Source organism: Papaver somniferum, chromosome 9, assembly GCF_003573695.1.
Source record: "Papaver somniferum cultivar HN1 chromosome 9, ASM357369v1, whole genome shotgun sequence".
NCBI classification, from domain to species: Eukaryota; Viridiplantae; Streptophyta; class Magnoliopsida; order Ranunculales; family Papaveraceae; genus Papaver; species Papaver somniferum.
In genome coordinates this window covers 38,928,618-39,000,706 of record NC_039366.1, presented here as the reverse complement: position 1 = coordinate 39,000,706, position 72,089 = coordinate 38,928,618, and the positions used below count along the sequence as shown (strand labels likewise).

General features: G+C 36.3%; 4 protein-coding genes across 7 annotated transcripts; all 4 read left to right on the top strand.

The window, feature by feature from the left end:
* Positions 1-12,770: 12,770 nt before the first annotated feature.
* LOC113309299 lies at positions 12,771-18,274 on the top strand. 4 transcript variants are annotated; one of them, XM_026557720.1, is made up of 3 exons: positions 12,771-12,845; positions 15,265-15,327; positions 16,944-18,274. In XM_026557720.1, exon 3 carries the CDS (start codon positions 16,959-16,961, stop codon positions 18,039-18,041), a length of 1,083 nt encoding a protein of 360 aa, XP_026413505.1. In that variant the 5' UTR covers positions 12,771-12,845; positions 15,265-15,327; positions 16,944-16,958; the 3' UTR covers positions 18,042-18,274. The 4 variants fall into 4 exon arrangements, with proteins under 4 accessions (XP_026413505.1, XP_026413504.1, XP_026413503.1 ...); XM_026557719.1 differs by lacking the exon at positions 12,771-12,845 and adding an exon at positions 15,077-15,139; XM_026557718.1 differs by lacking the exon at positions 12,771-12,845 and having other exon boundaries at positions 15,159-15,327.
* Positions 18,275-30,983: 12,709 nt separating this feature from the next.
* Positions 30,984-31,862, top strand: LOC113311834 (protein NRT1/ PTR FAMILY 5.10-like). Its single transcript, XM_026560635.1, has one exon. The coding sequence runs from the start codon at positions 30,984-30,986 to the stop codon at positions 31,860-31,862; it is 879 nt and encodes a 292-aa protein (XP_026416420.1).
* Positions 31,863-60,434: 28,572 nt separating this feature from the next.
* LOC113307616 (protein NRT1/ PTR FAMILY 5.10-like) lies at positions 60,435-62,493 on the top strand. Its single transcript, XM_026556067.1, has 2 exons — positions 60,435-60,907; positions 61,069-62,493. The coding sequence occupies exon 2, from the start codon at positions 61,373-61,375 to the stop codon at positions 62,255-62,257; it is 885 nt and encodes a 294-aa protein (XP_026411852.1). The 5' UTR covers positions 60,435-60,907; positions 61,069-61,372; the 3' UTR covers positions 62,258-62,493.
* Positions 62,494-64,868: 2,375 nt separating this feature from the next.
* On the top strand, positions 64,869-65,327 carry LOC113311833 (protein NRT1/ PTR FAMILY 5.10-like). Its single transcript, XM_026560634.1, has one exon. The coding sequence runs from the start codon at positions 64,869-64,871 to the stop codon at positions 65,325-65,327; it is 459 nt and encodes a 152-aa protein (XP_026416419.1).
* Positions 65,328-72,089: the final 6,762 nt, after the last annotated feature.

Below are 72,089 nucleotides of genomic sequence, written 5' to 3'. Positions count from 1 at the left end.
ATAAGTAGTTTTGCACAATATTAATTATCTGGAGGTAATCAAGGAACAATATAAATAAATTATATATATGCAATATTCATGAATTTCATGAAGACCCAAATACATCCGCCAGATTCCATATGATTAAACTTAAGCAATAGGTAACCTAAATATATTAGTCATGCATATTAGGACCCATAACGCAATGTTCTGAGAACCGGCCCGGACGTCGACCCGGAAAAATTATCGGGTCAGGGTCAACTGGGTCAACCAGTGGTTCAACCCGGGTTCACTGGATCACATATATGTAGGACCCTATGAACTTCTATGCGTAGTAGTTAATATATTTTGAGCTTAAAGTCTTAAAGTTTACTTCAAAATAATATCTAAGACACAAGAATTGTCCAACCATATATCCAAATCTAGATAACAATCCAAAATATAAAAATCGATTATAATAAGTCAATCACCAGTAAGTTAAATGAGAATTCGACACATAAAAAATCGTAACTATAAGATTCTCTAGTAAGAATATGTTGCCAATCCATGCATCGGAGTATACAAAAGCCATAACCATTTAGGAAAATGTTCTCGTGATCAATGATCTGAAAACCGGTCCGGACATTGAACCGGTGAAGTTACTTGGTCAAGGGTTAATGGTCTAACTAGCGAATCAATCTGGGTTGACTGGGTCAAAATTAAAATATAGGATAAGGCACCATAAGTGAGAGTAAGTTGCTGGTCAAATCATTTCATATCTTTTTCTTATAAATGCACGCGCGCGCGTCATGGCATTAGGCATCCACTAAGTTGATAGTTTGACACGTGATTGCCTCCCTTCCCTTTGTGGTTTTGATTTATGAGAGAAAAGGGAGACAAGTTGAAAAACATGATTAATTCTTCTCCACATCACCGATTAATTTCAGTATTTTCAAAGTTGTTTACTGATTTATGTTAACGTTGTGGGTATTCTGTCGATTTGGTTTGATTTTCAAAGGGGAATTCCATGTTTTTTTTAAGAGATGTTGAGGAGCAGTTCATTCCGGAATGTTATTCATTCTTCATCATCAGAATCAAATTATCAAGCTGATCAATTGGAACAAAACCCCAAAAAAATGACTGTCTTGCATCCTTGGTTTGTTTGCTTAATCTCGTATGTTTTTTTTTCTTTTCTTTTTTTCTTTCTGTTCATGTCTGTTTGTAAGATTATCTTCATGTGTACAAATGTTACAGATTCAGAAAGATTATATTTATCGACCCATTGACTCGTACTGGATCAACTTAAGGGTGCACATGGTACGGTTCGGCTCGGTTCTTGCCGAGACCGACTACCTGTACCTCCCTAGCCTCGGTTCCAAAATTTTGTACTGGTACGTGTATCTTGTACCTCGGTTCCGGTACCATTCGGTACACATACGGTATCAGGTACGGTTCCGGTACCAGTCTTAGTTCTTAATTATTTCAGACAATTTTTTTCCTACTTAGAATCTGTTTTACTGAGCAATAGTATATTAAGAAATATCTCAAAGCACAATAATATTAATACTAACAACAAGTAGCAATAATATTAATACTAGCAAAGAAAAGTGTCAAATTCAAACACCGACTGGTCCAAGTCTTGAAAAACTAAAAAAAGTAACAAGTAGCAAAAGAGTCAAAGTCTCAAAGACTGACAGAAACAGTCGCTCACACACACAATTAAACAGTAACAAGTAGCAAAGTATCAAGTAGCAATAGCAATGACTGGACACTGGTGATAGAAAAGTAACAAGTAGCACTGGTGGCAATGGAAAATACAAAGTCTGGATCTTCTATTCCATGGCAGCAGCACCGGTGGTGGTGGCATTATTGTTGATAGGACCGCACCGCCGCAAAAACAAGTAATAGCAGTTAGCAAGTTAGTAACTACTAGTCTAATACTAAAAAAGTAAAAAGGAATAGAATATATGTTACCTTCTTCAACTTCGACATCATCATCTGGTATGTGCCTTCTTCAATTTCGACATCGTCATCTGGTATGTAGTCACATAGAAGATCAAGTTGTATTGGCTTCCTTAGTCAGCTTTGTGTGCAAAGCAATGCCTCAACTGTCCTTGTAGATAAAGAGATTCTACAAGGACTTAACACTCGCTTTCCTGTGCTAAAAGCAGATTCAGAGGCAACAAAAGACACATGAATGGATAGTATGTCCTTAGCCATATGTCCAAGTATCTTATACTTGTTATTGTTGGTCTACCACCAACCCAATAAGTCAAACTCATCATTATCACCATCTTCTCCTTCACCTTCTTTAAACTTATTTATGAATATCTATCCAACTCTATTTTGCCCACATCGTCATCTGGGTTGCTCTTATGCCTCTTACTCCTTGACATCAACTCTTTCATACGACTTCGCTCTGCCCCTGGTTTACTTTCTACTAATTTGGCTTGTCCCTTCTTAGAAGTACTTGACACCTCCTCATGTACTGAATACACATCCTTATATTCTTCAAAATTCAAATAGAATCTTAAAATCCAATAACACACTCCTCATAACAAGTTCAACCTTTGGAGACTTCTTCTCATACAAACACTCAAGAGCAAATTCTAGTCCTTTTTATTTCTCTCTGGGATCCAACAACATGGAAAAAAAACGTTGTAGAGTTCATCTTTGCATAATCACCCCAATATTTGTTATACTTCTTAAACATTTTGGAGCGATAGTTGCAATAAAAGGATCTTCATATACATTATCTCTAAACTCAACTAGTTATTCATAAATGAGAACTAATTGAATAAGAATGTATGTGTTGTTACCTTAGTTGAGGCTGAAAATGCAACAGTGGCATCAAATAATACCTTCAAACATTTCACAAGACCTCTGGAAAAGATCCAGTCCTCTTGACATGGGGCAGGTTACTATAGCCTTCTTCTTCTTCTTCTTTTGTTTCTTCTTGCCTTTCACATCATCTTCTTCTTCTTGTTCTTCTAACAAACATCTGTAAACAGTCATTCTACTTGGTACAACAAATCTAGGCTCTAAGACATGCATCATTCTCCTAAAAACTTCACCCTCAACTGCTCTAAAGGACATCTCATCAATTATAATAAACTCAACAACTGCTTTTTTACATTTTTCTTGACTGAAAATAGTACACTAACTGACCTTCATCCTCACCCAGTGTTGCAGGTTTTAATGTCAGAGTCTGTTGTCCTTTTGGCTTTGGCTTGTTAGGATTCTGCTTGCATCTGTTAAAGTGCTTCCACATTCCACTTGTACCATTCCTTCCACTATGAGCCTTTATTATCTTCTTGCAGTAATTACCTTCAGATTCTTGAACATTCTTCCTAGTGAAATGATTCCAAATGTCAGAAGTTATCTTACCAGTGTTACCACCAATTTGAGTAGAAGTAGCTTCTATATCTATTGTTGTTGGCTCTGCTGCTCCATCTGTTGGTTGGATAGAGGATCCAACAACTGTATCTGTAGAAGGTGTAAGTGTAGCAACTGAAGTAGGTGTAAGAGTAGATGTTCCATGATCTTGACTTGATGCATCCACGATTGATCACTGAGAAATCACAAATAAACATAAACATAAATACATAATACATTTATGAGTTATGAACTGAAGTTCATATACACAAATACTAATCAAATATTCATACATATACGAACTGAAAATTAAAGAAAACCACAAAGGAAGTAAGAACTGAAAACTTCATACATATAAGAACTGAAAACTTCATTCATATATTCATACTGTGCTTCCACTACAAATTGTTCATAAAGATTAAAGACATCAAAGTTCAAACTCCAAAGTAAATACTAATAGTAAAGTTGCAGTACATATTACACTGCAGTACACATTACACATAAACCACTAAGTCTAAGCCTAGTGCTAAGCATTAATTATGTGAACTTTGTTAGGATTAGGAATGTGAGTGCATCTCTTAAAGTAATTCCGCATTGTTGTTGTTCCATTTTTGAAGCTGTGAGCCCTAAATGTCCTTCCACAATAATTGCAAGTGGCTTCTGCAACATTTCTCCTAGTGAAATGACGCCATATTATGTTCCGAACCCTATATGGACTTGATGCATCTATGATTGGTCACTGACAAACAATATATACACAATTCAAACATGAATCATACCCACACAGAACACAACAACAAATTAAGAACTAACATGGTAAAAAGCAAAGCAGGAGTTTCAGTAAGCAAAGCCATCAGTATATGTCAGAGCAGGCACTTATCTAGCATCAAAGTCTACTTGTGCAGAATAAAAGAATGAAGAACAATTCAAACATACAGCTGGATAGAAATATTACTCATTCACAATAGTGTTGCTTCTATAGTTCATGCTAAGTTCAGTATTATTCATGTTTAACTTCAAATACAATGAAGTAGAAAACATAATACATCTAATCGAACATTACTATAACATTATGCAAAAACTATTCACTAGTTGACGATGACCAACATTACCCTCAAAATAAAGTACTTAGACATAGACGCGTTAATTGTTTATCATTCAAATTTCACTTTAGAACTTCATCAAACACAAAACATGCACCATATGTCTATAGGCTCAAACCCAATTTTTTGAAGAACAAAAAAAATCATTTAATTCACAAATTAAAACGATGATCAGTAAATACAATTTTAAAACCAAATTCAAAGTCTGGGTTTCATATGAACTAAAAAATAATGAAAAATCAAAAGATTAAGAAGATAGAATTCTTACCAGTTTGGTGGAAATATAATCCAAGCCAAATCAAAATACTCTTGTAGAGAAGGAAGAAATCTTTTTGATATCTTAATTACAAATCCGATCCAATATAAAGGAAGGTAGAATTATTAGATAGAATAAAAATAATGAAAAATGTATCACTACTCACTAGTAATTAATTTAGTAAACAATACAAACCAGCACTACTTCAAAAGAATCAAAACCCTAGGTTCCAAAAATCAAAATAGGAGATTCAACACTTACCCTTGGTTAACAATTTCTCTTTCTTCTTTTGGATCGAGAGGTGTAACTGGTAAGTAGATCAAGTTCGTGGAGTTCTTCTAATGGAGAAGAGAAGATTCAGAAGAAATCTAATGGAGTTCTTCTCCTTCTGAGAGAGAGAGGAGACGGAAAAAAAAAGAAACGAAAATGAGAAACCCTAGCCCTATCTTTCTATTATATATCATCCTTTAATCTAATGACTATTATTGATTTATTACCCCTAAATCTAACGACTATTACTACTCGGTACATTCGGTCCGGGATGGCATGAGACTTGTATTGGACCGTGTACCTGTACCCCCAGAGGTCGGTTCCTATTTTTGGACCGGTACCTGTACCTCCTTCCTCGGTTCGGTACAAAACCAGGTACGGTTCCACCGATTCCGAGACGGTCCGCCGGTCCGACTCGGTTCCTGTGCACCCGCTGGATCACGGGTCAACACGGTCGGGTCACCCGTTTCTCAAAAAATAAGCCGATTTTGAATGAATTTACTGGGTTGCTGTTGGAACGACCCAGAAAACTGACTAGGTCACCGTTTTACCGGGCTGGCCGGCTGGGCCGGGCCGGTTTTCAGAACATTGGTGATAACATGATTCCTTTTATTTTTAAAACTTAAATTATCGCTCTCACAAGATATATGATAATCCCAAATCATGATCAATATCAAGTCAAACAAGGACCAGAGCATCCTATGCTCTGATACTAAATGAAGAATTATTTATGCGGAAATAAGATAAGATCACATACCTCTGGTCATTGCTGATTTGATCTTGATGAATAAAAGAACCATTAAAGAAATCCCAGAGAAGAATGCAAGAATCGCAGTTGCTTCCATATAGTAAAACACAATGAAGTAAGAATAATTATTACAAGGTATGTCTACACTCTTACGAATCCTTATATCTCTTTGTATGATGGTTACATAAATTTTGAGATTGTTTTCGGTGAGTGAAGGGACCTGTTCTTGATCTCTTTAAATAACTCTTCCATCAAGAGTCACAACAGACATGAGAACCAATTCCAAAAGAGACATACTTTCAAGGGAAAGGACACAACCTAAGGTGTAGAGACATGTCGTTTAGATGAAACAATTACATATGATGATAAGGCACATGGGCCACGTCATTGTATTTCCAACAGAAGAGACTAAGATGACAACCATATCCCAAAAAAATTATCTTCGAATACGCTACCATTTAAGTTTAGTTATATATCCCAAGGTGTGAGATTGTGTAAATTTAAGAGTGCGAAGAAATCCTCTCTTAGATAATAGTACTATTAGTGGTTGGATCAGATTACTAAATTTAATTTTATATTTAGTGTTTAAAAAACCGGCCGAATTAGGGTATACATCGAAATTCAATTGGATCTAGAGCCTTGGCTAAAGAGAGGTCAAATGTGGTGAACTTTCCTTATTTCCCTTGACCTAAAACACTTAAAATATACCTCATTTTTAAGATCAATTCTTTCCCTTGACCTAATAGGGATTGCTCCTAAAAACACTTAAACATAGCGAACTCAAGCATGAAATCCCCGAAGTTGTTAACAAAAAAAAAAAAGAAAAGGCTTCTCTTCCTTCAAGAAGTCTTGGTGATAAAAGTGAAAAGGATGATGTAGCAGAATTTTTCAAGTGGATTGAGGATAATCCAGAACAATTCCTAAGGCATATGAACAGTCCAAGCAATCCCCTCAAATATATATTGAATCATCATCATCATGCAATGAAGATGAGTAATATGATTATGATCTAAGATTAATTTTCATGGAATGTGACTTTTATGGGTGAACCCATATTTCAACGAGAATGGCAAGTACATAGGCTCACCTGAGAAATTAGAAGAACAAGTTGATGATGCTCATAACCCTGATGAAGTTGAGGAAGAACAAACTGATGATGCTGAAAACCCTCATGAAGTGGATGAAAACGATAACATTGATACTAATCCATTTAATGCGTTTGATATGTTTTCTTTAGTAGTTGTTGTGGAGTGTTTCTAAGACATTTTAGAGTGTACTGGGTACTTTTATATTATGGTTGTGGTTTGAGACCTTTCAATTACGTATAAACTTATGTTAACTTTTAGTTGCTCTTAAATTTTAGTCTTTTTTTGCAGTTTCAAACAATGTTAGACTAGTAGTAATTCGTCAAGGTCCAAAATTTTCTAAACTGCAGACTGTCAGTAATCGTTATGTTTCTATAGTAATGTTCTTGAAGAACTCTTACTGGTCGTTGGGGTACCGATGCATAGACCATGACAACCTACATACCCTATAACCTATTATTAGTATAAAAGTAATATTTGAAGTACAAAGTACACTCAATTGAATGCTCAACGACTAGTATTTTCAAATATTAACCATTAAGTATATTGTTAGTATAAAACTACTTTCAACTTGAACTTCATCTTCAACCAAGATTAAAGAATGGAAGGCTCAAGTGCACTATTACCACTTATTTGTAGTCTTCCTGCACTATCTAGTCATTTTCCAAAAGATTCTCCATTTGAAGGAAACATATGCACCATTACTAATTTTAAAGGGCTCTTGTTTCTCATGAAAGCTGCAAAAGGAGATGTATCGTATGCTTCAAAAGACACATCTTATGGATTTTTCTATTGGATAGATGAGCATGTAGCTCCGTATGAAGAAGAAGTCGCTAAAATCAACCTTCTATCAACAGATCCATGTTGTGATAGTAATATGAAGCTACTTACCTCACCAAAACAAGTGTGTACTGGCAAAAGATATTACATATGTCCCAAATGTCTTAGGGTTCAATTTTTAATGTTTGTACGCTTTAATTAAGTGCCGATTGTTCCTACTTTGGTTATCGTGGACATGTTTTCAATGTTCCTATTTTAACGACTATGGTTTGGTCGACAAGCTTTAGTTTTTGTAAAATGACGACTATTTTATGTAGGGGTGCACAAACCCTACCCATATCCGTTATTTCTACCCTACCCGCCAATGATTTAACCGTATCCTACCCTACCCGCCATTGAACGGGTAGGGTGACGTTTAGAGATTTTCTTACCCACTATTAAATGGGTAGGGTGACGGGTGAAACTCGAAATTATCCTACCCTACCCGCCTACCCGCTAATATACTCAAATGACTGAGTAACCCTCGCATTGTTTTCATCTCCTGCCTATTTTTTTTCGTAATTTTGAAACATATCAGGGGTAAAAAGTGAGGTTGGTTTTTTCGCTTCCATATCTCTTTTCTTTTCCAAATCACAAATCGAAGAAAATTAGAAACCCTTTCTCCCTGTTCTCAAATCAAACTCTGCTCCAAATCTAGCAGGAGAATCATTCAATTGAAATTTTCAACGAAACCCTTTCTTCTATCAATACCATCTTCATCTAAACTCGTCTTAAAACTCATCTCCATCTCCACCTAACGAGTAAATTGAGGTTTGATTTTGTTGTGAACTTGTGAGAATTTTGATTGATTTATCTACTAATTTCATAATCTGCATGTTTGATTTTCGAAAGGGAAAACGGACTATTCTGAATCATTAACTCATTCTCATGATTTTAGTCTTTGTTCATACACCCTCTTTTAAGGTTTGTTTCAATTATCAGCTAGTTTTTTGTTTAGGATTTGAAAGACTAGATTGAATTCTGTTTCGTTTCAGATAAAACTAATTAAGAGTTGGCTTGCAATTTTTAGTGGTTTCTAGAAAGAACTAAGTATTTGTTCATTCAATTGTTGGTTGCAGCAGCAGCAAAAAAAACTTATCTGGAAGAACAAAGTGAAAAGAAGAATGAAATAAAAGTTGACTGCTGAGGTAAATATCATTTTCATAAGACATAGTAGATGCTAGTTTTAGTGTTGTATTGTAATGCCGACTTAACATTGAAAGAGTATTCAGTATAGACCATTTAATTTGAAGATCCGTTCCAGCCCATGTGAAACCCAAAGATTTGAATAATGTTTCGAATGAAAGGCACTTTGTTGTCAATCCTCCTAATGCAACACATGATAACTTGTTATAATTCTGCAGGGGATATATAGTCCTGTTGGTATTTGAACATTTCAGTTGGATAGTTGTGATATATAGTCCTGTTGGTACTTGAAATTTCATATCGAGCTTTTGGGGGTTGTATTGTACTTTCTTTTGTAATCTTAGATAATGTTGGCTAGTTTTGATATAGTCCTGTTGGTACTCGAAATTCAGTATCGTGCTATGGGGGGTTTTATTTACTACATGCTGTTAAACAGAGATGTGGGAATGGTATGTATAATAATAGAACTGTTAAAGAATGAACTCCAGTAATAGGTAATTCACAAGAAAGCAGAAGTTTTAGTGGCTTAGCGGTGCTTTAAACATCATATGTCTTGACCTCTTGCTGGTGAATTGCGTATTTCTTCTTGTTTCTTTACGTTGCATATTATCTCGTTTTTCCCATACTAGATTTGTTATCTCGTGGGGATTATCCCGGTTCTGTAATTCTGCTGCTACGTCATTCTTTTGGTTTTCTTAATAGTGGTTCCTTCTTCTCTTTGCTGTTATTGATTTACTACCTGCTGTATGTATATATGGACAGGTCCTTCCCAAATTTATCTAAGCCTGAAATTAGGGTATTCCAACTTTCTTCTCTCATATTTGTGATGATCTATTGGATTACACCTATACTTTGTTTTTCACTTCCCCCTCCATTGTTTGCTTTCAACAACATGCACCAAAAGTGAAATCAACATGTTATGTCCTGTCTTTTGTTGTACTCTGCATTTGGAAACTGCATTGAATATCTTGGGCATTTTTATGTTGAACTCTCCTCTGTTTTTATGTTGATTGGCTTCAACTGTTGTTATGCAACTTTATTTGGTGATCTTAGTGCGTATTCCATCATCGTAGATGATGATTGAAGAAGGTCATATGAAGAGCTTTTGGTGGTGATACTCTTATTTGAAGAACAAGGATGTCCACCTTTTCAAGGATACTCTTACTTGACTCTCTTTGTTTCTTGAGATTACAAATGGCCTAGCAGGATGCTTTTGTTTGTTTATTTTTCTTTAGTTAGATTGGCACATATTGTTGTTGCAAGATTTTTTTCTGTTTTATTGGAAAGCATATTATATTATTATGTATACAGAGTGAATAGTAATTGTTAACCAGATAGAAAAAAGAAAAGAAAAAAAACGGTTATACCCGCCCCCATATCCTACCCGACCCGGCAAATAATGGGTCGGGTAGGATCTTACCCGTTTAGTGGCGGGTAAAAAAATTCTTACCCGCCAGTTAGCGGGTAGGGTGGCGAAAATGACGTTACTTTGTCTGTTTGTTTTTTATCCAGGGATGTGCTATTATTTTCCGACCACGGTCGTCATTTTGAGTTTTCTTAACATGTCAACTACACTTTGGTCATTATTATTGTCAGTTTATTAAAACGACAACTAATGTGACCATTTTGTCCAAGATAATTTTAAGTTTTTCCTGGATTAGTCCGTCAAGTTGAATATTTTATGAGGTGTCGACCAAAGTTTTTTCACCGTTTTTATCATTATATTATCTTATCGATTATGTTGAGAAAAAAGATACATGAAAATGGTATTTCCGGCCATCTTAGTCGTCAATATGTGGATTTGTTAGCGTGCTAACATACAATTAGTCGTCATTGTTCGGGTTAACGATCATGCCGGTGTTTATGGTGAAAACTGTTTCTGCTGGTTTTGGTAAATTTGGGTGTGTTTGGATGAGAAACGAATTTAAACCATAAACAAATGTACTGCACGGGAGTGATTTTGATTCGAGAGATCAATCTATACAATTCTGGCCTAAACCAAGAAATGGTCGTTCCAGACTTGCTTCGGTCACAAAGTGAAGAAGATGAGGTTGATCTTAGGGAGGGAAGCGAAGAAGGTGTTGAGATTGTGAAGGGGTTGGTTGTTTATGACTTGTATCGGAATGATGAACTGGCTTGCACAATGTAAGCTATCAGTTCTGAGTGTTTTTCTGGATACTGTAACAACACTTGGTTTTTCTATGTTTGTCTGTGTTGTTTGGAAATAGGCGAAGGACCTATTTATACAAGTCATTGAGCGCAAACCCTCATCTCGTAGGAAGTGGAGGAAGTTGAGTGATGGAGTAGTGGGGTCGTGTAGGTGATTGCATGATCACGTTTTAGCCCACTTCCCTCATCATCTTAACTGTCCATGCCTCCTGACACGTTCTTATATATGGGCGCGTTGCACGCCGCACGCTGTAAACCGCCAGACCAATAGCCCAGTAAGTATCCCCAGTTTGTGACATGCTTGATGTCTCGAATAAGTGGATCGTGGGACCCACAGGAAGTAGCATACGGTGCTAGGTTAAATAACTGAGTTATTTAGGAAATAGATATTTATGAAATATCGTGTATACTTTATGCATGTAATGCATCGAATACAATCAATATGTATGAAGCATCGCTGTTTTAAAGCTTAACGGAGTAAGTCGCGGATTAAGCGTCTTAAAATAGGCGCATGCCAAACCATCTTCGAGTGATCGTTTGGAGGCCGCATGTGCGGGCCATCCCTTGACCGATCACTCCTTGTAGTAGAGTGACAGACGGTAATCACCAAGGTGCCTAATTGGCCGTTTAACTCTTAGCCTAGATTTTCCGACCAAGCTGGCAAAGTTGGACGGACGAGATGATACGACACATGTTTGCGACAGTTGATAGATTTTAGGGCTTTAAAGATGTGCGCAAGCATCACTATTTAGCTTGACCGAAATCAAGCATGGACAAAGTTTTTGATGGGACCGATCGGGCATGCGTGTAGACAGCTTGCCGGTGTACAAGTCCATGCCACCGTATCTCGTGGAGGTGCGATCTAGGCCACTCAATTTGTCTGGCAAAGGTGAGTTGTCGTGATCGATTTGCAACAGAAATCCTTTGCCGCAAAACCTCCTTTCATTAGGTTTCGTTTTTTATTTAGGTTACATAATGTATGGTTTCGTTTTTTTTTGATGAAAATCATAAGCAATTTGCAGTAGGATTTCGGTTATGGCGGAGAATCAAGCACGAATCATCGATAGATCATAATCTTATCTTCTAATAATCCTCTTCAATGGACCCAAATCGAACAGCGACGGCGGCATATTCATAATCACTTGTGCAGCATTAGGTAGCGAATAAAGTATAATATAGCTCAATAGGATCATTGTAGTTGTTTAATTTTTGTAATTATGATGGATGAGGGGTGCAAGTGGATTATTGATTTTTACTTTGTGTCCGTCGTTCGGATTAAATTTCAGTCAAAAATTGGTCACGTTTCAGACCAAAAATTTCTTTGGAGATAACAACCGATTCATGACTCTAGAACATGGGATTTTTTCAGACTCTGTTTTCGATCCTCTAATTTTAAGTAATTTCATTTACATATTTCCTTAATTTTTAATCAATCCTATCTGTAGATCCCAGTTGTCTTAAGAACGCGGTTTTTGATGTTAATTATATATATATATATATATGGTGAGTGGAGTAATCTTGATCACCACAATGAATTTCTGATTCATTTAGTAATTGGTATTCAGGGTGAACTGGTGATTATGTGGCCATGAAGTCGGCTCAATGTATCAATTAAAGTAGTGAATTGGGAAGGAAGAATTCTGAAAGGTGAGTAGATTAGGATCTGCAATTTCACTTCTAGGAAAGAGATTTCAGTTACCGTCCGACAAGGTTTCGCTCCTGATTTTGATCGTCATGAAATAGAAACATAAGGGTTATTTTTGGTACTTCGAATGACACCTGTTTATTTTCGCCACGTGTACATGACTGGCTGACTCACCTAACTGGGATCTAGACGGAACAGTTAACGAAAGGAGGTTTTACTGATTTAATCTCTGTAGGGGAGATAACTCAAATTATAATCTTCACCATGGGAGGTAACGTAAATTATTCCATAATTTTTTTTATTTGTTATCTGAAATAAAATGTAAATTTCCAGAATTTGGCAGTAGATAGGCACAAAAAGTGAAATCCACGAGATAGAGCAAAGATGTGTTGTTAGCTTTACCTAACTCCTAAATGCAACTTTTTTTTTATTAATTTGTTTCATAAGAGTTACAAAAGTTACGGGACTGACTCGGCAGATAATTGAGATTACAATCATTACAACATTTTCAGAATTTAAGCTATCACCTTCAACACTTTGGGCTCTCCATGGATCATATAATTCAAACATTACAACTGATTTCAAATGCCAAAACCAGATAGGCAGAATAAGATTAAATGGGTTAAATGGTCATGTTTGGAATGTTAGAAACAAAACCAAACAATTCAACATGACTGCACAAGGCAGGGATGTCAGGATCAACAAAAGATCCATCAATTTTTCAAGGTTTTTCATATCTAAGTTAAATGGTCATGTTTGGGAAGACAACACCAAACAATTTAACTTCACTGCACAAGGCAGTGAAGTTAGGATCTTTTGTAGATACAACATTTACTTCTTACTTTTATGTTAAACACAACACTTAAGCATGATTGCTAGAGGGGATACTAGATCTTTTCCGTTTTTATTTTTCCTTTCCTGAAGGTCACCACTGGATCTTTATATTGGTTTCCCCCACTAGTAATTGTATCTCTCTTCAGCAATCATGCACATGAGAAGTACAAGCCCAACCATAATTCTTTGTCTAGCTCGAATAATTCTGGGTCCAGGGTTTACAATTTGAGTAAGGTAATTCAATCTTACAAATTTCCACTTCTTTTGTTGCATTCTGGTCTTGCATTATGGGTCTCACCCACCGGTAGGTAGATATCAGCTTCATACTACCGCTTTCGTCTCATGGGATGACAGGGGCATCATTTATTCCACTGATATAAACCCTAAAATGAGGAAAGTTTTTAAACACATGAATTTCTTTTGGCATTTTCTCTTTTCTCTTGGGTCTCTATTCTGCCCTTTTCCGTTAAAAAATAAATAATCTTGAGATGATAATTTAACCCACTTGCTTCTAATTCATTTACAAAAATTCTTAACAGAATGGAAAAAATCAAGAGAAAAAACCTCCCTTCACAGTCCACCCCTGCACGTTTCCCGAGGAGCGGGTTCACTGGAACCCGCGGAAAAAAAATATGTGAGAGGCGATTTTAACAGGATTTTTTCCCCTAGCTTAATTGGGGACCAAACATTTTAATTAGGGGCCTTGCACTAGAGGACAAAAAAGGTCACCCAATCCTAATTTGGGTCACCCCTTAAAAAAATATTTTTTAAATGGCTAAAATGTCCCTAAATAATTAGTGATAATCTGATTTAATTAGAGTTTAATTCTTTTTTTTTCCAGATTTTTTTCTGCAATTTTGTGTCTGTTTTTTTTTTGCCCAGATCTGTATGAAAGGTCGTCATGGTATTGAAAATTTTCAGTGACGACCCCAAACAGTCGTTAATTTTTCTATTGTTTCAGTGACGACTCTAAACTGTCGAAGATTCATTAATGACGGAAATGTACGACAGTTTTGTGTCGTCATAAACATAATCAATTCCCTGACGATCCTTTGGAAGAGTCGTTATTGTTTTAATTATGTATATGACGACTGTAAACAGTCGTTAATGTTTTAGAAGTGTCGTTAAAAATAGTCGTTAGTCTCTAAAAAGAGTCGTTATCTTCATCGTTAATGGCGGAAATGTACAACAGTTTAGAGTCGTCATATACATAATCAATTCCCTGACGACCCTTTGGAAGAGTCCTTATTGGTTTAATTATGTATATGAAGATTTTAAACTGTCGCTAATGTCTATGAAGGGTCGTTAATTAGGGTCGTCATTTGAAAAAACAAATAGTCAAGGATAAAACAGTATATTCACAGTCGGATTAATACGTCCTTGAAAATTTTGGATGCAAATAAAATGTCATGGCCCCCAATTAGTTTCCTAGTTTCTTTGGCCCCCAATCAAACGAGGTTTTTTTCCTCGGTCTCTTAAGAACGATTGTTCATTTTAACTTGGACGGACCCACAAGCTACTAACACCATGACTTTTTGAGTCTCACATATTTAAAGAACGATTTTTTTGGGGACCATGATTTTTTTGGGGATCATGATTTTATTTTGGGTAAAGACATTAGAAGTAAATCTAGGTCATCCCTTATCTGGATGAGAATCACGAGGTCCATTTGAGGAGAATGTTGCAATTCATATATCGATTTCATTGTTGCCCCATGCTCTCAGTTACAAGGTAGTGAAGATATATTACCCTAAATTTCATATTCAAGTTTTCCATCTTTTTAATCATAATCTTTGTTTCTACTTTCATGATTATGTATCTTGTCTAAACTCTAATCTTCCTCTCTATCTATCTAGATTTTTTGGAAGCTCCAAGAATTCTCTACTCACCGACAAATTGTCTCTGTGAACCCAACCTCAGTAAGTAATTTTGTTTTTATGATATTCAGTAGGTTAAAAGTGTTTGCTAAATTGTGTTACTGAACCCAAAGTTGTTTCTTCCGACTCTCATTAATCTTAGTAGGTTGAAGCCTTGAAGGGCTTGATAGATTTGTACCCCTGAACCCAAAGCTGCATTTCTCTACTTTGTTTAGTCTCAGTAGTCAGTAGGGTACTGTTTGATGGATTATCTCGGTGAATTAGTAAAGAATTATAGTTTTCCAAAAGGATTCCCTCTTCAACAGCAATATTGATGGATACTAATCTTTATTTTGGAGTACCCTGTAATGTGATAATAATTTTTCCATCACAATCGAATTGTTGCAGCTTCTCCTATAGCTTAGGAGTTAGGACCTTGTCTTCAATTCTTTCCTCCATGATAAGCTGTTTTGTAAATGTCACTTGATGGTCTCTGGTTGCACGTTTCTACTATTAGACATTCGCCTTTTTGAGTTCCTTCACTTTGCTAACTAGGTATTTTTTGGTGGATTTGCAGTGATCATCTAGTTAATAGGTGTTTTTTTTTTCCGATTTTATTGATGACGATGGCTTCTGCTTCAACTTCTCTCACTTCATCACTAACAGAGGATATCTTGATTGACATTTTTACTTATCTTCCTCTGAATTCAATCTATAAGTTCAAATGTGCTGAGGAATGGTTAACTAACTTCTCAAACCCTGATTTCATTACCAAATGGTTCCCAATTAATTAAGTGGCTCTCATGGATACAATAACATACGTCTTATGAAGATGCTGATACCCTTTGAGGTTTAGAAATGCATATTTATTCTAATTATAATAATGTTGTTATCCTTAATGGTGCTTTGTTTTGGATTTAAGTGAGGAACAGAATGTTAGTTTACAATCTCAATCAGAACAACGGAAGTGATGGACATTAGAAATTGTGTTAGCTATTCAATTAAGGGATTTTTATTCTAATAAGTTGAAAGTTGTGTTAGCTATACCCAACTCCTGAATGTTGCAAGTTAGTTAATTTTGTCGATTCAAACGGTAGAGGGTGTTTGGACACCAGAAGCAGAACTTAATTCTAGAAATCAAAAATAAAAATATTTTTCTTCGCCAGAAATTAACTTAGTTTGCTTTTAGAAGTCATTTTGAAATTTTATACCCAAACCTAACCTCTGACTGTTTTCTTCTGAAAGTTTTGGTTGATTGGAAAAAAGGTGAGGTTAGGTTAAATTGGTTTTAAGCTTTGATGTGCTTTCAAGATGGCTGGCAAGCTAATTTCTCTTAGTTAAGTATTTGACATGTTGGTGGTGGAGCAGTGGAGTGGACTGAGGTGAGAGATTTACAAAATTAGATTCCATTCCTACAAAAGTAACTTAGTAAGAATTAGGTTACCCATATGAAACAAAATGTGGTATTTTTATGTTTGGGATCCACTACCATTAGCTTTTATTATACCATCCCTCCATGACAATTGTTAGCATTTTTGCAAATGCAACATCAATTTTCTTAGTACTCCACACGGTAACTCGACTCTGACTTGATTAAGAACCAAGAAGTTTCCTTGCGTTTCCTTTCATTGGATCCACTATATGCTTATAATACTTGTCTTGTCTCTTTCTTTCACCAGTGAATCTAAACAACTATGGAGCTCTTTACTGCAGCAGAAGACCTCAAATTCTTCAGTGCAAATAAAATCATCAAGGAAGCAGTGAAAATCCCAGCCAGATCATCTCCAGTAAAATTCTTTTTGATTACCTTAACCCTCATTCTCCCACTTTCGTTGATGCAGTTATTATTTGAAACTCATAGTTCTATCCTATACTCTATTTTTATCGATTACTTTTCCGATGATCATCATTCATCTCCTTCGTTTAAACAGTTCATCCGCACCTACTCCACCCATGAATTCTTCTACATTCTTTTCCTCTTCCTATTCTCTCTTCTCTCTATCTCCGCTATTGTCTTCACAGTAGCTTCTCTCTATGTATCCAAATCCATCTCCGTTATCCCTACTCTCTTTGCAATTCCTCGCATATTCAAACATCTTATGATAACCTTCTTTTACGTCTTACTTCTCGTGATTGTCAACTACTTGACCTACTACGTTCCTAGTGCTGTCTTGGATTTGATACATATCAATGAAGCTCTCTTGTGGGTTTTTTCTATCATATTTGCTATCGTATACGATCTTGTTCATTTCTATGTTACAGCTCAATGGCATTTAGCCAGTGTGATTTCTGTTCTTGAACCAAATGGTTATGGCTTGGCAGCCATGAAGAAGAGTACACAACTCTTACGAGAGAGAACTCGTATTGCTTTCAGACTTGCAAGTTTATACTTGGGGGCTTTATGGACCATACAAATTGTGTTCGAGGTTGCATTGGAGTCTCAAGTACATTTCATGGTTAAGCTTTTGTTGGGATTGCTGTGTTTGTTGATGCTGGTGGCAGTTAATCTCACAGGGCTATTAGTTCAGAGCGTCTTCTACTATGCCTGTAAAAGTCACCACAATCAAGTGGTTGATAAGAAGGTTTTGTATGATCATCTTGGTAGTTACGATCTCGTTGATAAATCAGTAGCATTAAATCCTAGTACTGGCGGTGTGGAGATGCAGAGCTTGGTCAAAGATGATCGCGATAGAGCGGGTTATCAGCCTGTTGCGTTGGATGCTACTACTACTGACAGTACTATCAAGATGCAGAGATCGGTCAATGATGATGAGTGATGACATGGTTGGAGAGCTGACCAATGTTTAAAGTGAAGGACATAGCAAAAACCAATCGTAAATATAGTTAAGTTTTTAATTTCCAGTAATGTAGTAGCACTAGCAGGCTTAGATAGAGATATTTGAGGAGACATCTGTTTACCAAAAAAGTTATGTATTACCAGTTTATCTAGCTATTAAGTCTCTACTTGGTTATATTTCTACTCTAAATATTTTAAATTATCTTAGTTTTTGTAACTTATCTTTAGTTGTCGAATGATGCAAGGGCTAGTTTTGTGGAGTACTTCTGAAAACCTAAGTTTATAGCAAGTCATAATAACAATCAAAATGCAAAATGAATCCAGTCCATATTCCCTCTCCAAGAATCAAATTGCTGAGACCTGTCGTCTCTGCGTGTATATAGCTTTGAAGTTGAAACTTAAGATATGTGCTCAAGCTAATTCCATAAGAAACTTGCGGTGTTATTTGAGCTCCTTAGAAGCTCCAGCAACATGCCTATTCTCACATGTTTACATGACATTTTATTTTTTGTAGAACCTGGCATCAGGAATACTCAAGAGATGATCTCCATTCCTCTGGATAGAATCACATCATGTACCTTGAGTATATAGAAAATCATTATCAGCACAAGAAGTTCTAACCACATTATTTATGTACGTAAAGTATTCGGGGGATGAGTCGCGTCTAGTCCACTTTCCACCATTTTTTTCATCGGATGATTTAAAGTTTTTTACCAATTAGTTTTGCTTATGCTTCTCCAAGAGGTAAAAGTATTTCTCAGAAGCACTTTTAAGTTTTTCTTTTCCAACTTCTAATTTGTTTCTTTTATTTTCTTACTTATAAGAAGCTTTTGAAGTTATTTTACTTCAAATCCATAGATTCCATACAAAGTCCTTATATTTTTTTGGTTTTAGAAATTGAAAAGCGGCTTCTTAAACAATTGGCAAACACCAAACACCATGTAAAATTTCTTGATCAAGGCATTTTTCTACAAGGGGTTTTTTATTTTTTTTGTTAGCGGAACGAATAATCATCTTGTTTATATCACTCGAAAAGTAATTCCACCATTGTGGAGCTACATACATTTATAGGCACCGAAAGTGAATTCCACGTGCATATATAGACGAATGAAGGTGTGTTAGCTATACCAAACTCTTGAATGCAACATCTGCTAAACTACACTTAACAAGTGATGTTCAATCAACATCAAATTCTATGTCTAGCCCGATTAAAACCATTAAGCAATAGGTCCATCATTTTCTTTTACATTTCGAGCAATGTATAATTCAATCTTACAAAATTTCCTCGACTTCTCTGACAACATAAATAATTGATGACCAAATTTGCACTCAAGTCTTGTATTATGGGTTGAAAAAGTGTGGCGAGAGCATCCTTGGAAAATGGGTAGAATGTATTGATGCTGGCAGGTTGGTTGATTTTGTCAATTCAAGTTTAACACTTTGTTGTTTGATTAGAGTCTGACTCGGCCCGAATCAGGCAAAGACCTTGTAAAATTTCTAGTTGTTCCTTTAATGCAATTGGGTAGTAGATAGGCACCATGTGATAGAGTAAAGATGAGTTGCTAGCTATACCTAACTCCTACATGCAACATTTACTTCTTACTTTTATGTTAAACTACACTTAAGCACGATTGCTAAAGGGGATACCGACACTAACTAGGATATAAACATAATCCTGACTACTAGATTTTTTTTTTTTCTTCCCTGAAGGTCACCACTAGATCTTTACATTGGTGTCCTCCCCACTGTCAATTGTATCTCCCTTTAGCAACCATGCACTTGAGAAGTACAATCACAACCATAATTCTATGTCTAGCTCGAATAATTTTGGGTACACGGTTCACAATTTGAGTAAGGTACAGTACGTAATTCAATCTTACAAATTTCCACTCCTTTTCTTGCATTATGGGTCTCACGCGGTGAATATGACGTTGGTGGGTAGATACCAGCTTCATACTACTTCTTTCGTCCCATGGGATGACCAGGGCGCATCATTTATTCCACGGATACAAACCTTAAAAATGAGGTTTTTAAATTCTTGGGGGATTTTGTTTTTTCCCCTCAAAATAAATGGCTATTTTGCGTTTTCCTCCTTTTCAATTGATAATTGGTGAAGCCCCCTCATAGTCATAACTGCCGTTATCACTTGGCTAATCGGGCATGTGTAGTGCACATGTATATTATTTTAAAAGCTTAACACGTGTTGATATTTAAAGAAACCATTCCAATCAGGTAACACGTGGTGTACCAAATAACACTAGTGGAAAATGGGTGTTTTACCACCCACATCAGAGACCCTCATTCACGGTAGTCAGACTGTGGACTAAAGAAATCGGTCTCTGATATAATAAAAATACAAAAAAAAATTTAATCCCTAAAAAACAGTCTCTGAATATTTACTATTTTACCCTCGTTCAGAGACCGATTCTACTACCCATGATTAGTGATGTATATGTAGTCAGATGAACGGCTGAAAATGTTAGAAATTTGAGCCATCGATCTAGATGAATGGACGGCTTGATCGTGACTTCGTTATTATCGATGTATCTGTACTCATCTCTATCTTCGTATCCATTATCTTTATTCAGCCATACCTGTTTCACTAACTCACTGCAGAATGCATCGCCCTTCTTTCCTCTCTCCGTAAGTTTAAACATTAAATTTCTCTCGATCGACCACCACCATCTTCTTCTTCTATAATGGATCCAGATCCGGAAGGTGAAATAGAAGTCAATACCCTCAAAAAAATAATCGATTTCAATGGTAGTCTGTGTGTTGTGAGATCGTCTTCCAGTATGCCCAGAATTGCGTGCCGGCAAGTGAAATCGTCCATTGTCGATTTCTTGTGTTCTTTGGAGTCTGATGGTGCATCTGATTTTGGTTGTTGGAGGACGTATGAGACTTCGATGTTGGATATGATGAATTCGATTTTGGTTTTCCAGATTGGGAAATTGTCTCCGGAGCTGTTGAGTTTTCGAGTTGTGGTTAATTCTCTGTAAAAGAATTCTGAAATCACGACTGATTGATTAATCAGATTGAGCTTGAGATTGGGTTTTGATGGATTGGGAGAGTGTGATTTTGAGATCAGTCTCTGTGTAGAATATAGAGAAACCTAATTGAGATTTGCGGAGTCATAAATTCCGTCTTACGAATCATTGGGGTAATTATCTATGTCTCAATTTTATTCATCATTTTCAACTATAGAAATTGATTCTTAATATTAGGGTTAGGGTGAATTTCGAAGCTCTTGATTTTCCTGGTTGTAGTTTCGATTGAAGTGTTATTTTTGTTCATTAGAGTTGATGTTTACTTCAACTGGTTCGTGTTGTCATTCCTGATAACGATAGTGTGGTGGTAGTGATGAAGTAAAAGATGGCTCAGTTTGCTAAGAGATTGTTGGTTACACTGCTTCTGTTCTGTAAGGTGAGCTAATTAGTTTGTTTTTGTGGGTTTTATAAAAACTCTGATCTCATGGGTTTTAGTGGTAACTAGTTTTTAAAGGAGCTGTTTTTGGATCGATTTCAGGAGCTGTTAACTCGATGTTTTCGTATCTTCTGTGTACAACGACATTCTGATGATACAAGAATTGGGTGATTCTAAATACTTAGTACTGTGTTGCACGCACTCAGGTTTGCTATTTCAGTCAAGTGAATTTGATAGATTTACTTCATTTGATTTTGTTTGAGTTTTAGTTTTTGCACTTTGAAGATTGAATGAGTGAATTTGGGGTTTTATTGTTCTTGTTTTGTAGGCAGAAAAAGCTTCTTGACTCTTGTTCCTTGAATTGAATAAAACAATTATCAAGAATTCCTGGCTTTTGTAGGTTCTATTCATATTCGATCTTCATTTGCTTTTGTAACTCTGGTTGTGGACCTTTTTTGATGGTGTTTGTATGCTTGGCTGCAGATGGATTTGGAGAGAAAGGTAGGCCAGGCATATCTAACCATAGAGGAATGCCCTGAGAGTCCTTGAAGCTCCAACTGGGTTAGATATGGGTAAGTTCAGTTATTTGATTGGAATTTATTTATTCTCCCCTTTGATCACTACAATCTCATATCCCAAAGATGATTAACTAGATTCTGTGGGCCTCAGTGATTTGTTTGCTAGTCTTTTTAAGCACTAAAAAATATTGGAATTGGATGCTATCATATTGAATTAGGACTGGAAATTCGTGTTCATTTCCTTTTTCGATATAAATATCCATATGAAGCTCATGAAGTTGTTGATAAGCTTAATGGTTAGTTACTATTATTTTAAAAAATAGAGTTTTGTTAAAATCTTTGTTTGGTTTTCTTTGCCAGGGATATCTCTACCCATGAATGGAATTTAGTCTTTAAACATAATTTGGTGGACCAGTTAAGGGCCTGCCAGTTTCATGATGTGGAATCTAGCTATTGTTTGTATTGCAGGACTTCACCTCCCAAACAAGGAAGAGACAATTGCTGCTAACCTGATCAAATGGCTCTGTGTTGTCTACGAAGGTTTGGATAAGCTGTTATTCCTTACCTTACCTTGAGACATTTCTCTTAAAGTGATAAATAAACTTAGTTTGTTATGCTGATGTGCACATTGTTCTCTTTTGAATGCTCCTTGTTTGGTATTGCAGGTATGGACAAGATCCCTGGTAGGGATTTTAGTTACAGTCGGATGCACAACAGTGGTACTAATTGTCAAAGACTCAAACTTTGACATTCTTCAACCCCCCGAGTACAGGCTTTTTGCTCATAGGATGAATTCTGAGCATCTAGGAAAGATATATCACAGGTAAGATTTCTTCTTCCATATATATTTTGGATTAAATGGAATATAGTTGTCACTTATTGTTATTTTTTTGTTGTTTGACTCTTCTCGAAGTTTTGGTTAGTTATTTATGATCTTTGGTTATTCGTACCAAAATTGATACATAATGGTTGCTTTTGCACATTAGAAACTGTAATCAAGTCTCGTATCCCAGGCTCAACTATGACTTTTACTCCTTAAGAAGTTGTAGTACTATCGACCAACACCGCTCAGACTCAGGTAAATCACAAGAATGTAGTCCTTGTTATCATTTTAGGTGTTATTAATTAGTTTCTCCAGGTATCATTACAAGTTGTATTAAGTTGTAAAGTTATTATTCGACTTTCAGTGGGTCTGCGAAACATATATTAGTGGCTTAGGGCAGTAAAAATAGATGGAAATCTTAAAGTGATGTATCATGTCACACTGAAAATCTCATGACTCTGTGTTTCAAACTTGGGTAATTGAAAAAGGAGGAGATAGTTTAACTGATTGATATATAGTCCGTGTAGTAGATGTTATTTTTATGTCTATTGTTCATTGTTGAATATGTTACATATATATGTAAAAAAAATATCCTTTATTTCTTTCATGTGTACTAGTTTTGGTATGGTAACAGGAAAGAGGGTTGAAAAAGCTTTGAAGAGGATCAATGCGCTTAAGCAGTGTGTGCTTGACAAGCTTGGTGGTGCCTTTGTAAGAATCAACATTCCATTTCTAGTGAATTGATATATTCATACTTGATGCTTATTTGGATTTTGGTTTTAATGGATAATCTTCGTAGGCTCCAAAATCATCATCTGGTCCAAGACATACCCTTTTGGGTTCATGGTTATGTACTGTTAGCCCTCCTTTTGATTTATAATAAATAATATAGAAAATGTGGGATTGATACAAGATGGGGAGAACTCTTTTAGTAGGTCTGAAATACTTGCATCTGTTAGTGTAAGTTCATTAATTTGTTTCTTGTTCATGTCGTTATTTGCATTTATGAGCATTGTTTAGTTATGAAAATCATTTGTTGCTCTCTTCCAGTGCACTGTGATTTTCTAATCATCCATTGTACTGATCGTTGGATTTTTCTATTTGCAGGGTTACATCATTTGGGGTTTTTATTAGAGTGTGTTGCACTTGACAGACACGAGGTTCCCAGCAAAGGAAAGTGAATGCTTAGCTTCAAACTCTTTTAGTTTTTTTATTGTGTTGGGTAAAAATTACCAACATATTGCATTGTATTGAAAACTGTTAATATGGAAGTATTCATACCTTGTAGAATATTTCAGTGGGCATGTTCAATTTGGGTCACTAGATTTTATTTTTGCAATCGTTGTTTGATTATCTTCATCATAAGATATGGCTCCCAAATACTCACGTACTCGAATCATGTTGGTTTCATTATATGAACAAATACTGATGTCGGTGGATGTGAAGAAGAATTATAGGTCTCCATTTCTTACTCAGATAGAAATGGACCACTTGTAATCTCCATTTTTTACTCATCATAGTTTAGTCTTTAATGAGTTAGCAGCGAGATACATCGTACATGAATCCATGTCAGCAATTTTAAGTAATAGGTACCTGTAGGTTTGTTGTACGCAGCTGCTAATGCAGGTTTTCTATAGAGTCGTTGGTGCTTTTTCCTGTGTTTTGTTGGTGTTGGTGCCTGGTGGTTTTTCTTGTGTCTGTTTATGACAGGGAATACGGACTGACTCGCTATCATTGTTGTTTATGTTTTAGGTGGTTTAGATTTGAAGCAAGTAGAGAAAGTAGCACGTCGATCTTTGGTTTGTGAGGCAGCTTCATCGAAGAAAGCTGAATTAGCAGCCAAGATATAGCTCGTCATGCAGAGAAAAGACCGAGTATACAAATGCTTTTCTCTGTAGTCTATAAAGTTCATGCTTTTAAACCATTCACATAACTTCCCACCAGTTGCATGTTACTTTTTAAAAATTGATATTGCATTGCATTTTGGTTATTGACTTATCTTACAGGTGTATTTCTCTGTATACAAGTATCTTTAAATAATGAACTGGCTAGTTTTATGTGCAGAAGCTTGAGATCTCCAATTTGTTGTTTAATCAAATGTCTATTAGTTCATCATTTTGTTGTTCAGAACTCAGAATTTCATCCTTTCTTGTGTAATTTTAAACCTAATGGATAAAATGAATGAATTCTTAGTTTAAGTACTTTAAATTTGAGTTAAATTTGAAGTTTCATTTCATTTTGAGTTTGGGTGTCATTTGACTTTAATGAAAACTGGATCTTCCAATGTTTATGTGTAGTGACTCTTATACTCTCGACTGATTCTTGATACAGGTACGGGGGGGGGGGGGGGATTAGTGCAGTTAAAGCCGCTCTAGAGAGTGACACCAGGGTAAGTGTTTCTTATTAATTAGATAATTTAAATGCTCTCGCTCTATCTCTATGCCTTTACAGACACGGGGTTTGCAGCTTGTCACATTATTGATATATAATTTCTGAATGTTGTGGCAGAATAAAGAAGTAACTGAAGATATTCAAAAGGTTGTTGCTGCAAAATTGTCGAAGGTGTGCTCATCTATCAACTCAAGAAGTGTTCCAGGCGTCCTGATACCAGAGTCGATGATACGGAATTTCAGGAGAATTAAGTTTATACAATTGATATAGATGCCAGCACATAAGAAGACAAGGTAACGACACATTCTTTGAACTTTATCATTCTTCAAGTTCAGTTTGCTAATATCAATACAATCTGCAATTGTCAAAACATCACAGCCCAGGTTGTTAGATGAGAGGCAAACTACTGTATTCAAAAGATCGGTGAGAGAGAGTTATCAATTGAAGATAAAAGCATCTAGGTTCGTCTTCAACGAAATTAACTAGAACTCCCCATCATGCCATTTTCTACTAGGTTTGGCTTTCTTATCCATTTTATGACAACAGTTGAGTTTAATTTGAACTGAACGAAGTCATTGTGTTGTTGTTGATTTGCTTTGCAGGAACGAAGTTCTTTGTCGTATGTGAACCAGGGACACACAACACATGGATGCTCTACTTGATATCATTTATGAAGTATTGGCTAAGTTCATCTTCATCGGAGGAGCTAATCGTTTTGTTGTTTAACATGTTTTTTTAGCTTATTGTCTATTAGCATCTTGTTGTTAGAACTTAATTACTAGCTAGCTAGTTTGGACATGTATTGTCTTGAACCAGAATTTCATTTTTTTTTGTGTAATTTTAAACCCAATAGATAAAATGAATGTATGTGGAATTCTCAAATTTGAGTTTAAATTTGAATTTAAGTTTGGGTTTCATTTGACTTGATTTTGAGTTCCATTTGACTTGACGTTGACTTCCATTTGATTTGACTTGACTTTGACTTGAGTTCAATTTGACTTGACTTGACTTGACTTTGATGCAGTCGTATTATTTCAGATTTAGCCATTCAGGCATTTCAGCAAATCTGAATCTATATTTTTCTTTTATATTATAATTTAAATCTGAGACCCACGGTTAAGGGTCTGTACCTCGCCACCCTTAAAATCGGTCGTTATTCTGAGACCCACGGCTTTGGGTCGTACCAAACAGAGACGCTTTATCAGAGACCCCAACAGAGACGGTTAAAACTAGTCGTATAACTCGTATATATGACTTGTCCTAACGGTCGCGGAACTTCTGTTTTCCACTAGTGTAAGAGATTGCGATAGAGATCTGAAAGATCATTTCTTCCTCTCCGTCTCCGTCAAAATTTCTGTAACTTCCCCCAAGTCTGCAACCCCACACACAATCCCAATCCAGGATCTTTCAAATAATCAATCGGGTGCAATAGAATCAAGAATTGTAGTTCTGTTAATAGTGAATACCAATTTTTTAATGTTCTCAAACCCAAGATCGGAAAAATTCAAAGATCAATTGAATTTTTTTGTGAAGTGTAGGAAATGGACTCGGTTACTGATGGGCTGTGCTAAATGGGGATCATAGTGAATGTTTTGATTTGTTGAACAAATTAAGTTGGGACATGGGTGTTCTCTGAATTATGATTTTTTTTTTTTGGGTTTGCCTAAGCAGGTGATGTTGAGATGTCTCTTAGAATGTTTGATCAAATGAATGAAAAAATGATCAGTGCCTTGATTGCAAAAATGGAATTACATAAGAAACTGCATTTAAATTGGTCTTGATTCTTTCATTGGAATTTTGATTGTTTGTGAAATTTTAGGCGAATTACGGTGAAGATTTGTTTGTTTAGGATTCACTTGTAGGAAATTTTGATTTTTGGTTAAGGGGATTTTGCAGACTTGGGAAACAAAACGGGATTTTAAGTTTCGCCTATAGTCCGTAGTCTCACTGATATGGATGTATTGGAGACAACGAGGACGATACTTGATGTTTTTAGGGTTAGCGTATGATCTTTTTTGAGGACCGTCGGATTAGATTAAAATGTAAATCTAATATTTTTGAATGGCACACACGTGAACAATACGTGCACAATTAAGTAAGGGTAACAGCAGTTATGACTGAGAGGGGGATCCAGCAGTTATCAATTTAAAAGGGGAGAAACGCAAAATAGCCATTTATTTTGAGGGGGAAACACAAAATCCCCCTAAATTCTTTTGGCCTTTTCTCTTTTTTTCATCTCCTAGCTAATAATTTAAGGAAAATTTGTTGATTGGTCCAAAGCCCATATAGTTATTTATAGTAAGGTCCAACCAGAATTTTTTTTTATCCGGAGGTCCAAAATTAATAAAAAAAATAGAAATGACCATAATACCCCCTACTACCAAACGTGTGTGTCTACACTGCTTACAAATTTGAGTACATATCTGGCACACTGCTCACAAATTCGAGTACATATATGCTAACAAATTTGAGTACATATATGCCGCACTGCTTACAAATCTGAGTACATATCTGTCGCACTGCTTACAAATTCGAGTATATATCCGCTGCTTACAATTCGAGTACATATCTGCTGCACCGCTTCCAAGTAAAGTACATATCTGTTAGAATCAATTATAAATAAATTAGCACATATTTCAGTATTGCGCATACGTACTCATGGATCAAACAAAAAAAAGTGACAAAACTCTGAATAAAACAGAATCGAAAGAAGTTTCTATCAGTACGCCTTATACGTACTGCGTATTCATGAAATAAAAATCAACTTCCTGTAAACAAGAATTGATGAATCCTCCAAATGTCAGAGTTCAGTGCCTTACCTCAAGCCAAACTGATGTAGTTTCACTTCCTGTGAACAGGTATTGACCTAGAAAGATGGTGTCTCCTTTCTTTACCGCCTGCACAGAATCATATAGCTTAGGATAACATAGTCACACAGGTATCGCAAAGACAACAATTGGAAGGTTCAAGGGAACATCTACACTGTCATCCTTCTTCCTAATCATTGTTTTCCAGTTTTACGATATACATCAACAGAACGCAAACATATTCGAATTATGTGACAACAATTCCCAAGCCCAAACTGAAATTACACTATGATTTAACCAAAATTTCAGCACACCTTTGCTAATCCATCATAATTGATTGGCAATACATATGAAGTTGATTCTTTATCTTGACCCGGAGTCAAAACAACCGATGATTCAGCCTTCAGTGCAATCGATTTTTCACTTTTATTAAGAACTTGCAATTCAGGGCCTATTGTATCTAGCATAACCTGAAACAAGTGAACCACCAGATATGCACATTTATTATCAATTTTCACTCTATAATCCATAATAGCAATTCCAAAAAAACGATTCAAAAACTGCAACAACAACGAAGATCATGACAATTCCTAAAACAATCCAATTCAAATCAACAAAACTTACAGCACAGAGCTTCTTATTACTCTTAACAAGTATGATTAGTATGATTTTGAGAAAATAAAGAAAGAAAATAACTAGAAAATCAAATTGAGAGTTCAAATAAGCTAAAACCATCAAAATCTAACCAAAAAATCGAATAATTACGATCAAGATTCATAAAAACAGTACGTCATATACGTACTGATGTTTAATACACAAGCAAAAACTGAAACCAAACATATAGAAGCATAGTAAACACAGAAAAATCAGTACGTCATATACGTACTGATGGTTAATACATAAAACTAAACTGAAACCAAACCAAAAGCCAACAAAATGAAACTAAAATTCTAGATCTACAAACCAAACAAACGTAAAACATGATTTTATAACTAGATCTGGACTATTTTCATCAAAAACCTTCAGTACATCATATATTTACTGATGATTAATACACAAAAGCAAACTAAAAACAAACCAAAGACCAACAAAACCGAGTTAAAACATCAGATCTAATAATGAAATGAACATAAAACATCACTATCTATCTAGATCTAAAGTATTTTTACCAAAATTGAAGTAAAAAATTAACGAATCAAGCATGAAGATCATAAACACAAAAAAACTGAATTTAATTCCTCTTTTCGGAACCTTAAAATCTGAATTTTGAATTCTTTTTCCCATGAAATCAAGAGATTTGGATCTCAGATTAAGATAGAATCAATAAAAAACTTAAAATAAAGATCAGTATAGGTAAATCAACTTACGAAATACCTCAGAATCAAAACAAATATTTCAGTATTACATATACGTACTCATGGATCGAACCCAAAAATCAATTAAAAAACGCTGATAGAATCCAAAAACAATGACAAAACTTTGAATATAACCGAATCAACATCAGATCTAATACCTAAACATTAGATTTTGCTATAAACATAAAAATTTCTCTAATCTGAGAAGAAAAAAAACCTAAATTAAAATTAGCTTTTGAAGAAGAAAGGAAAAATGAAAACCTAAACTATACCAACAGTAAGGAAGTGAACTTACCGATTAATCTTATTTTGAATTCACGAATTGATCAACACCTCAGAAGATCTTCATAGCCGGAGCTTTTCACCGAACCACAAATGAGAAAATGAAGAAGAAGAAGAATAGATCGAGAAATGAAGAAGAAATGGATTTGGTTACTGCTTTATATACTTAAGAGTGTTTTAGGTATTTAAAAATACGTCCTCATATGTTCCACACGTGTACAGGACCTGGGCTTAAAAAATTTGGTCCATTTTCATGTTTTCTTTTAATTATGGACCTCTGATTAGTGGGCTTTAATGGGTGGACCTGCCACTAACTAAGAACACTATAATGGTACCTATTGCTAATTCCTAGATAATTTAACCCACTTGCATAGTTGCGTTACTCCTCCTACATCTGATCACTATAAGAAAATAACTTCTGTTGCACAAGGGGATCATCTACACTCATACACCATTTTCATCAACACGTTTGAAAGAAACAAAAATTTTAAGAGAAAAGTTCATGGCTGCTATCACACCTGCAGCTGCAGGTGAGCAACTCACTGATACTAACACAATACATGTTGAAGGTATGGTGAATATCAAAGAAAAGAAAATGGTCAAGAGCAACAATAGTGAGTTTGGTGGATGGAGTTCCGCTTCTCGAATCATCTTCCTTGGAGGCGTAGAATCTTTCATCTTTTATGGAATTGCTTCAAACTTGATCAGCTTTCTAACTATGCAATTAGGACAATCTACAGCAGAAGCTGCACAGAACGTTAATGCTTGGACTGGTTTCATGCATACGCTTCCACTACTAACTGGTTTCATCTTTTATGTTATTGGTCAATGGTCACCCCTCTTACTTTGACATATACCTTACCATCCTGATTTCTGGACTCTTCTATCTTCTGGTAAATCTCATACTCGCCCTTAATTTTTTTTTTTAATTAATTCTCTAAGTCTTTTCTATATATTCTAGTTGGCTAAAGAAATGGATCTTGCAGTGTCTTACTTTCATAAATGAGTACTAATACGTTATTTGTGTTAGGGGCTTTTGGCGATAACCCTATATGATTTCGTAATGGATGGGTGGTCTTACAATGGCAAGGTAATCTTCTTCTTCTCATTGTATCTAATTGGAATCGGAAGTGTTGGATTCAAGACCTGCGCACCAGCTTTCGGCAGAGACCAATTTGATGACCGAAATCCAAGTCCAAATTTTCATTCTTTAAATGGTGGCTATTTGGATTATCTGTTGGATCGTGCAGTTCTCTCTTGATATTGAACTATGTCCAAGATAATTTAGGTTGGTATAGAGCATTTGGAATATCAACCATTTTAATGACTATAGCTATAATCGCTATCATGCTTGGAGGCGCATCTTATCGCTCTGCTCACAAAAAAGATACAGATAAAGTGAACCCTTTAGAAGGATTAACTAATGGTTTAGTTGCCGCTGTCAAAAATTGTAAGGTTGAAGACGTAAATGTTGTGCTGGGGTTTGTTCCGGCATGGATATTATGGTTAACATATCCATTAGTGCACTCTCAAGTTCTTACCTTCTTTGTTAAGCAGGGCAGCACTATGGAAAGGTCGATCGCACCAGACTTTCAGGTACCTGCAGCTTCAATTCAAATCTTTCTCACCGTATCCATCATTCTGTTTGCGGCAACATACAACCGGATCTTCACTCCACTTACTCGAGCTTTTACTGGAAAATCTAACGCTATAACTTCACTTCAGAAAATTGGTGGTGGAATATTTGTTTCTGCAATAACAATGGTTGTAGCAGGTTTAGTGGAGAACAGAAGGCTTAAAGTTGCTCAAGAATTTGGATTGGTTAATGATCCAAACGCAATAGTTCCTATGGTTATCTGGTGGTTGATTCCACAATACATCTTGTCAGGTCTTGCTCTTGTACTCACCAAAGTCAGTTTACAGGAATTCTTCAACGATCAAGTTCCCAGTGAGCTAAGGAGTCTGGGTCGACTGTCCCTGTACTCGTGCATATTTGGAAAAGGAGATCTCTTCAGTTTCAGTCATATATCAGTCATTCAGATGGTAACTAGTGCAGATGGTCAACTCGGATGGCTTGCGAACAACATGAATCAAGGGCATCTAAACTACTTCTATTGGTTTCTAGCTGGACATAGTGCAATCGAGCTGGCTGCATTCTTATGCTTAGCAAAATCATATGCGTACATTGTAATCGTGGACTAAGTAAGGGGAACATCTGCAAATTAAGAACAATATTCGATATGATTATGTAATGTGATTTAGGAGACTTTGCTGGAGTTATACCCCAACAATATCTTCAGTTTAGTGGTAACTGGAAGTCTTTTTTTGTTTTTGTTTTTGAAGCAGTAATTGGAAGTTGTTGTCAGTAACTTATCTCATATCTATTAAAAAAGTTACTGACTTTTAGTCTATAGTAATTTATCTCTATATAGTAGAAATCCAACAGCTGCAGTAGAATTCCAGAAACACAACCTATTCGAATCCTTAAGTTTTGGAATCACTGTTTGGTCTTCTTTGAACTTTGGGAGCCCAAAGTACTAATAAATGGCACTGTTCTGTATGAGCAGTAAGTAAAAATACTTCGAATGTGGTTAGTTTGAATTCTAAAGCTGACTTGAATTCTTTGAACCCTGAAATCTATTTAAAGGGGGAGTTAACAACTCATTTTCTTCATTCTTATTAGTTTTTACTACTACTTGAATAAAATGAGTTCTACTGAAAACTCTCCAAATGTGAATCTAATGTTTGATGCAGAGATAGAGGGTCTTATGCAAGCACCATCAGAATTTGAGTTCTTGCAACTTCAAGAAAAAGTTGTCAACGTTGAGAAATGCATGAATGGCAAAGTTCAACAACTGCAACTTGCAATGGAGAATTTGAAACTTGAGATAGAAATATAGAATCCTTGAAACCAAAATTCATTGTGAGTGAATCGGGTGATGGTGGTAGTGTAGGAGTTAAATATCGCACATGTTAATAACTACGCGAAGTAAAGAATACAACCTAAGCGAAGGGGTCGCACACAACAAAGTTGAGATGACGCACCAGATGATGTCAGCAAAGTCACGAATAAAGTGTGAAGAATCATGTGAAGAAGTATGTTATGCGAAGATGAGCAATTATATATGAGCGAATATGTCGCATAGTGATCCCGAAAGTAATGGGATTCTTCGCTGTCATCCACTATGTAAAATCCTATATAAAGGAGTGAGTCATTGTATATGGGAGGATTCTAGGACAAGTCTTGGAAAGGAAATAGGAAGAGAGAGAAAGAGAGCTTAGGTTTCAAGTAGAATTGTTGTAATACTTGAATCATTCTTGTAAACATTCTTAATCTTTAGTTAATAAAACAAGAATTCATAATGATCACCTAGAGATTGAATCAGTTATAGTGGAGTGTAGTTGTAAGATTTCTTACAACTATATTTTTGGCGCTAGAAAACAGCTCTGGATGCTAATTCCTGATAGTATATCATAGATTTTAAGGAAAAAAGTGAGATTTAAAAATTTAGAAATGGTAAGAATCGAGTATGTTGTTGAACAAGGAATGACAACTAGAAGAAGTAACAAACTTGCTGAACGAAGACGAATTACAAATCTTGAGCAACAAGAGGAAAGAATGGAAGAACATCAAAGATCAGAAATTCCAATTGGATCACAGCGAGAACAAGGACAAAATAATGATATTGATTATGATAGAGTGACTGTCCATACTTCGATGACGAATTCCACAGAGGAAGGACAGAGAATTGGGAACGAAGAACCAGTTACAACAAGTGAAGGAAATATGACGATTGCAGAGCTTAGACAAAGATTATTAATTTAAAGAAAGAGAGAAGAAGAAGAGCGTGCGAATCTAATCCGTCAAAATGATGATTTACGAGAAGAGAATCTTAGGTTACAAGAACAAAAGTCAAGAAGTGCTACACGCTCAAGGTCAAGATCCAGTAGGAGTTCTTCCCGACAGAGCCAATCTAATCGAAGAAATGATAGGCGAAGGCAACATATGGAAGTCATTGAAGAAAACTCGCAAGAAGATGAAAATTTGGAAGATCAAAGAGAAAGGAGACGTGTAATTGACTTAGCAACTAATCGATATGAACACCCACGCGGACTTATTCGTCGTGCAAATACTAATTGTGAAAGGGAAGAAGAGGATCCAAGGCAAGGAAAAATGATATTACATGGTAGAGAAATGTTGAGATACGAATATGAGCGCGAACGAGAGATTGCATGTGCGAGAGGTAGACATAGAAGAAGGGAAGAATTAGAAGAAAGAGAGTTACAAAGTGGATTGCATCATGTTGATAATCGAGTAAGGGACGCGAGCGTCATCGCATAGATGATATAGATCAAGGTCGAGTTATACCACCAGAAAGAGAAATATCAAGACATCGATATGATCGCATAGGCAATGAAGAAAGACATGATAGAGTACAAATTGAAGCAAATACTGAAAGGCGTAGGAGAAGAAGAGAAGAAACTGAACAACAGGAGATACAAGAAGCAATACGCCAAAAAAATCATGAGAATAGATTGAGACAAGCAAGATTAAAAAGACCCATGCGAGAGGATTTGGGTCAATCATTAAGCGAAGAAATTCTTAAGGAGATGGCAGAATTAAGAGAAATGATGACTACAAAAAGAAATGATGGAAGAAGACAATTAGAGGAAGCAGTGGAGGAAGCTGGAAAAGCTCCATTTACAAAAAAAATTCAAAGAGCACCGATACCATCCAAGTGCAGTTTACCGACATTTACAAGTATATTTGATGAAAGTGCATGTGCGATACAACATGTGAAAGCTTATACAATATCTTTATTGCAGTGGGAAAATTATGATGCAGTAATGTGCAAGTATTTTGCTGCAATGATGCAGTAATTTGCAAGTATTTTGCTGCAAGTTTAGCAGGTGAAACTTTGAAATGGTTTGAAGGCCTACCTATAGAATCCATTGGTTCATTTCATCATCTACAAAATGTCTTTTTGGGGCAATACATAAGTAATAATCTATCAAGACCGGGGATTGAGACTGCATTCGGACTTCGCAAAAGAACAAATGAGAGTTTGCGTCATATAACGACTCGTTAGAGAACAATGTGTAGTGAAATGGGAAGACGGGTGGATGAGCGACATATTATTGTTGCATTAATTAATGCTCTCTTTGCAACGGATTTATTATATACCTAAATCTTCAGAATAAAGTATACAATAACAATGTCGGAGCTGCGCGAATTTCAAGAAGAATACATAGCACTTGAGGAAAAGCAAAGAGATATGGAATCTTACCCAGTTGCAATATCTGATTTGAAAGGTCGAAATACAAGTTTACTTCTGAGGCTCACAAATGTTGTTGCGAGTACATCGCAGGGAAATCAAGGAAGGAATAATGCAGAGATGGAACAAAAGTTAGTGGATATAGGCAGTGCAGATCAAGCAGAGTTTAATAAAGAGTACAGAGACAAGCAACTTCAAAATTATGGAGGTGCTGATACAGTTCAACCAGGAAGCTCTGTAGGACAGCAAACACCTTATAACAAGAAAGCTGGAAGAATAGTGTGGGAACAAATAAATTTGCCAAAGTTGAACACTACAGTGGATAAAGTATGGGAAGTCGCTCTTTTAATGGATGATATTCCAGAACCACATAATGTAGGCGAAGAGCCGCCACCAGGAAGGAGAAGTAAAGAATTTTGTGTCTATCATAGATTCCATGGTTACACAACAAGCAACTGTAGAAATGTGAGGAAGATTATATTGCGAATGATTGAGCAAGGAAAGTTGGACCATTTCTTACTAAAACAACTAAGGAATTTACCACCACCACCACCTCTACCTCAAGGAAATACATATGCAAAGGATAAGGAAAGGAGTATATTTATTATTGAAGTAGGTGCGAAGGAAAAGAATTTATATTGTAACTCGATCATACACTCGTTCAAAAACATAGAAGATTTTCATGATAATGTCTTAAGTCGAGTATATACGAGAAGGAAGGGAAATTTTCAACTTGGCAAAAATATCACCTTTGAAGGACTTGCAAAGGCAGAAAATCTCGTTCAGTGCAGATGATATACCAGAAGGAAGATCATCACATCAGTGCCCACTAGTGGTGAAATTGGGAATTAATCCAAAACCATTGGAAGAAGATGAAGAAGAAAATGAGAAGAATACTTGGGTGATAAATAAAATACTTATAGATACGGGAAGTTCTGTAGATATTCTGTTTTACCATACAGATAAAACAATGGGAGGGAGAGATGATGAGTTAATCCCTTCAACATACAAAATCTATGGCTTTAATGGTTCTGCGAACAAACCAAAGGGGGAAGTGACTATGCGAACACTTCTACAAAATTTACCAACAGATATCACATTCTGTGTAGTGGATGTCGAGTCGCCCTATAATGCTCTCGTTGGAAGACCATGGATGCATGGAATATTAGTAGTTGCATCAACATTCCATCAATGCATCAAGTTTCCTCTACCTCAGGGTGTTTGCATTATAAGAGGAGATATAATTGAAAGTAAAAATTGCCAAGAAATTGATGTTGACAAATGCGAAGCAAGAGAATTCAAGCGAAGAAATTTCAAAAAATATGCAGCAGATAGTCAAAGAGAAGAGAGATTGATGGTCGATGCGGTGTATGAAGTTGGAGAGGCAAGTTCTATGAAAAGAAAAAACGTGGAGGCAAAATACCAAAAATTGGAGGGCACAATGACTTTCGCACAAAACCAACTCAATGGTGATACAAATGAATATTCTGGAAAACATGTGCGAACTTAAGAAGATTCAAAAGGTGTAGAAGGTAAATGAATAGAATCAATAGCGTACCTGATTTTCCTCGAATAAGAACATTTACGTACTACAGTTGTACGAATTTAAAGATTGGAATGAGAAATTTTAATTTCATATGGTAAATCCATAATAAGAAAACAAAAAAAGAAATCTTTATAATAAGACCTTTATAAAAGGCTACAGAAAATGATATTTATTATCAGATTGGCTAGGAATCCAAATGTGGCGTGCACCCTAGTTCGCTTATATGCAAGAGACAATATAGTAAGACCTATCGCACGTCATAGTTGGAGAAACCTAGAAGGCATGACTCAAGGGAAGGCTACACCGACCCCGGAACTTGATTTGTGGAGATTTTGGGGTGAGAATAAAACGATAATGCCCATCCGGGAGAGATACCTTAAATTTTCAGTCTAAGATAGTAATCTTAGATTGAGAGCCTAAGATGAGAAAGGCTCTCCCAAGGAGTGCAGAAACTCGATCAGGGTGCCTAGGTACACGGTTGAGTCAAGAGTGCCAGAGACGTCTGAAGCATACCTTGCCACTCTTGACAAGTCCTGACTATGATGCACTCGGTCCGAAGATACCCCATTTAGGGTGCGATCTTGCCCCATAAACCCTATAGGTAGTGTATGCGAGATTGCGAAATCAACTGGTTGTTGAAAAACCGGATGGGAAGAGCCATAATCTTAACCCGATAGAGGTAAGCTTCCTTGAAGGGGAAATCAGAGGGGAAGATAAGGACGGCACCCTCCATTAGGGAGATGATTGTGTCAAAAGACGTAAATATCATAAGGCTTTTACTCATGGGAGTATTAAGACTTGTGATATTTATGTGACAAACCTGAAGAGGAAATAATACAAGAGAAAAAGATAAGACGAGATCAATGGGTCGATGTACTAAAATACGAAGACTTCCTGCGATTTCGTCGCACATAAACAGAGGCAACATAAGACCTTTACATAGGAAGGCAAAAATAAGACCTCATAGATAATACAAGAAAAGAAATTATTCATAACGTTTAAATAAACCAATCATGTTTGGTCTATCAAGATCTTCCAAATAACAAGAGGCAAGAATGGGAATGCAAAAGAAGTGTTATTTGCCCCATTTTGATAGTCTTATATGCATATGAAGAAGTCATAAATATGAAGCGAAGAAAAAAAGAATCATATTAAAAAGATGAAAACTGAATTTACAAGAATTTACAAGAATTATCACAACAAGAAGAAGCAATCAATTTCCATCTCCCTCATTTCGCTCAGTCTCAAAATCATTAATTTCTCCTTCAGAATCTTCTTCTCCATCAGTAACTTGGATATCAGGAATGGGTACATTTTCAAAGTTGTATTTCGACAAAGGAATACCATTCTCAAGACAAACTATTTTAACAGCAGCCTCACGAGAACGATTAGCATCGTTACTAATGTTTTCGACTAAATTAAACCAATTTTCCTTCAATTGTTGATACTTTGAGTTACAAGCAGATGATTCTTCTTCTTTAGCAGCCAAGCGAGTTTCTAGCTCTGCAACTCTCTTTTGATATTCCTTCTCTTTCCCTGCGAAGCATCAATAAAACAGTTAAGATAACAAACAATTATTCCTAAAGAATATAAATGAAGATCAAAGAACAACAAATGACCTTCATAATTGGAAATAATGTCTGCGACCAGTGTAGAATGTTCAGTGTGAAGGCTAACATTTACACCTAGATTATTTCTAGCATCGTTCAGAATTCTAGCAGCCCAGTTAAACTCAGCTTCTTTTTCTATAAGGAGTCGAGATCGAATTAAATTTCTTTCCTCAATAAGAATGTCCCTCTCACAACAAGCTGAATCACGTTCTATATTAACCTCAATAAGGGATTCTTGAAATTGTTCTAGTGTTTTCGCACCCCTAAGAGTGATCTCATATTTTTCAATAATAAGTTTGTTCTACTTCGCCTCCAATACTTGAATTGCTTCTCTCTCCTCATAAAAACGTCGTTTAAAATTATTGGCAGTGGATAATGCACTTTTATAGCGTTCTCTAAGAGTAGTATATTTTAATCTTAACTCTTCTAAGCTGGGATTTTTAAATCCTCGAGTAGGATAATTATTTAAAGAGGAATTGAGGTGTTTTGAAAGAGTTTCAGCATCAGGAAGGTTAGCCGCTTCATCTGAAAGGTCATACAGGTCTGCGAAGACAGTTAAGTAAGAAGTGTGAACGATCGCATAAAAGAAAAGAAGTAAGAAAATATAAATTGCATACCAATGAGTTCTTTGTTTCTTTCTCGAGTTCGGAGAACCAATTGAGAATTAGTTAAATTCTCATTTCTAAGTTTCGTATTCTCGCCTGTAAGATTCGCATTCGCATCCAAAAGAATAGATTTCTCCTGTTTCAGTGTGGCGTTCTCATCTTGCAACTTGCGAAGCTTTCTTTCATTGTCTAAAGAAATCGCATAAGATATGCGAGCACTCCGTGAAATGTAAAAGAAGCATTATAAGACAAAGAATAAATAATAAGGAAAGGATAAAAGGAAAATGTTGCAGAATATTACCAAGCCATTCATCGCAAATTGAAAATCTGGGTTTATCACAGAGGCATCCCCACGAAGAGATCGACCCCCCCAATCAGAAGCAGTACAGATCCTTGAGACCATCTTGAAGGCACGATCTGTTTCATCATCCCCAAGAGTAGCAAGAGCATCTCCAGAAAAAAGATCAGACAACTTCTTTCGATACGAATCAATCAATACCTCTTCCTCAGAAACAAAAGTATCTTTATCTGAAGATTCTGAACTTGAAGAAGAATCATACCTCACACGCTTTCTAGAGATATCATCTTTTAACGAGGTTTTCTTGGATTCAGATTTTGATGCGCGTTTCTTAGGAGTGCTCTTGCTCTTGCTTTTGCCTAAAGTTGTCGTTTAAAGGATTCACCTACGCGAATAATCAAGATAAGAAACACATGCAACGATATTGTTAAAAATATAAAGTGTGTTTCTTACTTCCTTATTCTGCGAAGATGATACTTTGCGCGAAGTACTGACCTTTTTGGCATCCTGCGAAAGAGAAGAAATAAGAAGAAAAGTTACGAGAATTTACAAATTGAATTAAGAGGATCACATACCGTTACTTTCTTTTCCTCATTTTCAAATAATTTAAATTCCCAAGGTTGGTAAAGAGGAAAATCTTCGGGCAGAGGATTGTCAGAACCATCCGAAGCTTTACCAGATACAAAGGATCCTTCCAAGATGACAGGGCAATTAAGCCAACTAGAATCATTGGATCTGCGAGCAACACGATCATAGTTTGAATTCCAATCACCGTCTCGCATAATTTTTTCATCTTCAGTGATACCATCTACTCTCCTTATGCGAACATCCCACTTAGTCACGTTACTTCTCATAATAGCGATGTAATAATTCTTAAAGAAATTATCAAGAGTATACTCAGCAGGATCTATAATTTTATCACGATGATCCTCTTTTTGCACTTCATCAGGATAAGAATTTCCAAGACCAGCTGCGCGACGAGCATACTCTAATGGTATCCTGATTACATCACTACTCAACTCAAATATTCCTCGTGCGAATCTTTCATCAGCAAGAATTCTATAGAAAAGAGGAATCTCAGGATTATATAAGGGAATTGGTAGAAATTGAAGTTGACCTAACGAAATGATTATTTTTCGGTTATTCCATTGCTCAGATTTGATTATATCAAGATTAAGTTTGGATGCGAAATTACATGAAGGTGGAAGAGAGAGTTCATAACCCCTCTGATTGAAGTCAGTTTTCACTCTGTTAAATTCGATTTCCATCTTTATACCAGCAGGAGCCATTGAAGAATGGGAATGAAGAGTATAAAATTGCAGAGAAGGTGAAGAAGAATGAAAGAAATGAAAGAAGAAAGGTAGAAGAGAATATATAGGAAAGAGCGACCCGTTTTTCAAGATTTATTCTCATTAATGCGAAGAAATGAACGGATAAAAACGTACGGTTAAAAAGGACGTGTAGAAAGATGAGTGGTAGAAAGGACACGCGTACATGAGGAGAGCTTAAGATAGGTAAAATTATCGTCAAAGTAAAATGAAAAAAGATAAGTATGTGCGAATTACAAGAGGATAATTTCTCATACCTCTCACTCTGAAGAATAAGCAACATGAGAAGAGGCAAATGTAGGAGTTAAATGTCGCACACGTTAATAACTACGCGAAGTAAAGAATACAACCTAAGCGAAGGGGGTCGCCCACAGCAAAGTTGAGATGACGCACCAGATGATGTCAGCAAAGTCACGAATAAAGTGTGAAGAATCATGCGAAGAAGTATGTTATGCGAAGATGAGAGATTGTATATGAGTGAATATTTCGCATAGTGATCCCGAAAATAATGGGATTCTTAGCTGTCATCCACTATGTAAAATCCTATATAAAGGAGAGAGTCATTGTATCTAGGAGGATTCTAGGACAAGTCTTGGAAAGGAAATAGGAAGAGAGAGAAAGCGAGCTTAGGTTTCAAGTAGAATTGTTGTAATACTTGAATCATTCTTGTAAACATTCTTAATATTTAGTTAATAAAACAAGAATTCATAATGATCACCTAGATATTGAATCGGTTATAGTGGTGTGTAGTTGTAAGATTTCTTACAACTACAGGTAGTACTAGTGACAGTGAAAATCAACAAGAAGAAAAGGAAGATGAAGAAAATAAACTTGATGCCATGGCCCTATGAAAAAGGTTCCGGCCAAGAAGAAAACAGGCGGAACGGCTTGTTCTGAAACTCAAGAACTTCGCAGAAGTGTAAGAGAGAGGAAAAAGCCCGATATTTATCTCGGTCATTAATTTAATTCTTCTGAGTATAATGTTTATGTGTGTTTGTGTGTGTCCCGAGTAAGTCTTGTTTTGAAGTTTGAAACTAAGGGTTGGTTGTCATGACGCAATGACTAATTTTTCCGCAACAATCAAAATGCAAAATGACCGATTATATTTAAGCATTCTCCCCAGAGGAGTACATAAAAATTAAAATTGTACCATTGAAATAGAGGGATCTCTCTCTCTCTCTAAATTTCTAATTTCTCCCCGTCGTCGGGCTATTCTCCTAACCATTGGCTTGCCTGGTAGTGCCCCAACGGCTAGTTTAAGCCGGAATTTCTAGCGGGAGCTCATGTCCCCTAACTGATCTTAACCACTTTTATCTAATGAATGATTCCCAACACTTTTTCTATCAATCTAGTATATAATTCTTCCTCAAATGTCTAATCTCATCGAAATCATTGTTACTCCGGCATACTCAAAAAACTCTAGACCTCATCAGCTCACCTGTAATCCGAAAACTATCATCAACATTGAAATCACTAATGGTTCTACCCTGGCCCGAATCACAGAAGAAACAAGTATGGAAGCTGGAACTCCCCCTTCCATGAAGAATAATCACCAACCAACTCATCTGAGCAAGAAAATCTACTCTAAACACAATTGTTAATGTAATTGTCTCTATCTCAATGACCCTATAATAGATGATAAATTTCGAAGTGGAGTCTGTAATCTACAACACCTCAACACTCTAAAGCAGTTCCTAAACAAGAATCTCAAACACCAAAAGATACTCTCACCGGTCTCTTTGAAAAGCTTCTGCAACTGGATTCTGAATAATCTCCACTATCACCTACACTACCACTGGAAATACCAAAACAGGTTTTATCTGGTATGTCCTCCTCATTAGTTACTCTGCATCCCTATGTCTTATGTCTCTGAGGCTTTACCTCAACCTATTCTAAGCTTAGTTTAAATACTAATTCATCACAATTGCCTCCTCATAGTAGTCTCAATCCTAATTTTTCTCTAATTTATCTACAAGAAATTATAATAACAATCACAACACCCTCCATCTCCTATCTATTTTTGTTAAGCATGCTTTAATAAGAATCACCATAAACTATTGGTTTAGTTATCAGGAAAACATTAGTCTACTCAACAAACATAGATTAAACACATGTTTCAATTACAATACCACATTCAAAATAAGCTACCAAAACACATTCCATTACCTGTCTATGGTTTACTTGTCTTACTATAATCATGAAAACACCACAACAACAACTAACAAAGCCATCAGTTTTTCAAAAAACATCCAAATTGGCAGCACTATAATGTGCAGAATTCAAAACCCTCACATCCCTCTGCATTTTGTTGCTTACATTACCTTTCTAGATAGATCTACACTGCCCAGAGACTCCTGTAGGTACTCTTGCAGGGACATGCTCAGCTGGAACTCCTGCAGTCTTCTCTGTTGGTGCTGGCCCTGGCTCAGGTCCAACCTGAGGAGGATTTACTTCCCCAAAACCAGTATTTGCAATGGAAGCAACCTCAGTAACAATTCGGCCAACCACGGGACACAACATTTCAAGTCGAGGGAATATCACAACCTCATGAGGAATGAGAATTGCAGCATTTCTACGAATTGCGGCTCTGACAGGCTCAGGCATTACATCTGCAAAAAATCCTTGATGCACTCCATCACATACCACACATCGATCACCAACAAGTACCACAACTTCATTTACCAAAAATCGCCAATGCCTGGGATGAGTGGCAAACACAACCCAACCACCATCCACACCCCACATTGGATCAGCACTTGGAATTAGAGAAGGTTCTTTATCCTCTTGGCCGCCATCAGTAGGAGTTGTACCATCTGCGGCATGAGAACCGCTTCCACTCCTAACTTCATGAACATTATTCAGAAATTCATACCTTCCTCCATCTCTTACTTGATCATTCCCACCTGCACGTCTAGCATATCTCTGGCCATTTGGTGGAATGGTTGCTCTCTCAACATGCAACTAGAAACGGTTGAACATAACTTATCATGCAAAGATCATGAAAAAATCTAATGATACTCATGATCTTACAGGATAAAGCTGCTTACCTGATTGGGATAAGGAAGATTAAACCCTTGTATCTTCACAACTTGCCCTTGACCTGGAGGGATTTGATCATACATCGGTTCCAACTTCACTCTTCGATTATGACGCAAATTTTCCTAGTGCCAGTTGAAATTTCGGGTGTAGTTCATTGCCTCCCTACTATTTGGGAAAGAAATACCATAAGGAAAACTAGAGATGGGGATATTAGGATTATACCAATCCACAGTATGCTCCATCAGTATCTCTGGTGTCTCTTCTACGATATCCCCTTCACAATAAAACACTCGAGGCATGACTTGCTTATTTCTCTGAATTTGGAAACTAAATCTCTATGTGTTTATGCTATGAAGAAACTGAAGGAGAAAATGAAAAGTACTCTTTCTTTTCTGAATGTATTATGGTTTGGAAGAGCAACTGACTCTTCATCGCAACCGTTGATCGAGTTATGTCATTCTTATATTATTAAGAACCCATGTACCAGGCAATTTGATCAGACGAAACCGTGCTCTGCCAAGTCTATCGGCTCTATGATATGGATTTATGCCTATGCACCATCCTTATTGGCTCATGCAAAGCGGTTTCAAACACTTGGCAAATGAAAACTCTTCACTGATGCGAATATGGGTTTGTTTACGAATCCTTCACATATGGGCAATAAACCTGACCCGAACCATGACCCATTTCTAGACGCTAAGTCTATGATGGGCCTCAAAGATCGGAAACACATTCCATATCATTTAAATGGAGCCAAAACATTCTTTCGATGCTGTTTCTACACTGCTAGTCAAATGAACGCTCATCCACAACACAAAGCATCACAGCAGACAAAGGTAAAAAGAAAAACTTTTCTCTTAGCACTAACTCTCTCTGCTGTCACAGGGTAATCTCCCAAGTACTGTTAGCCATCAATCCCTCTTCCAAAGCATGAGTCTACATCTCCACAAGAAACGAAAATCTGCCTTCACCCAGACACCCGAAGACAAGCTAACTGCTTCAACATCACTATCCTTCTGTACCAGTTCCACACCACCAAGTACAATTTTATATTTAGTCATACCAAAGGTGAATTTAAAAACACCCAAGATTATAAGCATGTGACTATTTTTCAAATTAAAGCCTGTAACTTTCTTCTCCCTCTTGACCACTTCTATATACTCCTTTACACAGTCAGTGAACATTACCTTCCAAATACTGCATTTGCAAAACCTCTGCCTTCTCTCCCATGGCTTCAAATTCAACTTCCTCTTCTCCCAGCATTGAAAATTTGGTAAGAAAAATGAACTATGCACTAAATATACCTGAGGATCTATTCCCAAAGGTCTTTAACCCTGACAATGTCAAAACTAAACAACCAATAGATTGGAAATGGTGCTTTATTGGGAAATTATGTAGTAATATGTGTTTCCAAACTACTAGAGTCAGCAACTTCATCAATGCTAACTGGGAGCTACTGAGTAGAGTTGAGGTAGACGTCTGGACTAGAAGAAGAAACTATTACATTCTCAGGCTTACTCATGAAGAAGACTATTCTACTTTGAGAAAATGAGGAACTAGAGGTGTTTTTGACAAACTCATGGTTTTGGTTGGAATTCCAGTTGGGGGACCAGATTTGATTGATGAATAACTCTTCTCAAATGTCATGATATGGATACTTATCAAAAGAATACCAAAACATATAACCCTGATATAAGAGGAATTGTCAGACCAATTGGATTTTATCAAGATGCAAAGAAACCTTATGGAAGGGACAAATTTGAAAAAAAATTGGAAGTAAAGCTTACAGTTGATGTCACTAGACCACTCAATTTTGGTATTGAAGCATTTGAAACAACTACTCTTTTTCACTGGCCGGAAGTTGCTTATGCAATGAATGGTATAATGTTCTGCTAAGTTTGCAGAATTCTTGATCACCCAAGCCCTCTTTTTCCTGTTCCAATAAACCATCCTCAACCTAAACACCCCCATCTTCCAACCCCCCAACCAGCTCCTCCTCCAAAAACTCATCAACAAAAAATTGTTCAGGCTGGAAAGGATATTATTTTCAGGCCTTACTCTGATGCTGATACTTCAGCTGAATTTGAAGTCAGAATGAAGATTGCAAAAAGACTAGAACTTGAAAAATCCATAGCAAACATTGCTACAACCTCCAACAGTCCTATCATCTTTGGAGATCAATCAACACCTATTGAAGAACAAGATTCCCCCCACCCAGATGTCCTATCATGTCAAAATCAGAAACAAAAAACTTGAATTGTCCAAGAAAATTATAGGCACCTACAAGAAAAGTCTTCCAAGGATGAAAACTGCTGCTCGAACCAAAAACCCCACCCCCACTGAAAACATTAACTCTCCAATTGTGGCCACTGAGGCTATTTTTCCTGCTTCTCCTCCTCCTTATCCATTTCCCTTCAACTCTCTACCCACTCTAGCAAAAATTAAGACAAGAATGGAGGCTAAATTAGATAAAAAGAAGAAGGAGGCCTGTAAGGCTAAGAAGAAATCCCATGAACTTGAAACTGATCCTAACCCTCTGATGACTACAATGTTATAATTCAAAAGAAAGAAGCCTTCTTTTTCGGAAGATGACAGGAATATCAACTTTATTGTCTCTGATAGTCTCAAAATATTCAAGGACCATGATGATCTTTCTGCTGAGCAACTGGGCACTAATACAATCTTTTTGGCTAATGGTGACTTGTGAAGCTTCTTCTATGAAGAAATGGTACAACTTTCCCTCACTTATTCAAAGTTTATTTTGTTATGTCAGTTTATCAGGTTAGCTTTCCACATTTATAACACTCATTGCTATGATAATATTACTAGAAGACTTGTCATACTTCTGGCAATTCTTTACCTCTTTGTCATGGAATTTTCAAGAATTAGGAACAAAGGATGCTAAGAAGTATCTGAATGACATGTTAAATAAGCTGAACCCATGTATCATCTTTCTATCTGAAAGAAAACAAAAACAAGAAACACGGAAAAAACTATGATTGAGGTTAATGTCAACAATTATTGGTTTGTTAACCCATGGGGATAAGTGGCACAGCTGGTGGCTTAGCATTCATATGGAACAATAATCTGAATGTTGAAATAACTGACTTCTTCATAAACCATATCAATGCTATAGTCAGGCCTGCTAATGGTCCACCTTGGCTATTCACTTGCTAATTGAGAGAAGTCAATATGCCGCAATCATCCTGGTGCTCATATCATCTAATTGAGAGAAGCCAATATGCCGCAATCATCTCTCAATTAGAAGATATGAGCGCTAACATTCTGGAATGGAAATACTTCAACTTATTTCCTTCCCTACTCTAAAAGGATCAAGTATAAACCGTAATTCATCCTCGAACGAATAGAAACTTAAGCCAACTCGTTGCAATACCGTGGCGAAACAATAATAATAATGACCGAGTCCGTATAGGCCATTCCGTCAAAATGCACTAAGATTGCGCATTACTAAATCCACGGTATAAAATAGTTATCCCCGTGCTTAAGATGATAAATTGGCAAGGCTACGCTGCTATAAATGAGGCCTAAGCATCATTCATGCATTACCGTGTAAGACGTGAAGCTTACTTGTGCATAGTCCGCTTATGCACCTTCAACCAACTACTCCTCCCTATATATGTTTTATTGACATTTCTACAACTCAAATTAGGGGAGGAGTTTGACATTCACCAATTCCGTGTGCTTGCTTCACTATTCATGGCCGTTGCCATGTATTTATGAATAGCCGTCCATGATGGTTGTACTTTCTGTTTTGGTCCATAACCCAATTCTAATGTCCGACATTATGGTTGTACAGTCAAAGCCATCCTGCTCTGGCCTGACTCAACACAGTGATACGATATTAGGCATAGGCCAAACACATGGTAATGTTTTATGCTAGCACTAAATTTGCTCAAGGCCATCTACCCAATTGGCCAAATGTACCGTTTTGATGCGAGATTGGCTTTTGGCCAATATAACTTACCTTAATGCGCCAAGATTGGCTATAAACCAAGTTAGCTTGCACCGTCTTGGTGCCATATTGACCTTAATTAACATGTCCAACATAATGCGCCATTTTGGCGCGTTATTGGCCTTTAGCCAATATGCTAACGCAATGTGTCATTTTGGCGCGTTATTGGCCTTTAGCCAATATGCTAACACAATGTGCCATTTTGGCAACATATTGGCCCCAGGCCAATGTGCAACTTATCACACAACAAAAGCTTTCAATGAAGCTTCATCCCAGGACATGGAACATCTATATGCACACGTCATGCTAAAAACACATGATGCTACATCATGAGTTGTTCAATCCCCAATACACGAACATACAAATTATTTAACTGTTATTCGTTAGCTATCATTGCTTAATAAAATCAAGGAAGGCCGCTATAACTCACAGAAGTTTGTTGGTTGGAAAAGTAACTTCAAGTGTGTATAAGCCCATTCATAATCTTTCTCGGTCATCATAAAACACCAAACCACCGTGAATGCTATCTTATTTTATCTATGAACTGCGATATGGACGACATTTTTTTTTGATGCTAGACAAGAAATTTCATTAATCATAAAAGGAAGACTTATCCAACATTAAAAAAGACTCAATAACTTCAGGGGGATTACTAGTCCAAGCCCTGGCTAATCTATGCTGCATGCAATATTTTGCAAGTTTATCATCCGTTTTATTACACTTCTTAGGAACAAAAGAAACATACCATCTAAGAAAAGACTTAAGTTTATGCATCACATCAAGCAAGATAGCTTCACTTTCCCATGACATGGCTGGGGCAGCATTGTTAATATAACTTTCTATTCCTTTGAGATCAGTCTCCACTACAACTTCTGAGAGTTGTAATTCTGTGCACCAGTTCACAACATCCAAGAAAGCTAGGCACTCCGCTTTCTCAGAACTTCTTATACCTGCATAGCACTTTGAGATCCCTCCTCTCCAGTTTCCTACATCATCACGAAGAATGAGAGCAATTCCAGTTAGACCATTGTTTAGATCATATGAAGCATCATAATTAACTTTTACAAAGGGAAAATATGGAGGTTCCCATGACTGTTCTATATGTATGGATGGTTGTTTTAACAGACTATTATGTTGTTGTCTATTATAAAGCTTTCCTAGATAATTAAAAAAGTTTATAGATTTTTTTTTCCACTGTTTGCGGTGCAATCTTCAATTTTTGGAAGTGCACATCACATCTTGTATTCCAAATGGTCCAAGTAACCACCATTGATGTAGTCATCCAATCACTGAGTAAATTCTGCTATAAACCATGTTGCATCCAACTTTCAAAAAATTCTGCTACTGTGTTGTGTATGTCGGAAAGAACTGAAGATACTTCAAGTATTAACATCCATACTTCCCTTGAGAAAGTACAAGAGAAGAGAACATGCATTGCAATTTCTTCGAATTGGTTGCAAAGGGGGCACTACCTATCAATATGATGACCTGACCGAGATAATCTCACTTTTGTTGGCAAGATATCTGTAAAACACTTCCAGAATAAATGTTTTATTCGCGTCCAAGTTTCAATCATCCAAAACCTCTTCCATTCAATCTCCGTGTGATGTATTATTGGAGAAATCTATAGATCTCCTAGACTGTTTTCATACAACCTTTTGTAAGCTGATTTCAACGTGAAAGCTCCATTATTAGCTTCCAAATCAGTTTATCTTCAACAAAAAAGGAATCCTCATCTTCATAATTGATTCCGCTGTGTGTTCATCAAAGAGATATTGAACCATCTCAGTATTCCAATTTTGGTTATCTTGAAGAATTAACTCTTGAACCCAAACATAAGAATCACTGTCTGTGTTGCCTTCCCTTGGAACTGGAGATAATTCAAGCCCTAACACCCAAATATCAAGCCATATTTTTATCTTATCACCTTTTCCTATCCCCCATTGGCTATTTTGTTTGATGAAGCCGATTTGTTTTTGAAAACCATTCCATGACCAAGAACAGTTTGGTTTGACAGTTGCATGAAGAAAGCTTGTGCATGAAAAATATTTTTCCTGAACAACTTTCCCCCACTGTGTGTCAGTATTTGTGCAAATCCTCCATGCTGCTCTAACCAGTAGAGATTGATTTAAAATCTTCAAGTCTCTAAATCCTTGACCGCCACAATCCTTGTGTATCTTCAGACTCTTCCATGATGTAACATAAGTGCCTCTTTTGTCCTCAAAACCCCACCAAAAGTCTCTTTGTGCAACCTCCATTTTGTTAATGATATATGTGGGAATCTGAAAACAGCTCATTGAATAAGCTGGAATAGTATTAGTTACTGTTTTTACAATTAACGACTTACCACATTGGGACATGGTTTTACCATCCCATGATGAGAGTATTTTCTTAACTCTATCATATAGATGAGAAAGGGACTATTTTTTATTTTTACCAATAATAAGAGGTATACCAAGGTATTTTTCAGTTGGAAGCATCATTGGCACTTTTAGTCTTCTCGTTAGTATTCTGTGAAATCTACCAGGAACCCTCTCACTGTAATGCACACTAGATTTAAAAAAATTCACCATTTGTCCTGAAGCTTTCCCAAAGTCGTCAATAATCTTCAACACATTGTTCACGTTATGCAAATCAGCTTTCAAGAACAGTAAGCAGTCATCGGCGAAAAATAAATGTGAGATAGAAGGAGCGTTTTGTACAATTCTGATACCTTCAATGAGATTTTGAGATTCTGCACGGTACAGTTGCCTTGAAATAGCTTCCATGGCAATTATGAACAAAAACGGTGATAAAGGATCACCTTGTCGAACTCCACGTGTAGGTTGATATGCAGTGCAAGGGGCTCCATTGAGAAGTATAGAAATCCTTGTGGTGGTGGTGCATTGTGAAATGAGATTACACCATTCATGTGAGAAACCCATTTGAATAATCACATCATTTAGAAACGACCATTCAAGCCTGTCAAAGGCTTTATCCATGTCTAGTTTTAAAACCAAGAACTTGGTATCTTCTTTCTTACTCTTCATAGTGTGGATTATCTCTTGTGCCAGTAGAATATTATATGAAATTTGTCTTCCCGGAACATATGATGCTTGGAGTGGAGATATTATCTTGCACATTAGCTTCTTCATTCTTGAAGACATAATCTTCGAGATAATATTATAGGATGTATTTCACAACGCTATTGGTATTATATCAGACGGAAATTGTTTATTTTTCGTCTTTAGGAATAGAGACATATTGGTAGAGTTTAAGCTTTTTAACAATAAACCTGTACGGAAGAATTGTTGAACTGTCTCCACAACATCCTTTCCAACCAGATTCCAATGACTCTTGAAAAAACCTGGTGGAAAGCCATCCGGTCCAGGTGCTTTCCAAGATTCCACTCCTTTCAACGCTTTGAAAACCTCCATCTCATCTGGTAACCTCATGAGCTCCAAGTTATCTTCAGCTGATATTGTTTTGGGGATGCACTGTAAAATTTGTTCATTTTTTCCTGGGTTCATACTGGTATGTAAGTTACCATAATACCTTGTCAGCAAATCCTCCAATTCCGATCTCTTTGTACACCAAACACCATTTTCATCTTTTATGGCTATAATATTATTTTTTGACCGTCTTTTGTTTGCTTTTGCATGATGATGCTTCGTATTTCTATCCATCTCCTGATAATGATCATCTCTTGCTTTTTGTCTCCAAAAATCATTTTCTATTTGGTGCCAATGCTCTATTTGAGTTTCTAACTGCTGCACTTGATAAGTAGCTTCAACATTTCCGCTGTCATGCTGGATTGCTTCAATTTGATGATGCAAGAGAAAGATGTTGATTTGTATATTCCCAAACTTCTCTCTGTTCCACTTTGAGACGTATTTTCTAGATATGATCAATCTTTAAGACAGCCTGAATGCTTGAGAGCCATTTATCTGGTGATTCCACGTTGCTTCGACTTCAGATTTTAAAGATTCATCCCTTTCGTAACATTGGAAACATTTCCAGTTACGTTTTATATCACCTTAAGAATGAGAAGAATCAAACATAATAGGACAGTGATTTGATCCTAGTTGGGGAAGATGTATAAGCTTAGCATCCGGAAAATGAATTATCCAATCTGCATTTGTTAGTGCTCGATCAAGTCTTGATTGGCGAACTCCAGTACCATGAACATTCGAAGACCATGTGAATGATTTTCCAGTATAACTCATATCTTCCAACCCTGCTTCTTGTATTAGACTGATATAAGGAGAGTCCCTTGATATAGAAGTACTTGAAGAAGACATATTAGAAGAAAGTCTGCCCACATTGTTTGAAGATGATCTTGCGTCATTAGGGAAAACTAGATTCAAATCACCAATTATAACCCACGGTTGTTGAACTGTTGCACTGATATTTTTGATGTAATTCCATCGCTTCTCTTTGTTGTTTGGATACGACGATTTATACATACAGGTTAGCAGCCAAATTGGTTTAGAAGGGTCATCCTGCACAGAACAGTTTATAATCCAAGAGTCCCAATTGATAATACTTAAGCGGAAGCCATCTTTCCCTAATAATATAAGACCACCTGCTAATCCTCTGGATGAGATCAATTTATGATTTGGGTAATTATAGCGCTTAATCAGCTTTATCATTTTATCTGCACCTATTTTAGCTTCTGAAATAAAGACTATGTCAGGGTCATATTTAGATATAAGGTCCTTTAGGTTGTCTCTAGTTTTCTTACTGGAAAAACCCTGACAGTTCCAAGCTATAATCCTCATATTACTAGTGGAAGTACACTTATAGTTTCTTAAACAAATATAATAAAGAGAAATCGAAAGAAACCTATTTGTTTGTAAAAAAAGATCTAAAACTAAAGAAGTAGAAAATGTACAAAAGTAAGATTTTACCTCGAGAGCATATTCCCCTTGATTGTGCATCTGATTCTTCTCAGCCTCAACACAATGCTTTTCAGTTCCTCCAGTCTCTATCCCATTCATTGTTTCATTTGAGTTTTCCATGAAATCACTCATTTCCCCACCATGAACATCAATAATAGGTCCTTGATGGACCAAATCCATTGTTCATCTCAGTTTGGTTTCTTGCTCTTTTGACAGACCTGTCCTCCTCAAAATCATCCATTATTACACCATTTTGTTCAGCATCCACCGAATCTTCCTCAGTCATAACATCTGCAGATTCAAATCTTTCTTTTTCTTACAATGTTCTTCATACTCCTCAACTGTCATTGCTCGTTGACGCAGAAGTTCAGGAACCTCCTCACAGATAGTGTCATCATGATCTATTATGTAACATTTAGGGCATAGGCTGTGTTGTTGTTTTAGCCAGTGATATCGAATCAACACAGGTTCACCATGATTAGAATTCCACCATTCTTACCTTTTTAACGGTTCAGTTAAATCAATCTGTATTCGAGTAGTGATCATATTTCCTGATCTTGGTCTGCAGTGTTTCGGATCTATGGAGATTTTTTTCCCAAGTCTTCAATTGCTTCCGTAATAACAGTTTCATGATGATGCTCTAAGAGCAAACCCTTAAACGGAATACTCCACTCTTATTTTCTGAACACATAGTCAGTATATGCCACCTCAGCTGTGTATTCTTGAAGAGCAAGAAGGCTTCTCTGAACATTCCATGGAGTCTTTTTTAACACATCCTTTAAATCCTTCTCGGAGTTGAACTTGAACACAAATAAGTATTTTCCAACAGTTTTGGTTTTTTTTTTTTTTTATTGTTTCCAAAGTTCATTCAGCTCCTCTTTAATGGCAGAAGTTTCAATTTTGTCATATGTAGTGATTAATAACCCAACCAAACTGTTTGACCAAGCGTCAGCTGCTTCTTTCAAAAAAAATTTCAGAACCGATACCACCTCTTTTTCCTCTGATTGAAGTGTGTTTCATTTTTTTGTGATATTTTTAACACCAGAGCTGCTTGTCTGATTACCAGTAACCTCCATTGAATTGCAACGGAAAACTCTATTAGGGTTTATGATGACTTCTGAAGAGAATAGTTCTTCTTTGTTTATAATAAGGGTTGTTACTATAGATAACTGACTCAAAAAATATTATTTCCTAAAGATAAGCTTGGGATAATTTTGATTGATGACTATTAGTATGTTGTCAGGGGTCAACAACATGTGATCCGCAAAATAATGACATCTTCTGAAATCACAGACAAAATTAGGGGGAAAGGAAACAATTTGAATTTTAGAAATTTGGATCGGGGTTAGACTCGGTTTTGCATATTGATGAATCATGGCTGAAAAAACTTTAATCGGGGTAGGGTGATGATTCTCATATTGAAAAGAACTGAAAAGTGTAACATTTGTAGTTTGCAAAAATGCAAGATGAGGATGAGCTAGAATAGGCAATATAGCCAGTTGCGACAAAACTGTCTTGAAGATCAAGCATGTGTTGAGAACAAGGATCCAATATAGGAAGGAATCCGTTGCACAATCAGAGGAATCTACAAAATTAGAAATCCGTATCAGTAAAAGAAATATATCAAAGTATTATCAAAGTGGTAAAAAGTATCAAAGAACAGCAGCTAAAAACCAAATAAAGGAAACCTACAAACCGAGAAAATAAAATTGTAAAAGGGAAGAAAGGATTAAGAACTACACAGAATGATTTCAAACATAAAAATGGTACTTAGAACAGAAATCTAGACAAATATTTATTAAAAAGAAACATCAAAAGTAGCTAAATCTATCTACTATGATTCATTTTTTGTTAAAATTTAAAAGCTGGGTTGACTCAGTTTCCACCAATTCGCAGAGCTACTTTTATAATTTTCAAAGTGATATGGACGACATATGATACTTATTTTAATTTGTAGGTATAATCCATTGCATGACCTTAAGGAAAGCACTAATCAATTGAACCATCAACGTATGCGCAAGAAAATTACCCTTTTTTCAATTTGTAGGTGTAGTTACTTTATTCATTTCCATGGCTTGGTTCTTCATTTTAACCTTGAATCTACTATAAATTACTTCATTTAGGGCTTGTGGTTTATAAATGAAATTTTGATTGTGGAAAAAGTTTTGCATTTGTTACTATAGGAGACAAAAATTCACGACTTCAAATCCTAGTTGCTTTTCTTCCCACGTCGACTAATTTTTTATTTTTTTTGTTTATTTTTAAAATGGAAATGAGTTTCTGAATGATTTTTTTTCCATTGTTCTTCTGCATGTTCTAGAGATAGAGCGATAAATTTGACCAACATAATGCCTTGCTCTAATTGATTGATCCTTGCTTCACTTTCAGCAAAATGAAAACACTAAAATAAAAGACTCACTTTTTGGAACTGAAGTATTATCCATGATCGCTGAAAGAGGATACCGGATTTTTTTTATCGTCAATTGATTCTTTAAAAGTCTATCGAGTATTCTTTTTTGTTGTTTGAATAACATGTTAGGTCGGAAAAATTGATATTATTGAACTACAGTTATATGGTCGTCATGGTATCTTTTCGTCGAGCATGACGACTTTCATATTTATTTTCAGTCGTCAAGGTTGTAGGATGAACAACGTGACAATTTTTCAAAGAGTTTTGTTTCTGAAAATGACATTCACAGGGTCGTCATGGTGTTCATCCATAAACCTTTACGACTAGTGATGTAGTATGAATAGTCGCTAAGGTTTGAAAAGCTTAACCATGACGATTAGTAACTACCAGAAAATAAGTTTTCCTGTGTCCAATTTTGTTATTGGTCCTCATGATTTTATAAAAATAACTTACGACTAATAAACAGTCGTCTGTGTGCTAATTTTCGACCATGGCGACTATAAATGCGAAAAAATAATGTTCGGTCGACATGCTTAGTTTTAGTCTAACATGCCGAGTAATGACTCCCAGAAAACAAGTTTGTCTGTGTCCGAATTTTTTTATTAGTCGTCATGGTTTCGTAAAAATAACATGACGACTGACAAACAATAGTCAATATGCTATATTTTCAATCATGACGACTATAAAACCGAAAAACAAATGTTTGGCTGACATGCTTTGTTTCAATGGAGCATGCCTGTTAATAGACGGAGTTATGAAAGTACTTAGTCGAATATGTTGTGATTTCTGATTTTTTTTTTTTGTAATTTGGAGAATAAAACCATTGAACAACTATACAATCCTCTTATCAGAAGTGGTTTGGCTAGTGTGGTTTCTTTTCCGATACAAAAGAAATTCTCAGATATCTTCCGACAAAATCCAAAAGTTCACTTTAACCAAAACAAGATTTCAAAACTTTCAATTCAACTAATTAATATAACTAAATAAATTAAACTAACAAATGTTAATTAAAAAAGGATAATTTAGCCATTTTGAAATATATAGCTAAAGAATTTTGAGTTTTACTTCCAAATAACCCTTGTTTGGTGAAATTGGGTATTACCCAATGAATCTGGGTATACCCCAATCCAACAGGAACAACTAGCCTTTTCATTTTCTCACATATTTCTGGAGAAACCGCATAGAGAAGCCCCAAGTCGAAAATTCTCACTCTCTAACTTGTTAAACCACTCCATCTTTTTCACTGCTGCTTTGAATGAGAATCATGAGATCTATTTGAGGAGATTATTGCATTTCAGATACTGATTTCATTGTTGCTGATGCTCTCAATTTCAAGTTAGTGAAGATATACAACCCTAAATTAGATTCCCTATTCAAGTTCTCAATCTTTTCAATCATGATTCTGTATTTTGTAAGCCTCTGATCTCTCTCTATCTTGATTTTGTGGAAACCCCAAGTTGGGAGCTCAAAAAACTTCCTACTCAATTGACAATTGCACGTTTTAGGGTTTATTTTTCGATCTGTTGATGATGGCTTCTTCTTCTTCTTCAACTTCTCGTACTTGTTCATCACTAACAGAGGATATCTTGATTGAGATCTTTACTTATCTTCCTCTGAGTTCAATCTATAAGTTCAAATGCATATCAAAGGTATGTTTATCTAACCTCTCAAACCCTTATTTCATGACAAAATGGTACCAAATCAATAAAAATTCTCTCCCATGGATACACTATCACATGTTTTGTGACGTTGAATATCGAAGGTTTAGATATGCATATCCTGAATTACATTCAGGGTTTATGGATAGAAATGAACATTTATTCTCTTTTCAATTTCTTGTAAATGAGAAATCATTTCAAGGAGCAAAAGTGTGCGCGGTGAGTTCTAGTAATGGTCTGGTTCTTTGTCATTCAACCAGTTCAAGTTATCAGGAGAGGTATCATGTTTGTAGTCCACTTACTCACAAATGGGTTTCACTTCCTTCACCGCCTTCCCAGACTAGTCTATATGATGTTAATGGTATATTCGTTGAGTACTCCTCATCCTTCGCAAGTTGTTATAAGGTTGTACATATCCCATTGTTTGCTACGCCCTCGAAGAAACTTAATGTGGATGTTTTTTGTTCTGTTTTGGGTGTATGGGAAAGGTTTGAAGTTAAGTGATGAAAATGTTGAGTGGGGTATTTTAGATGTAAGAATGCTGTTATCCTAAATCGTACGTTATTTTGGATTGAAGGGGGGAATAGATTGTTAGTTTACAATCTCAATCAGAACAGTGGAAGTGATGGACATCGATGTAGTTTGATTAATTTGCCAGAGTCTGAGGATAATGACGTTAATAGTATTCTTGGGGAGTCAGAAGGCCGGGTCTGTTATGCTAAAATTAGAATGGAAGGAAGGATAATACTAAAATTAATGTTGTTTTGCTCGGTTTCGAGCATCGTATTTGGGGATTCAATATCCAAACCAGAAGCTTTGAAGAGCTCTGCCTGTTCAACAGAGATGTAGATGATGATAAAAGTGCGATGTTCCTGCGGTTTGTGCTAAAACCAATGCCAACAGTACTTCCAGCGGCCTCTTGGATAGACACTCAAAAGTGATCTATGCATTCTAAACTGCGGTACTCATTTGTCTCTTTTTTAGTTATTTTAATCTTCCTGTTTGCGTGCGTATTCAAGAACTCAATGATGACATATATGCCTCATGTGCACTAGATTTTCTTTAGGACCCAAGGATTTGGAGATGATATTTTGTTCTTTTTGCCTAATGTTCTCAATTTGGTGTGTTTTAGGGAAGTATCTCTGCAATTTCTATCACGAAACTTTCAGTCTGATCTATTTTAAACTATTGTATTTAATGTCTGTATATCTGTTAACTTTCGCATTGCACACTTTCGTATCTGTCAACTCCTAATAGATATTTGAAAACTTATTATTAGGAATCCGGGTTAGCAGGAGTAGGAGGTTAGCACTTGGATTAGTCAGTTATTACAGATTAAGTAACTCTAGATGTATCACTTGATGTTTCCTTCGACATAAATTGTGGCCGTTTTAGGAATCAATCACATTATCTTCTCCAGAAATAAATTTTTTAGGATGTAAGATGTTATAAATAGTAATAGTGCTGTAATGGAGTTAAATTTTGTTATGGCTGATGAAGTGATAAGTGTACTTCTAACCCTGACTTAGCAACTGGCTCAATTGGTACCTCTTGCTGGGAAGAGAGTTTAAATAAATTAGGACAATCCACAGCAGCTTATCAATGGTAGTTGACAGACCAGTCATTGAGTAATTGTCAACCCAGACCTTTAGCAGCATGAGTTCGATTGAAAAATCTCTAAGTTCCTATATAGACATACTGTTTGATGCAGTGAAAGAGAGAACTCTTATTACAGTTACAGCTTCAAGAAAAAGTTGTACTGCTATTGATAAGTGCATGAATGAAAAACTACACAACTGCAAGTCTTGCATTGGATAGTATGGAACTGGAAATAGAGTCGCTGAAAGCAAAATACAATGGTGGTGAATCTGGTGATGGTGACGCTGGTAACCAGCAGGGGCGGAGCCATCTGAATTGCCGAGCTACCACATCTATGTAAATAGAGTCATAGAGTATATCACCTTAGGACTATAGGGTATCTTAATGAGTCCAGGTCTAGCCTGATTATTCCACTTTCTACTGACTTTTAATCAGATGAATAACTATTTTTTAATCACATGAATAACTATTAATCCACTTTAGTCGTTGTCAGTCTATGTTATCGAGTTGTATTACCTGGCCTTATACTTTTGTCCCAAGGATATGTAATCAAGTAGCTGATATTCTAGCCAAACATGTTAGAATATGGTGGGCAAAACCTCCACTTCAGATCCAAAAAGTAAAAAGAAAAGAAAAAAAAGAATAACTACTTTTACCAAGTGGTTTTGCTAAATAGAAAAAATTTGCTTCTCAAATATCTTGGAAGTAATTTTTAGCTGTTGCTTTAATGCATTTTTCTCAATAAATGATTTTTCTTATTTTATTTTGTTTCTTAATGAATAGAATGTAATTTTCTACAAATGGGACTTTGGGAAGTAGATAGGTACAGGAACTGAAAACCACATGATTTGTTAGGAACGATTTTTTTGGGGAGGATGGTTTTTTTTGGGAACCATGGTTTTATTTTGGATAAAAACATTAGAAGTAAATCTAGGTCACCCCTTATCTAGATATTTATATTAATACCTAAATTATCCTCCTGATTAATTTTTTGGTAATGATTAGTTAATGTTAATAATAGTTATAGTAGTGATTAGTAAAATGATTAAATTAAAGATAATTAATGAGATTAAAAAATCAGATGACTTTTTTTTTTTAAAAGAAGAAGAATTATTGAGAGAGTAAAGTTGGAGAAGATGAAGAAGGAAAACATGAAAAACAAAGGATTTTACCAACCACAACCAAAGGAAGAGTATTTGGGTACCCAGGTATGTTTCAAACTTAGATAATGTTGGTTGAATTGCTCCAAATTTTCAAAAAACTGTAAATTTTTAGGGTAGATTTGGGCTTGTTCGGTTACCTTATGTGAAGAACAGGTTACCGAACTCATCTGAAAGTGTAGTTCGGTTACCTTTTCCATATACGCAGGTTACGGAACTCGTTCTTTAATGGAGGTTTTTAGTTGTTCGGTTACCTTTTCCATACACGCAGGTTACCGAACTTTGTTTATAGGACTTACAGAATAATGTTCGGTTGGTTCGCAAACTTTAATCCAACAACATATCTAACCGAACTCCACATGTATGCAATTAGTGAAGAGTACGGTTTGTCAAGATTTTTTGCAAACAAACCGAACATAGTGGAACAAGTTCGGTTAAATTGAAACTCAATATAGTAGGCAAAATAATACAGTTCGGTTACATTAGAAAAAAAATTTCTTTTTGGAATATAAGTAGAGTTCGGTTACTAGATAGTTTTAGAAATTTTTGCGAACCAACCGAACAAGGTAGGTAAAGTTCGGTTATATCATAACTCAACATAGTAGGAAAAATAACACAGTTCGGTTACATTTTTTTTTTGTATTATGGGTAGAGTTCGGTTACTAACTAGTTTTAGAATTTTTTGCGATCCAACCGAACTCGGAGTTCGGTTATGAAAAATTAAATTCGTGATAACCGAAGTGTTCTTCGTGTTCTTGGTTTCAGAATGTTCGGTTACAAAACTAGTTTTTTTTTTTAAAACTATTCCTAACCGAACATGCAACTTTAACATCCATTTAAACCATATTTTGATGATTTCTACTCAATTTTCCTATTCAAAAACGAATTAAAAAGATTGATGGGTTTTTCAATCGAACGAGAAACGTCAAGGAAAGAGAGAAGAAAAAGAGAATAAATTTTTTTTCAAAATTAAAAATTTTCGATTGCTCTTTTAATTTTGATTTGGTTAATAAATTCATTTAGATTAGATGTATATGATTAGATTTATATAGTTATTAAGTTGGTTTTAATTTAAATCAAAGTAAAGGATAAATGAATATTTACCTAACTTTGGGACACCCCTTATAAGTATAAGGAGGTTGGCCTAATAAGATCATGATCCCAAAAAAAAAACCATGGTCCCTAAAAAATCGTTCTTTGTTAGCTATACCTAACTCGAATAATTTTGGGTCCACGCGGTTTACAATTTGATTAAGGTGCAGTAATTCAATCGAACTACTTCTTTCGTCCCATGGGATGACCAGGGCCCATCATTTATTCCATAGATACAAACCTTAAAAATGAGGAAAGTTTTTAAATTCTTGAGATAATAATTTAACCCACTTGCATTTCTTCTCCATCTGATCACTAAATTAAATGACTTCTCCTCCATCTACATTCATACAACATTTTCATCAACAAGTTTGAAAGAAACAAAGCTTTCAAGAGAAGATATCATGGCTGCTACCACACCTGCAGGTGTGCAAGTCACTGATACTAATACAACAAATGTTGAAGGTATGGTGAATATCAAAGGAAACAAAATGGTCAAGAGCAACAACAGGGAGTTTGGTGGATGGAGTTGTGCTTCTCGAATTCTCTTCCTTGGAGGCGTAGAATCTTTCATCTTTTATGGAATTGCTTCAAACTTGATCAGCTTTCTAACCACGCAATTGGGACAATCTACATCAGCAGCTGCACAGAATGTTAATGCTTGGACTGGTTTCATGCATATGCTTCCACTACTAGCTGTGTATGTTATCGGTCACCCCTCTTATTTTAACAGATACCTTACCATCCTGATTTCTGGAGCCTTCTATCTTCTGGTAAATCTCATACTCGCCCTTAATTTTGTTTTTAATTAATTCCCTAAACAGCTGAGCAAAAAAAAAATTAATTCCCTAAAGTTTTTTCTATTATCTAGTTGGATGCACTTACTTCAGAAATGAGTACTAATACATTTTGAAAAAATTGTTATTTGTGTTAGGGGGCTTGTAGCGATAACCCTATATGATTTGGTAATGGATGGGTGGTCTTACAATGGAAAAGTAATCTTCTTCTTCTCATTGTATCTAATTGGAATCGGAAGTGTTGGATTCAAGACCTGAGCACCAGCTTTTGGTGCAGACCAATTTGATGACCGAAATCCAAATGAATCCAAGTCCAAAATTTCATTCTTTAAATGGTGGCTATTTGGACTATCTGTTGGATCGTGCAGTTCCCACTTGATATTGAACCATGTCCAAGATAATTTAGGTTGGTATATAACATTTGGAATATCATACATTTTAATGAACATAGCGCAAAATGTAATCATGTTTGGAGGCGTATGTTATCGCTATGCTCATGAAAAAGATGCAGATAAAGTAAACCCATTAGAAGCATTAACTAACGGTTTAGTTGCGGCTGTCAAAAATTTTAAGGTTGAAGATGTAAATGTTGTGCCGCCGTTGGTTCCCCGATGGATGCTGTGGTTAACATATCCATTAGTGCACTCTCAAGTTCTTACCTTCTTTGTTAAGCAGGGCTGCACTATGGAAAGGTCGATCACACCAGACTTTCAGGTACCTGCAGCTTCAATTCAGATATTTCTCACTGTATCCATCATTCTGTTTGTGGCAACGTACGACTGGATCCTTGCTCCACTTATTCGAGCTTTTACTGGAAAATCTAACGCTATAACTTCACTTCAGAAAATTGGTGGTGGCATATTTGTTTCTGCAATAACAATGGTTCTAGCAGGTTTAGTGGAGAACAGAAGGCTTAAAGTTGCTCAAGAATTTGGACTGGTTAATGATCCTAACGTAACAGTTCCTATGGTTATCTGGTGGTTGATTCCACAATACATCTTGTCAGGTCTTGCTCTTGTACTCACCAAAGTTGGTTTACAGGAATTCTTCTATGATCCAGTTCCCAATGAGCTAAGGAATCTGGGTCTGTCTCTGTACTCATCCATATTTGGCAAAGGAGATATCTTCAATGTCTTTCTTATATCAGTCATACAGATGGTAACTAGCGCAGGTGGTCAAGAAGGATGGCTTGCAAACAACATGAATCAAGGGCATTTAGACTACTTCTATTGGTTTCTAGCTGGACTTAGTGCTATCGAGCTGGCTGCATTCTTATGCTTCGCAAAATCATACGAGTACAATAACCAAGGAGATGCTCCGATGTAATCGTGGACTAAGTAAGGTGAACATCTGCTCATTAAGAACAATATTCAATATCTTTATGTAATGTGATTTAGGAGACTTTGCTGGAGATTATAGCCGCATCAATATCTTCAGTTTAGTAATTTGAATTTTTTTTTATTGGAAGTTGTTGTCAGTAATTTGAAGTTTCTAGTAATTTATCTCTCGATAGTAGAAATACTTGGAAGTTTCTAGTAATTTGAAGATTCTAGTAATTTATCTCTCTATGGGCAGTAAAAATACTTGGAATGTGGTTAAGTTTGAATCCTAAAGCTGAATCGCATTCTCTGAACCCTGAAATCCATTTAAAGGGGGTAGTTAACAACTCATATTCTTCATCCTTCTTCTTACTAGTATTACTTTATCAAAATGAGTTCCAGTGAAAACTCTTCGAACGTGAATCCAGACTTGATGTTTGATGCAGAGATAATAGATGGTCTAGTAAAGCACAATCAGAATTTGAGTTCTTGCAACTTCAACAAAAAGCTGTTGACGTCTAGAAATGCATGAATGAAAAAGTTCAACAGTATTCTTGATACCATTTTTTTTTATCACAATTTACGAGTTTCTGGTCATAAATTCTCCCCTAAAGAGTACAAACAAAATAAAATCGTACATTTGTACAGCCATTGAAATATAGAGGTCCTTACAAGCTCCAGCAGCAACATGCCTTTCCTCACGTGTTTAAATGGCATTTTCTTTATTGTTTTTAGAACCCGACCCGAGAGGTGATCTTCTCTGGTGATGAATCGCATGTACCTTGAATATATAGAAAATCATTGTACAAGTAGAAATAATTTGCTTCTCAACAAGTAGAATTAATTTGCTTATCTAAATAACATGTCGGGATACAAAAGCATACCCATAGCAGAAGTACTTCTGTCAGAAGTCAATCCAAAAAATCAAAAATAAAAACATCATTCTTAACAATCAAACAATTAAATTTTTTTAGTCTTAGAAGTCATTCTGGAGTTAAAGTCGAAAAATAACTTCTCAAGATGTATTTATAAGGCCTGCGAATCAAATTCTGCTTCTGGCTTCTGCTTCTCAAGAAATCGAAGTAAGAAGCAAAACTATTTTGCTTCACAAAAAGTTGACTTTTTGACTTCCTGAAAAATCGCTTTGAAATCTGACAGCCAAACTAACTTCTGAGTTTTCGACTTTTGCGCTATCTAAATAGTTAAAATCCAAAAACCATATTACTTTTTGACGTGAAAGTAATTTCTCACCGTTGCTTTAATGCATTTTTCTTCATAAAATTAAGGTTATCTTAATTTTATTTCTTAGTTGAATAAAATGTGAATTTCCACAATTGGGGTTTTGGGAAGTAGATAGGCACGAAACTGAAAACCACATGATAGAGTAAAGATGAGTTGCTAGCTATACCTAACTCCTAAATGCAACATTTACTTCTTACTTTTGTGTTGAACTACACTTAACCACGATTGCTAAAGGGGATACCGATACTAACTAGGATATAAACATAATCCTTGACCACTGGATTTTTTTTTTCCCCTTCCCTGAAGGTCACCACTATATCTTCGTATAGTATCTCCCTTTAGCAATCATGCACTTGAGAAGTACAATCACAACCGCAATTCCATGTCTAGGTCGAATAATTTTGAGTCCACGCGGTTTCTAATTTGAGTAAGGTGCGGTAATTCAATCTTACAAATTTCCGCAACTTCTCTTGCATTCAGATCTTGCATTATGGGAAAAGTGGGGTTACCATAAGACGTAAATACAGGTCACATTGATATGTGCGGTCACAACACATGTCCAACGTACAAGTCCAAGACTGATATAGTCCAAGTCCGTTGCACCTATCAAGCCTGATGACTAGAAGAAAAAGTTTGTACATATTCAAGTCCTGCGACTAATAATAAGATATTTGTTGTAACAAGTTATTTTGAATCTCCAGCAATGTCGTACAGTTTGTTTACTTAGATTTATAATTCTTCTCTTATAAATCATATATATACTGAATGAAAACTAATTTGCTCATCGTTGTTGGTGCTTTCATTCAGTATATATATGATTTACAAGAGAAGAATTATAAACGTAAGTAAACAAACTGTACGACATTGCTGGAGATTCAAAATAACTTGTTACAACAAATATCTTATTATTAGTCGGAGGACTTGAATATGTACAGACTTCTTCTAGTCATCAGGCTTGATAGGTGCAACGGACTTGGACTATATCATTCTTGGACTTGTACGTTGGATATGTGCTCTGACCGCACATATCAATGTGACCTGTACATACGTCTTATAGTTACGTTGGCCTTAAAGCTTTCATGTGCTTCCGGGAAGGCTAGTAATTTGGCTTAAATACTACTTCAATGCTAGAAAATGTGGTCCATGGCTTAATATCCATTGGTCTCATGCGGTGAATATCAGCTTCAACTACTGCTTTCGTCCCATGGGATGACAGGGCGCGTCATTTACTCCACTGATACAAACCTTAAAATGAGGAAAGTTTTTAAATTCTTTTGACCTTTACTCTTTTTTCATCTCCTATATGAAATAACTTCTGTTGCAGAAGGGGATCATCTGAGAAAATTAGCGGTGGAATATTTGTTTCTGCCATAACGATGATTGTAGCAGCTTTAGTGGAGAACAGAAGGCTTAGAATTGCTCAAGAATTTGGATTGATCAATGATGATCCAAACACAATAGTTCCTATGGTTATCTGGTGGTTGATTCCACAATATGTCTTGTCAGGTCTCGCCCTTGTACTCACCAAAGTCGGTTTACAGGAATTCTTCTACAATCAAGTTCCACATGATCTAAGAAGCGCGGGTTTGTCCCTGTACTCAGCCATTTTTGGCATAGGAGATATCTTGAGTGTCTTTCTCATATTTGCCATTCAGAAGGTAACTAGTGCAGGAGGTCAACACGGATGGCTTGCAAACAACATGAATCAGGCGCATTTAGACTACTTCTATTGGTTTCTAGCTGGACTTAGTGTAATCGAGCTGGCTGCATTTTTTTGCTTCGCAAAATCGCATGTGCACAATAAGCTGGGATGCTCCAATGAAATCGCGGACTAAGTAAGGGGAACATTTGCTAATTAAGAACAATATTCGATATAATTATGTAATGTAATTTAGGAGACTTTGCTGGAGATTATAGCCCCATCAATATCTTCAGTTCAGTAACTTGAAGTTTTTTTTTTTTTGGAAGCAGTAATTGGAAGTTGTTGTCAGTAATTTAAAGTTTGCATCTTCAGTTCAGTAACTTGAAGTTTTTTTTTTTTTTTGGAAGCAGTAATTGGAAGTTGTTATCGGTAATTTAAAGTTTGCTAGTAGGAGAAAATCATTTTCTCTGGTGCTGAATCACATCGCCCTTGAATATAGAAAATCCTTGTCCGCTCAATAAGTTACTTTATAAATTTTCTTATAATTTGAGGTTACTTTGGAAGGTTGGAGATGCCCATGGGTTATTTGTTAAACCAAGAGTACGTATATGCGTAATAGTTTTAGACACTTGCTCCACACAGGACAGGCATCATATTTTGTTACCCACATAGACACCGATATAGACACCGATACAAACTTGGTGGTAGCTATATACAATGGAAATAGTTAATGCACAACAGAAAAATATTGGTTTCACATGAAAAAAGAGAGATTATTATAACAGTTTTCCTATGAAATTAATTGTTGAAGCTGATTCAAATTGATCAAACTGCAAAATTTGAAAACTATAGAGCATATATATGTTCGGTTTCAAGAACTAGTCAACTACCACAAGTTTACTGTATTCCTCCCCAGAGATGGCCTTTTCCATGACTCTAATGGGAGTAAACTCGCTAAAATCAGAACCCTCCAGAGACAGTGTCAACAGATTCTTTCAAAATCCACTAAGCATTGCCACACCCTTCTGTTGACCCAACACCGGAGTTGATCTAGAGTCCCTAAGAGCAACTGCAGTGGACGAGCAAATCTATAATTATGGTCCAGGGACGAGACGCAACGGGACGGAGTAAAGACTAAAATCTGGACCAAAACCAAATTCCAGACCATATTTGGTCTGGGACCAAGACCAAAACTATATATAGTGGAGCGGAGGTATAATCACCGTTTGGCATCGGGCGTGTGTATAATCTACGCCTGTTGTGAAACGTACGTAAAGTCACCGCCCCATAAAGAGGCGTGCATATAAGTTACGCCCGGTTCAGGCGTTGATAAAATGTTCGCCCGTTGGGACGTTGCTAAAGTTTACGCCCCACGTCAGGCGTTCATAAAAGTAACGCCCCATTCAGACGAAGATTATACAAACGCCCCAGCCCGGCGTTGATATTCTTAACGCCCCACGCCAGGCGTATATATAGTTAACGCCCCACGCCAGGCGTTTATATAGTTAACGCTCCAGACAGACGTTGATATAATTAACGCCCCACTCCAGGCGTTTATATAGTTAACGCCCCAGACATGCGTTGATATAATTAACGCCCCACGCCAAGCGTTTATATAGTTAACGCCCCATCCCGGCGTTGATATAGTTAACGCCCCACTCCAGGCGTTTATATAGTTAACGCCCCAAGCTTGAGTTTAAAAAAAAAAAAAAATACTTAGACAAAATTGATTTTGAAATTTTTTTATACCGTTGGTAATTCGAACGTTGAAGAAAATGGAACGTTGGATAATTTGGAACGTTGGAAAGTTTGGAAGACATTTAGGAACGTTGAAAATTTCGGAAGAAACACCTATATATACACATGAGATCCTGTGACATTTTCCCACGACTAAATACTTCAAACTATCCACACCAATAAGAAGAAATATTGTTTCTGCTTTCAAATCAGTTGGAAAATTTTCACGGATTCGCTTACAATGGCACCAAGAGTAGCACGAGGTCCAAATTTTACGACAATCGAAGATGTAACAATGTGTAAAATTCATTTATCTATATCTCAAGATTCTAGTGTTGGAACTGATCAATCAGAGGCGACGTTGTGGACTCGTATCAAGGATGATATTGAACTTCATTTACCTAATAATCCAGAGCGGTCTTGGAGTTCTTGGCAAAAACGATATCAGGGAATAAGTAAAGATGTGGCGTTATTTTCGGCAAAAGAGGCAGAAGTCGAAGGTGAATATCATACTTGATGGGGTCCTGAAAAGAAGGTAAGCATTCTTGATTTTTCGAACAATTGTTTTCTAATATTTAATAAGCGCCCATGTACTTAAGTGTTTTTAAAAACATTAACAGCTTGAAGAAGTTAACAAGAGGTTCAAGGAATGCAACGATGGGAAAAAATTTAAGCACGAAGAGTGCTACCCAGTTGTGTTAGAAAATATAAAATATAATCGACGATCGACTTTTGTATTCGATACGACGCATGATTTGGACACTTATGAGAATAACGAGGAAGATGATGAAGGGACGCAAACAACAACTCAAGGAGAGACCGGTAACGACACAGATGGGGGAGACATAGAGAACACATATCTTCGTAAGATGGGGAAAAAAGCAGCAAAAAGATTGAAGAAAACAGGGAGAGAGAAATCCAGTCACCAAGAGGAATTGATGGGAATAATTATTAAAGAACAACAAAATTTCAATACTCATTACCAAGCACAATCAAGATTCAAGATGCAACAAAGAGCAGCAGAGTTTGCAGCAAAACAAGCTGAACATGCGGCAAAAATAGCCAAGCAAGCTGAAGACGAAGAATTTCGCATCATTATGATGGATCTTGAAAAAATGGAACCTGTATAACAAGAGTACTTCCGACTTCGCAGGGCGGACATAGTTCGGAATAAAAGAAACCAATCTTAACACAAAGGCGGAATAGTTCAAACCTTAATTATTTCTCCTATTTAGTGATTAGTAGTATTATTATGTTTTAAATTTCTTATTATCTGAACAATTAGCATTATTATTATGTAATTTTTGGATTTTAAATTTACTTCCTTTTGATTTGAATTAAATTTCTACTTTTTTGAAACATACGACCTTAATTAAAACTTGAGGATGTTTACATACAAAGAGATAATAGAAAGGAAATGACAAACGACAATTTTTAATTCCCATATTCTGCCCATATATATTCGATCAAGTCATCACGCAAGCGAATATGTGCATCTTTGTTACGCATTGCACGTCGGCGTTGCTGAGTTCTAATTTGGGAAAACTCGTCACTATTGCCTCTTAATATATTAACCGGTGCTGCGTTGCTACGTTGTTCATAAACATGTGGCCAGTCACCGGGTAGACGCTCATCCTCGACTATCATATTATGTAAGATAATACAAGTTTTCATGATATAGGCAAGCACATCTGGATTCCACATTCTTGCAGGTTGTTTGATGATTCCAAATTGTTGTTGAAGTACACCAAATCCCCGTTCAACATCTTTTCTTGCACCCTCTTGCATCGATGAAAATATTTCCTTTTTCCTACCAACCGGATGTTTAATGGCCATAATAATAGTAGGAATCTCTGGGTATATTCCATCACCTAGATAATACGGCATATCATATGAATGTTCGTTCACCTCATAGCTCACCGGCGGTGCTTTTTCTGTTACAAGACTTCGAAAAACATATGAACGGTTCATAACATTAATATCGTTGTTAGAACCGGGCATACCAAAAAAAGCATGCCAAAACCATAGGTCATACGACACCACTGCCTCCAACACGATACTTTCGCTCCCTTTATACGCGGTGTAAGCCCCAGATTCTGCCGACGGACATTTATCCCATTTCCAATGCATGCAATCTAGACTACCCAGCATCCCAGGAAATCCCCGGTCTTTGTTTTGCTTGAGCAACAGTTAAATATCACCAGCCGTTGGTTCACGCAAATATTCTTTCCCATACACATACACAATCGTCTTACAGAACCTACGAGTAGCTTCCAGCACAGTTGTTTCTCCTATGCGTAAGTACTCGTCTATTGCATCTGCCGCACATCCGTAAGCTAACATTCGTACTGCTGTTGTTACTTTTTGATGAGGGTTTAATCCTAAAACTCCACAAGCATCGGGTTTTTGAACAAAATATATGTTTGCATTGGTAACACCTTCCACTATCCAGTTAAACAATTGTCGACGCATTCTAAATCTTCTGCGAAAAACAATGGGTGGTTGGTTTGGGTACGGAGACAAATAGTCGTTCCATAGAAGTTCAGCCCCTGACTCACGATCTCTTGGTATTCTGATACGAGTTTGAGGCCATTTTGAATTTGTAACAAGGACTCCCAAACTAACAGCCATGTTATTTTGCATAATTGCTATTGCATCATCATCCGAGGAATAAAAACTACTATTAGAAGAAGAATATGAAGAAGAAACAGAAGAGCAATAATGAGCGGTTTTCTCATAGTGTTCCATTACTATATGAAGCAGAAGAGATGTATTGTTATTCATATATTGAGTGAAACCAATCTTTAATTTATAACCCATTTTCAAGAGCATTAAAAAAACAAAAAATAGATATTTTTTTGGGTTCACGCAAATGTGTTTTCCAAAAAAGATAAACTGTTTGTCAGTGACCTGATATGACAATACTATATATGATTAGACTATACTATATATGATATGACTATACTATATAAGATAAGAAAAGATAACTCCAAAGACAGGTCATCTAAATAGTCATAACAAATTAACCCTTCATATTATCATTATCCGAAGTGGACGACCTTGGTGCCACAAAAGGCATGTGCGTTCTCGGATTTGTATTGACTGAGGACATTGTTGAAGCTGATCCTTGATTCATACCACTCCAAACTTGTGATGGCAGGGTTTGGGAAAAGGAACCGTATCCAAGCTGAGGTTGGACAGTGTGCCGCATACGGAAAAGAGATAGTTGTTGCTGCAAATCAACGTTCACATTATTTAGCCTTTGTATTTCTGCTTCTTTCGACATAATAACGTCCATCCTCTCCTTCGTTTGTTTTAATGTAAATTCGCGAAATTGTTGATTAAAATCAGCATTTTCTTGAAATAATGTGTAAGCTTCATGCTGTCAAGAAAAAATAAAATATATAAGTACAAATATACCAACAAAAATCGAACGTACAATAAAAAGTCGAAAGTACACTTACGTGGGATAATAGATGTGGAGGAGGGACATGTACATGTTAAACAGGTTGTTCAATTGGGACCGTATACAAGTCACCGACATACCCATATGTTTGGGCTTCCCAAATAGGATGAGTCACGTAATTTTTGGAGTTGGTTACCATTGTCTAGTATTGTAAATATATATCATAATCTTTAACAACTTGCATTATCTCTGTTGCATCGACCAAACCTTCTTTTTTTAGGCGTTCGCCTTGAATATTGCCAATATCCCCTATAACTGTGTGTAGTCTTATAGGAACAACGAAAGTACAATGGTTTTGCCGCCAACACCTTTCACCAAGATACATGTTGTGCTGTACAGTTAGAAAGGGAATAAGAATTTAGTAAGTATGTTATATAGGAAAAAAGTATGTTATATAGGAAAAAAGTATGTTATATAATAAAATTTACAAATTAACTCACAATGCCCATGTAAGAAAATATATATCTCGAGCCTGATAGCCGCGTAGCCGTGCATCCCATATCAGATGCAAGAACTTCTCTGTATGATTCCCATGGGCGCCATGTCACTTGTTCGGCAGTAAGCTTACTTAGTAAATCCCTACAACGGAAAATATCATTTGTATTCTTCGGTACATTCCATTTAGAAGATATGGGCCATTTTTGTTCTGTACTCGCCTATGGGATTTCTGGTCGACATATGCCCAGGTATTCATACCCCCAAAACTACTCCATCAAAATAATTAGCCAATTTAATAACTTAGCAACAAAATAAACAATGAGAGGAAAAATAACTAGATTGAAAGAATACCTCTAATACTTGGAATGGACCACATAGTGCCTTCTGTCTCCTCCCAGATAAACGGAGTGCCGCATACAATTTCGAAAACGCAGCACCACCCCAGTCATACGTGGATACTACATCAAGATTTTCAAAAGCAACTAACCATCCAGCATCAATATAAGTCTTTGCATTAGAAAAGAAAAAATGTCCCAAAACATACATGAAAAAGGCAATTGCTACTCTATGAGCAAGGGTGCTATCATTTTCAGCCGCAACCAACTTGTCTTCGAAGAAATATGACCTTAAATATTTAATTGTAATTGAATTTGAAACCCACGACGGTGCTTTTGGACAGAGCGTGACATCTTGGATATCCGGAAAGATATGCTCACGAACATGTTCAAATTGGTACTTCCCAGAATCATAAGGAACATCAGGCCCATCACCGATACTCAGTCCAGTCAACATGAGCCAATCTAGGGGGGTGAATCCCATCTCACCAAATGGGAAGTGAAAAGTGTTTGTTGTATCCCAAAACCGCTCAGCAATATAATCAACCATTGAATGGTTGGTTTCGCTACATTGTATGTCCAGTAAATTTTGCCATCCCGCTTTTTCAATAATATATTTAGCTCTAGGACAGTGTTGTGAAATAGTTTGATAGTGATGAATTACCGATGCCAAAGATCCACGATGTTGATACTTCAATTTGTGCTCCCCTGTAAATGTGATGTCCGTAGTAGCGTGCGGTTTATCATCTTGCAGTATAGGAAACCTCCCTAACCGGGGAATATCAACCTCCTTAATTGTACCAGTAGCGATTAAGTTATAATCCTCTTCGGCTACAGATTTTTGTTTCTTGTTCGTCTTCATGCGACCATTGAAACGCGCTGTGAATTTGTTCAACATCTGTGCACACACAATATAGATGCAGTTACATTATTAAAAGACCAACCCTCATTAACGAATATTTTATTAGTCCATCACCAT

Bases quoted from the DNA above. Each gene is read 5' to 3' on its own strand.
- LOC113311833 (XM_026560634.1), top strand. From the start codon at position 64,869: ATGATTGTAGCAGCTTTAGTGGAGAACAGAAGGCTTAGAATTGCTCAA.
- LOC113311834 (XM_026560635.1), top strand. From the start codon at position 30,984: ATGACTATAGCTATAATCGCTATCATGCTTGGAGGCGCATCTTATCGC.
- LOC113309299 (XM_026557720.1), top strand. From the start codon at position 16,959: ATGGAGCTCTTTACTGCAGCAGAAGACCTCAAATTCTTCAGTGCAAAT.
- LOC113307616 (XM_026556067.1), top strand. From the start codon at position 61,373: ATGAACATAGCGCAAAATGTAATCATGTTTGGAGGCGTATGTTATCGC.